This window comes from Siniperca chuatsi, linkage group LG4 (assembly GCF_020085105.1).
Source record: "Siniperca chuatsi isolate FFG_IHB_CAS linkage group LG4, ASM2008510v1, whole genome shotgun sequence".
NCBI lineage: Eukaryota > Metazoa > Chordata > Actinopteri > Centrarchiformes > Sinipercidae > Siniperca > Siniperca chuatsi.
The window spans coordinates 11,901,088-11,973,176 of NC_058045.1; the positions used below are offsets into that span (position 1 = coordinate 11,901,088).

Consider the following 72,089-nt stretch of genomic DNA (forward strand, 5'->3'; position numbering starts at 1 on the left):
GAGGTGGTTTGGGGGGGGGGCATTTAGAGAGCTGGGGGGTCCCCCGACTGAGCTTTATCACACAGGCCTTCTCATGAGTGCTGGATCTTTTAATCAAAGACATTATTTCACAGCAAAACCAGCCTCGCAGCCAACATGACTGGGAGTGTCTAATTAACACAAAAGAAAAACACTGTGCTCAAAACAGCGACCTCCGTCACTGCATCTGAGAAAGCCTTACACTCCCCTATAATGCTGTTTTTCACAGTCTGATTAATTTATCTGCTCTGGCTATTTTAGCATGTGGAGTATAACTCAGAGCTTTCTGTGCGGACAACAAATATTGCAATGAAGGCTTAGTTTATTGTTAATCAGTCATGAGCTCATTTAAATACAAAAAAGAACTATTATGTACACTGTAGGACTTGAGAAATTGTGCAGCCAACTCTCACTTCTCAGGTCTATTTGAAAAGTACAGCAAGGGCTGTTGGAGAAAACCAGAGAATGTTTGTTATGCAGAATCAGCCCTCTGGGATTAAGTCTGCATTGTTCAAAGCTCAAATAAAGTAAGTGTACCTATTGAGGCCAAAAGACATCCACACTGAATCAGAATAGCCTGATATACAACCGTTTAGAGGTCAAGCTGAGCTTTGTCTGCTATGATTTATGATCCACTTGCTCACCTACAGCTGTAGGGGAGAATACATGTCATATAACATTGCTTTGTTAGAAAAACACAGTTTGATACCATTTTGATAGATGGATTTGAAGTTACCCGGGCTTTCTGACATGAACTGAGTGTGTTTTAGACAGAGGTGTTTAATCTTCATCCTGACTGGTAGGCTCCTCACGTCCCCTGAGCTCCTTGTTTTCCTGTATTGATTAAAATCTGCCCTATCCACCTTCCTGGTGTAAGAACTCCTTCAAAGAAGGCTCAGTGGGATTATTCACTGAGAAAAACTTACCCCAGTCTTTGTTCTACTGGTTGCTCTACCTTGTTCAATGAGGCAAGTCTGTGGGCCAATATTGGTACAGAAAAAATGTGGTTATGAACAGGCGGTTTGTAGTGAGCCCCTTTGTGACTGGTATATTTTCATACTGTATATCAGGTAATTTGTCATAAATGCTACATCACAAAGCTTACTTGGAGGATCTAAACTGCAAAGAGAGAGAGCCAAAAGTGACCTTCGTACGACATGGACAGCTTCCCTGTTATTTCAGTTTGACCCTTGAAGCTGCGGTCTGCACAGAGCAAATGCGGGGATTGAAACAAGGGATTAGTCTGGAAATGAGCCCTGCCCTATCTTTAAATACGGACTGGCTGAGGACTGGGTAGCTTACCTCTTATCTTTTTCTCATTGTTGCCAGAGCTGAGGAAATAATTTGAACACACACATTCACAGGCCCGTGTCTGTGGGTATGTTCTACAAAGGTATGATGGCAACAACCACTTAATTCGTGATTAGGGCTTTATTCAAAGGCGTGTTTATTCTCCCAGGAATTCATTAGATCCAGAAGCTGCTTCATTTTTTTTCCCTTTCCTGCGACTCATTCCCCCAGTGAGGTGATTTAATGCTAGTCTCTAGGTGATAAAAAACTGAAGAGCATGACCACAAATACACTGAATACATTAGCTCTTTTTTCCTACCAAACACAAGGAAGGTTATTCTATCATGCAAATTACCCAGTACACCAACACATTTCTCTTGCGTCTCATTCCACAGACATCAAATTATTTTAGGTTTAGTGCCAGGTGACTTACCTGTAGTGTTTTAATGTTGCTATTGTGCTGTTGTTGTGGCAGCTAAAACTATTTGAAAAACATTCTGTGCCATGAACTTTTCAGTGAGGATTAATGCAATATACAGGAGAGAAAGTAAACACTTCTTAGGTGATACAACTTCCCAGTTGCAGTTAAAAATAAATTCACTTCAACAAATATTTATTTTAACTTGCTTACTGTACGTTTTATCTTTTGACTTGACAAATGTTGAAGTTGTCTTCAAATACACAGATGCAACTTTTAATTGTGATATGTATCATTTCAATATGTATTATTTCTCTCAAAAAGACAATTTTGTTTGGTGATACTCATATATAAAAAATAAAAACTACAGTTGGTTTTAGATTGAGATAATGTGATTCCAATCTTGAAGCCTTAAACAATTGGCAATCATTGAGGAATTTGTTCTTCTTTTATTGGTGTAGAAAAAACCATGAGATTTTTTGTGTAATGTTCCCAGACTGAGTTTCAAAATATTTTTATTTTTTTTACTTTTTAACAACAAGAAACTGTATTAACAGCAACAGCTACTTATCCACTTTTGAATCCCTCTTAACCATCTTAGCAATGCCTTTGTTTAATACTAATATACTGACATAGTGTAATGTATTGGGCCTTAACAGAGCCCCAGAACCTGTTTATGGAGCTTAGACAAAATGTAATGTTAAGGTAGCTTAACCAGAGCTTGAATTGCAACAAAAAAGGGGCAAGGACTCTGAACCAGCAGCTCCATGGCATGCAGCTTTTATCTTTGATAACATATGTCCTGGTATGACTAGTGTACATCCCATGCGAAATCTATTTCAGTATGAAAATACACATACATCCAAGAGGAGCAAATGGGAAAGTAATTATTTCTCAAATAATGAAATACAGTCAATTTCTAAGGTGTAATTGCAATGAGACAGACTTCCATAAAAGGCAAGGCCAGAATGTTTGGGACCATGTTTGAGACTTGTGACCATGAAGCTGCTAAATTCAATGAAGAACATTCATCAGTTGATGAAATTTAAACTTTTTCCTCTTTCATCCTTTTGGTGTGCATCATTACAAACTATAAGCTGTTATATAGACAAGCAATTTTGAAATCCACAGAACTTCATTCTAAATTCCAGTCAAGATCAAAAAGTCACCAGATGTGCCGTGTTGAATTAAAGGCAAATGTATATAAAATGAGCATATAATATAATATAAGCATCACATAGAGTAAATAGTTTCACTGAAGTGTTTGAACACACACAGATACAGAATATATTCTGTGATATTGACAGACTTTTTTCTTTCTTTAAACATATATGGCTTGGGTGACTGGGGTTATGGGGAAAGTTGAGGGTAATGTTGATAACATCAGCAATCAAATCAGAGGCAGATGTTATGCAAGTTTTTTTTTTGTTATTTTGAAGAAAAAGAACGATTTTTATAAATATTGATTTTTTGAAAAGTAATGGTAAAATATACTTACTTTGCACCTGTACAGTATTAGAGCCTGCCTATGTTAGGGGATGATGTGTGCTGTGAAGGCTATGTTTCCAGACGGCTTTGAGCTGAGCTGCAGTGCACCATCTGTAGCGGCCAAGGGGACAACTGTTGCTCATTAAATTAGCCAGTTCCATCATCCTGATGCATCAGAGGAAAACCTGGGATCTCTGTGACCTTTCTCTCCCCCACAACCAAGCCCTTTCCTTCACTAATATAGATGCAAACTCAAGTAGGTCAAACACCAGGTATAAATCTTCCTTGGCAAGCCGCTGCGGCGTTTGCCAGGTATGCGCTGCAGGCTGGCGTGACGGACTGTGAGTGGAGGTGTGGCTCAAGCATGAAGTGGGCACGCTGTTGCTGCTGCCAGCGGGCTGGGACCAGCTTGCCGCTGGCCGAAGGGTTTGCTTCCTACATGGGGACCAGTTGGCTGCTACAATGTGTTTCTGAAAACAGATATTTGTCATCAGAATCCGGCTGACGGTGCATTTATGTGAACAGTTTGGAATGAAGTGTTTCTGTAAAGGCTCCAGTGAGCACAAATTCAAAAGTTTCAGGAAACTAAAACTCCTAAAATAATATGTATTATATGCTTTTTTTCACCTATGCAGTATTAGCAGGAGTAAGGTCAAGGTTATGACTCTGTTTCTTTTTATAGATGGCCCTTGATATGAGAAGCTGAATAACTGGCATGGCCATAAAGCTTTTTTACTAGTTAGACAGTCTATTTAACACTACAGCAATCGATTCTGACCTTTGAAGTTTTACTGCAGACAGAGAGGTCCTGCCCTCACTTTGTGATAATATAACAATGAGAAGTCCATAAAATAATTGTAATGCTGCAGGAAAGAATTTAAATGCTCAGAAGAGGTGAATCTCCTGTGTGATTTAAAATCCTACAGAGCACACTAAAGAATAGGGAGTGAGGATACCCATTTATCACAGTAAAAGCTTTCTAAAATGTGCATTGGCTTTTTTTAGGGGTCTTTTCAACAACCTGTACCTGCTGATTTAGCCAGCCAGCCAGCTGATGATTTTAGACAAAATACTTTGTTTGATAGCATCAGCTAATTAAAATTTTAAATGGTAAAATGGTAAATAGTATAGTGCGGAAGGTGTTGTGTACTGCATCCAGTGTAAATGATGGCATGACCATTTGAGTTACTATTTATCTGAAAGAGTAGGACACAATAATAGACTGTGACATTAGCCGTAAATTATATTTAATAATATGAATTTCTGTTCCAATGTTCGCATTGTTGTCAGATTACTATTCAGACTAATTGACTTGTTCAACCACAACACCACACATGATCATAAAATGACAAATGAAAAGGACTGGACAATTATAGACAATTGAAAGGGACAGAAATCGTTTTTCTTTAGAGAGCATTTCAAAAGAAAACTGCCTTTCTGTCAATTTTCTTGTTGTCTTGTGTCACTCAAAACCTGCATTAGTGATGCCTCAAAGTGGTCTGTGCACACTGGCCTTTCTTGCACACACACCATCTATGTAGTCTTAAATTTCCAAACCTCTGTGGGAAAACTCACACCTGAGGCAAATTCATTCTCTCCTCTCCTCTATTTCACTTACATAAGGGGCACAACGGGGTCCTCAGTGGTATATGGTAATGCTTGTTGAAAAAGTAGTGAGCCATCTTCACTTCAAACTTGCAGGCTTTCCTCAGTAACTAAGGACATTGCGTCTTAGTTGTAAATTCTCATATTTTTAAGCTACTAATATGAAAATGCATTTATGTATATTTTACTTACAGTAGAAAAATCCAGGTTTCGTGGTCCATTGTGTGGTTTTAAGAAAATTTCAGTTAGTATAGGTTTTAATAAAAGGACAAAACCAAAACTGGTATACAGTATTTGGGCTTCAAGCTCAGTTAAGCAAATTTTTCATATATACATTAAATCAAATGACGCAGAGTAAAATGAAAATGGTACTGGGTAACAGATGCACAGAACTGTGGTGCTGCACAGGAAGTGATACTAAAGAACTAAAAAGACATTGTTACTCATGTTTTGCATGTCTTTCTTGATCCACTAAGATCTGCAAGCACCAGACAGAACAAGCTTGTTTATTGTCTAACGTCACGTCAAGTGCAACAGGCTGCAGGTGGGTCATGGAAGGAATATGTTGACATTACTACATGTAAATGGTCACCCATTAAAGATTAGTTTAGGCAAAATAAATAAAGCTTGCTGGTAATACTGCATGTCTTGGAGCTGCTGTTCTGCAATTCCTTTAGGTACTAGAAACCAGTACATTTCATACTTGTTTCATGACAACCTGCAACTAAGCAGTCTTGGTGGATCAGGCTTTTATAGCTTTGTTTTTGTAGTAATTTTTTTTTGAATATTCAATTATATAAGGAATACTTTAATTGTCCTCATTTATTTCTCATTTGTGCAATTCTTATGATAGAAAATACACAAGGGTTGGTTGGTTTATTGTAATTTATTTACTGGAAAAGTTATACATATTAAATAATAATAATAATAATAATAATAATAATAATAATAATGATTACACAAGTGGAATCAATACAATTCTAAACTCTACAAAGAACACTCAATAAGCAATTTGCCTCTAAAACAAATAAACTAAAAATGAGCTAACTAAAAACTTCAACTTCTCACAACGGTAGCTCCAAAGTTTAGTGTGTAGAGTGTTATTCCCTCTAGTGGCTTACAGTGTGCACAACACTTTATTAGGAAAGGGAAAGGAAACCTCAAAACTCCAAAGTTTGATTCGATTGAACAAAATGATTATGTTGCACAGTTTAAAGCAAACAAGCTCAGACAAGCAGAGGATACACTACCTGCACAGTGCTAAATGATGGCTGCTGCACAAAAAAAAAAAGACTGATAATTTTTTTAGGTGTTGGTGGACAAAACCAGAATTAAAGAGTGTCAGACTGACACTCAATATTCCGGCCACTGTAGTTTAATCTTCGACTATATTTTTGATTTCTTGAGCAGAGATTACAGAAAGACATCACTGTGCATGCTCAGGTTATTCAATTACGTGTATGTGTTAACACTGCCTTGCTAGTTTGACCAGCAGGAATAAACTTCACAGTATGTTCACTGTAATGAGGGAATATACCAACCAAATGCAATTGTATGGCTTTTTTTAATGATATGGCGTTTTGTTTTTGTTTTTTATCCACAGTAGCAGTAGCAGGAGAAACTCTAAACTTTAACTTAAGAATTGTTTCATAAAAAGCCTCATTTAACAATCAAATGGATAAAAAATGGTGCAAAGAGGGACTTCCTGGTGGTCTAGGGGTTAAGGCTCCAACCATAAACTGCAATGTCCCCATGAACTGCTCAAAAAAAAAGTACAAAGAAAATAATATTTAAAGTACTTCTGTTTAATCTATGATGAGAGAGGAATCTCTGTCATGTAGGATCACCAGGGGATGAGACTGACTGGCCAGAATCTGATATTTCAAAAAAGGCAAAAATCAGTAAAAATGTATTCGCAACCCAAATACTTATGCACACTAAAAAAACCTAATCAGATACATAAGCCCAATAAACAAATATATCTTCCCTTTACGTTTCTGAACTACCTTCAAAATGGAACACCGACACAAATAAAACATGTCTAGAGGAGTATACCCTGAGTTTCAGAGGTTGAGGAGAGTTAGCAGAGGTTGCTGTGCTTAGCCAGTATAAAAAAATGGAGGCCTCTATTGAGTTTGTAGGCCTGCAGCTCCAGGCAACGGTGATAAATCCACCTGTGAGAGAGCTTGTATCAGACAGGCCCAGGCCACTGGCAGATAAATCGACTGGCCCGTGCCCTGACTGGGAGACGCACCCCTGTGGGCTTCCCTGCCGCTGAGAGTTATATTTCCAGCTCTGTCCCTCATAGGTTGGAGCAGCGCTTCAGGAAACGACCAAGCTAAATGAAACACTAATGCACCAAGTTTCCCATCAGAAATTTCCATAATTCATTTCCACACATTTCCTTGAGAGCACACTGTGGGATTTGAGGGAGGGGCTGGGAATCTAAATGTACCAGCTGTGTGAAAAGAGGTGTCTGATCAACAGCTCAGTGGTTGGGGCCTTATGTTGAATGCCAGCCACCTGACCTTACAGGTGTATTCCCTACCTTTCTAACAAGGAGTGTTTGTTTTTTTTCATCAGAGTGCAGGCAGTTAGTATAGTCAAAATGTGATCTGCCTCCTCCCCCAATCTCTTTGGATTTAGAGTTTATACAGTTGAGAAAATCTATTATTTTATGTTGCACATTTCAAAGAAATCCCCTCTCTCAGCTATTTCATTTTCATCAATAAATAAGCCAGATTCTGCTCTTTCATTCAGCGCTTGAATCTATGTTGAACGATTTGAAGAGCTTAAAACTGCTTCAGCAGTTCTCTTTGTGTTCCTGGTTAAATGTTCCCCTCCAGTTTATTTTTGTTGCTGTTAAACTACTTACTAAAACCAATTGTTCTCTGGAAAAATAATTCTTTCTTGGATTGCAGAGCAATGAAGATATTACTTTTGATGTTGTTCTCTCAGACCAAAGGCTGTTTGTGTCTGTTGGTATATTGAACCAAAGCCTGAGATGTCCAATATGACACTCTGCTCAAAAAGTTCAGAAAATATTTCATAAAAGGCTATTTCAAGCTTAGGATCTTTTCGAACTGTAGCTGTCCCTAACGCTTTGTTCCTGGATTATTTCTTTTTCGTCCAGCATCCAGTCAGAAATAATGTTAAATAATGGTGAAAGTGAATTACCCTTTTTAGACTTCCAAACAGAATGCAAATTGAAAATAACTAATAATTTGTTCTATAACAATAATATTTAAGAAGGGTGCAAAATTTTCCAAGAATAATGGAGCAGTAATGAGGCTTTGCAAGCATTGTTGGATGGAGGACAAATGGTTTGTACCAACAGTGTTTAGAACACAGAAATAGTCTGAACACCAGGTGCTGTAGAACAATATTCCCTGCAGTGTGATGAATTGGTTGACTAAAGAGGGTATTCATCCAAAAGCACCATAGTCTGCAATATGTGATTGCTAAACCTGACAAAGTCTAAGAGAAATGGCATGTTCTTACAACTTGCGATAAATCAACCATATTCTGAAAGATTATGACACATCTATTTCACATTGTCAAGAACAAACAAAATAATATTTTCTATATAAAATGCTAACAATCTTCATGACTGTCATCATAAATGTTCAGTATCAAAACCAAACATTAGAAAAAGTAATGGGTGCAGTTGTGGATAATGGGATGTCACTAAAATACCTCGTTTCTTTTCACAACATTGTGCCAAAGCCACAGACAGACAGACAGAAGACTTTGGTGGTAAAATTAAGATAAGTTTACTCTTGTGTTCCATTGTCTGGAAAACAATCCTAATAGTCTTTTTTCCTGGGTTGGTAAAGATTGAGAAAAAAAGAAAAACAATCCTCCAGGGGAGCTTTTGCCCGAGGTAAGACACAGGTGGATGGAGCCCAGAGCAGGGTCACAGTAAAGATTTATACTATGTACAAAGTAAAGAACAGAAGAAAAATGGCTGTTCATGTAGCGTCTCAGTGAAGCGAGTGAAACAGCTGTTCACGGAGTGAGGAAGTGGTCAGGTAAGACAGGCCTGGAAATAATAATCACAGGCCCATCTGCTGACCTGGGACTGCATGGCCCCCGGGCTCCCAGCACAGGCCCTCCGTATGGAGCACAGCACAGCCCTCGCCCCAGGAAACCTGGCCACGCCGCACTAGGCTGCTGACACTGCCACATGCTCTCTTTCTGTGGCCGGGCTAGCCTGCAAGCCTGTGTTCTCTGTCTATATGATACACTCACGTTAAGGTGCCACTGCAGATACTATCTATAACCAACTGACTGCTATTAAATGTAGTGCACTCGAGGATCCTATTTATACTGTACAGTATGTGTACCTCAGGGAGGATGCTTAAACTTAAAGGAACAAAAGATCCCAAACAAACCTCTGTTATGGGTGATGATAAATTGTTGTTTTACCATAAGTTCCATTTAAAGAAATGAGTTCATTAGATGTGAGGACAAAGTTTTAGGGCAAAATGACCAACAACAGGGGACCAAGGGCCAGTCTCGTTCCAACTGCCAAACTAGTTAATTCTGATCATTAATTTAGTGACTAATAGCAGTGTAAGATGGCATTTTAATGTTACGTTGGATTAAAACACATTTATCATATTAGAGAGCATATCAGCGATTTCCTGGCTGTGCATCCTTGATGGTTTCTCCAGGAACAAATCAATATTGCGCTGTAATTGAGCGATGAGGAGGGTGAGAAGTGTGAACAGCCTAATCATAATTAAAGAGCAGGCTGCCGAACATGGGTGTGAGGGTGAACTAAGGCTCTGTAAGATAAACAGTGTGAGCAAGAGACGCTGCAGCACAAGGAAAGCTTTGTTACAACTTTCCTGTGTTGTCTGAACTTAGATCCGAGACAAAATTAAAAAGATCCAGGCTACAATCACCCACCTTGGATATTCTGAAAAAACTGTTCTGAAGTCAAGAGCAAGTCATGGAATCAAAAGGGTAAAGGCATTCTTGTTATTCTGTAGAACTACACAAACAATATTAAGACTAATTATAATTAGTCCCCATATTCACTTAACAGTTGGAAATGTGATGCAGATAAACTTCAAAACCATTTAAAGGAAGCAGATGCTTCCTCAAAATCCACCTGCTCACACTTAAAGCAAATGCATATAAACAAGCTCCCACTTAATCACTCTCTCTGCCTTTCTGTCTCTCTCACACAAACACATCACACACACGTATTCTTTGCTCTATGACATGCCGTCAAAGCACGCAACACAAAAGCACCTTTAATGTATTGGAAGAAAAGTGGTAAACAGATTTGCATCACTACCCCACATTATCTGCTGACACTCTGAAATGATTTGTTTTATGCACACTTGGCCTTGAAGTTTGCAAGCAGGTTGTCAGTGATGATAGAATTGAGGTAAATGGTGTAGACTGAGAAAACAACAACTTTGCTGAGGTCCCCACTTTGAGTTGGAAGGCGAACTGCTTAACGCAAAAGGCAATTTTAATTGTATCGATTCAGCCATACAAATGTAGAATTCTCTTCAAAAGTGTGCAAGTCAGCACAGTTTCTGTCTCCTAATGCAGCCAAAAGGAGCTAGTTTATTTTGTAAAGCCCCTCAACCCAAGTAGACAGCACACAATCATAGGATGGAGTTTTAGTTTCGCATGATCCAACACAATGCTCAAAAGTTATTTGACAGAAAAAAAGTGCAGATTGTTCAAAGCCCTGTTTAAATATGATCAGCGTTGCAAAATGCAAACAGCAAGATAAATATGATTTTTTGCACTTGCAATTTTATGTCATTTGTCAGGTGGGGAATAGCAAAGTGGCCTTTGTTGCTCTTTTAATAGCTGAAAAACATTTATTTGTTATGGAACAAATGAAGAAGCTTCAAAGATGTGCTATCAGAAAATAAACCTTGCCAGAAAAAAATGACAAAGGCTGGACAAATAACCTACAATTATGACTTCTAGGTAACAACTCTTTGTGTATTACAGAAAAAAGGATTTCTAGTTTTCAGTTGTAAATTATTACATCCAACAGCTGTTTGAGATTGAATCACATGGCAATAATCTATGCCTTCTTTCTATTCCATATCATGTGTCAGATGGTTCTTCGACATGTGAATAGTTTATTGTTCAGATACAATCATGACAAATTAATGCCCTGGGCTATGTGGCTGCCTCGTAATTGATATAAAAACAAGCAATCAACAAACACTCAAAAGGAGTCACAGAGTAATCACATATAAACGTCTCTTACATTTAGGTTGTAGACTTTGATAACATAAAAGAAATTGACCGTTTTACCCTTTTCTGATTGTTTTTATTTTTTTTTTTTTAATTTAGCTTCTGATGAATAATTACTTAAAGGTGCTATTGATTACATTGATAACATCCAGCCACTAGATGACGCACTCCCCCTCCATTCTATTCCAGCGGTTGCCAGTTCGTTGTACAAACTGCATGGTCGAGTGGAGTGGGACTCAGACTCAGTCATATCAAGTGATGAATCTTTCATGATAGAGTAATGAATTAATTTTGCGACATATAGCTATACATCAGCTATAGATTTAGGTTACTTTGTGCAGTGGTGTTTCATGTAACGTTATCTATGGTAATCTTAGGATATGGCTAGCTAGCTTTAAGTAACCCCCTTTTCCCCCATAATTTAATAATTACAGGGGCCCTATATTGCAACACTTACCATTAAATGACATTTCAATCATCCTTACACTATAAGACATTAGGTAAATATTTACATTTTAATCCAATCAAAGAGTACAGTTGTGTATATTGTAGGGAAGCTATTAAAACTCACAGTGCTCAACATTAAACAGACAGCTACAGTAAAAGTTCATTCATAATCATATTTTTTTTTAGGAAAAGTGATTCCGCACATTTCTAAAAGCTATGTGGATGTATTTTTTTTTTTTATATTATAAAAATGTTATCAATATAACCTTATGATAATTACATCAGTCAAAAGTACCAGCAAGCTACTGAGAGTGAGACTAGAAACTTAATTTAAAAATTCAATAATGGCAATAGTAGACAAATGACTAATGAAGTTATGAGAATTTAGCAGTTTAACAACGTTGCTTGCACAAATGCAAATGAACCCAGTTACAGTAAAATGTAGTTATTTATTAATGATCATATTAAACTGTGAAAATTAACCACTGTTAATGCTAACTGCATCGGAGTTTCAAAATTCATGAACAAATCAGTTATTTCACTAAGAAACAGTAGTTAACAGCGACATTTTGATTTCACAAGGCATTTGTCTTATTATTTATTAAAATCTATTTATTTAACAGCTACCAGTAAGAGCTGTGGAAAGGGCATTTCCAGGGTAAGTGTTACTGTTACACAGGGATGCACTTTCATACTGTACTATACAGCTTAATTTCACTTGGAATGGATATTTATACAATTATGGTGCATTATTACATATGGACATTTATGATATGAGGTCATATCTGTGCAACACTCTGTTGGGATTGTTTTGACTTTTTTTGTATGTGTTTGTGCATGTGTTTGTACAAGCGTGCATATGTGCTTGCACACTTGCTTGTGCATGTGGGAAGCCTGGGTATGTTTGTGTCTTTGTTTACACACACACAGCCTATCTGACCATATGAGGCTGCCTTACATTGACATGTAGTAGATGACAGGCCCGGTCTGATGGGGATGGTCATTTCCCAGGTAGATCTGGGCACACCGTGAGGGATGGGTTCTGTGTGGCTGTCACAAGACATTACCAGACGGCACATACTGCTCCACACACACCACAAGCCCATGAAGATGATCACATTTGATACACAGATGACATTCTCTCCCTGCTGTGACAACACGGGCTCATTTTTCTGCTCTGACATCCGCTGCTGTGTGGGTGTTATTCAAGTCAAATCTATCATTTTAATGGAGAAGTAGTCAGACCTGAGGATTATTTGAGGGATAAATATATCATCGTCTGTTCGTTCGGTATCGAACGAACGTCATTGTGCCCTGACTAACTCTTTCAAGACGAATGCCTTAAGATACCATAAAACATGCATACAGTAGATGTAATAGGCCCCATACCTTAATAACGTCAAGAGTAGTAAGCTGTAGAACCATTTGCATAGGCTCTGATAAACTCTTTAACATAACCGCAGAGGAACAATGAACTGGCTAATTATGTTATCCTTAGTGAGTACAAAGAAAAAAAAGACCCATCAATTAAAAATCTTCAGGACTGCTCTTGTTGAGCGGCATGAGTGTAACAAAATGAATTGTCCACCATGATTTTAGCTTTTTGTAAATGTCTTCAGCACAGTAGATCTGATGAAACTCCAATTTGCCAGTAACCAGTGCACAGGGGCACAATAGAGTATTCCAGCATATTGCTTAAACCCTCTGAAAGCACCACTAATTGCATCTGGGATTTGGTTATCCAATCCCACAGTGCATTGCAGCCAGGCGAGGAGCAGGGGGGTGAATTAGAGGCTGGCGGGGTGAAGCTTCTGCTTGCTGAAGCCTTGACAGTGCTTTGTACTGACTGATTGTTCTCCAGACAGCTGACGGAGGTAGCAGCGCACGCAGCGAGTTGTTTGAAAGCCCGAAAGGATATGCGGCTGCATCATCAAAGTCCAGCAAGTCTTCCATGTGTCAGGGAGAGATTAAGCTCTTCCAGAGAGGGCAACGCCTCTGATCACTCTATTCAATCGATGGGATTTGAATAAAGGAATAAAAGATCAGGCATTGTGTATCTGGGTGCTATGCAACCGCTGGATAGGATTAAGGCATGTTGGAGCTGTAACAGTGACAGACGCCATCAATCACAAGTTCCCCACACTAGTTAGCTAAAGTTGATATTAGCCCTAAATAGGACACATCTGTTTGTTGCTGCACACTCTCTGACTTTAATTAATTCTCAAGTCATTTTATTTTTAGGCACGGATTTTTTATTTGTTGCTGCTCCTGTACATGTGCACAAAAATGTAAATTGCATCCTTCCTTTGCTCACAGTGAGGGGCTCACATACACTGTGATACAGCAAATTAAGCACACACACACACACACACACACATGTTCACATGCACAGCAGAGCACACACGGACACAAACACAAACAATATGAAAGTCACTGTGCAAACAAACTTTGGTCTGGTGGTCTGCTTCGGCCTCATTTTCCTGGCTGAGTTCTCTATCATCGCCCAGCGTCTCCTCCACAGGCTGTGTCAGATAATAGCTTCCTTTCTCCACTTTTCAAGAGAGAATGAGTCTATTCCCTGGGAACTGAGTTCAAGGGCAGGTCTGTGTAACCCAGAGAGACAGACTCTTGCCAAGACCTTGGCTTCAGATCCTGGAAATGGCCTATCACGTTTTATGCCTGATTTGAACATATACGCTGCACTGACCAGGAGCCCCAACTCTTCCACATCAGGCTGAAGTGTGTTGATCCAGTTCTGGTACTTTGACTGTCCTTGCTATCTTAACCTCTAAGTCTAACCAACCAGTACTTGTTCTGACTGTCATCCTCTTGCATCAGAAAAAGTGGTAGTTTCTTTAGTTGTGGTGTGTAATACCAACTCAACTGATGCTCTCACTTGCTCTCTTTTTTTTGTCACCATTGTCTTCTCTCTCTTAGCCCTATCCTCTCCTCTTTTCACCCATCATGTCCCACAGTGGGGCATAATTACTAGAATCCTTTGCCTGGCTATGCTCTCCTATTATTAGCCTAGCATTTCAGCCCTCTCCCTGGTCAGATGGTCAATGCTTGAGGGCAATATGTCACACTACATGGGCACAAAAGGTAGCCAAACAATGCCTATTGAGGACCAGGTGCCATTGCAGTAATACCATTTGGCTACCATTCACTATTGTGGTGCACTGTGCTTGTTGATACAGTACATTAATTGCTAGTGGTTTCAAGCAACCATCTTAATTAATGCACCCATGGACAAGGTGTGTGCACTCAACTGTCCACAGAAGCTATTATGACAGTTCTCTGAATTAGCTAGTTGGCATCCTTGAATGACTCATATAAAGACACAATCACAGAGAAGAAAAAATGACTGCAACCCACATAAAAGAATATGCAGTAACATTGTTGTAGAATCATTACAATGGCTTTTCATCATTATGCTGCATGAGAGAAACGGCCTTTTTTGCAAAGATATTCTTGGCGATCAAGGCAGCCTCTTTAATGATGTTTTGGAGCTTAGTGTTCACTGACAAGAATGAATTTGATTGGTATTTTTGACATTCAGTTTTTCTTTCTTTTTCTTAATGGGTCTGCTATTTTAAACATGTTATAAAGTATCAAAATGTACTGCACTTTATGCTGTAACAGAACAATTGTATCTCTGTATCCAATTTAAATGAAAATCCAGTGATTCCAATCCAGTGATACTGCAGAATAATGAAGCATGTTTATTGGTTTACTTGTAACAAATGAATAATCATACTGCATGTATTATGGCTACAACTGCAATGATTGTTTTCTTTCTGTTGTTGTTTATCATGTTTTGATTCATTGATTGATCATTAAAAAACAAAATATCACATAAAACACAGAAAAGAAGAAAATCCTCATATTTGACAAGTTGAAAACAAAATATGTTTGGCAGTTTTGCTCGATAAATGACACAAATAACAAACTATCAAAATTGTAATTTTTCTGTCTATCTACTGATCAGTTTATCCGATAATCGGCAGGTCAGCACAAATCTATATATACACACACACACACACATACACACACACACATACACACACACACACACACATACACACACACACACACACATATTTAAAAAACTGCCTGGTAACTTTTAGTACTAGTGTTGGAGGATTTTTGCAAGCAATGCCATTCATTTATTGGTTTGTTGTTTGATGCTGAAGGTTGGTGGTGACTGTGGATTTGCTGAACCCTCCACAGGCTCTAAAGGTGGAGGTAAAGGTGGGATGAAGAGGATAAAGGCCTCTTCTGGTCCGGGTAAGGCCTCCTGCAGCAGCAGCTTGCCTCCTGGATAAAAGCAGCAGACCTCATTCTCTTTACTTACAGCCCGCTGGAGCAAGAGGTCAACACACACCTGAACCCTCCCCTGCACACACAGTGGGCCGCAGGGCCCGGCACCGCACAGGACAGCCGACCTGCTTTGACCTCTTCTCTGCTCTGGGCCCCTGGGACCCCCGCCAATAAGCTCAGGGACCACTCACAACCTCTCTGTTAGCACACTCTGCCCCCTCAACACCTCAGCTGGAGAGCGCCGCACTATTCAAAAACACACACCTTCTCACTCAGGCACATACACTGTACACATAAACAAAGAGACACACTCAAACATTATACAGGCATCACATACTGCCTCATGCAAACACAATCTGTCACACACAGCCATGTAGTGCATCTCTTCCTCTGTGTCTCCCTCACTCTCTCGGGCTCTCTCTCTCCCGTCTGTCTGTTTCATGCGGAGCCAGGTCGGAGCTCAGCATTAAACTGGTGAATATCTCCATCTTGTGGACAATGTTCGTTTCATTATGAGAGATGTTGTGGGTCAAATGTTCATTGCCTGTTTAAGCACTGGTCAGGCAGGGTCACAGCATTGATCCTCTTTATGTTGTTGACTAATAGTTATTACTCTTTATATAAGTTCCAGAAACACATATGGCTAAGGTATATCAGTGCATCTATATGGTAACACTAACAGCAATTATTTTCTTGAAACTAGCATGTGAATCAATTGTCTCTGTTGTAAACAAGGTATGTTCATGTGTGAAATAATTTGTCCACAGCCTCCCAGGGTCAAAGAGGCGGCAGAGTGACTTTATCTTGAATGTCACTTTGTTTTTGGTTGGTTAAACAGTACCCTCTCTTGGATTGGCTTCTTGGATGAAGGCACAGGTGAGGCCCACAGAGGAGCAGCCCCCTCTCTCCACAGCATTTCCTCTGCTAAAACAGCCCTACATTTTAATATGCAACATCTGTGCCGGGAGAGCCTTCCAAAATGGCTGCTCCTCAGAGGATGACGGTAGAGTCTGCTCAAACTTGGGGTTGGGGCATTTGGTACTGCAAGGTTCTGCACAGATGTTAGCATTCACAATGTCACTCTGTCCTTTGCTTCAGTACCCAGGGAGGTCTATTTTAAGGGAAGGTGGTGTGTTTTCTTCCTTAGTTCCCTGAGATCACTTTATCTGTAACTGTCATTGTAACAATTCTACACAGACTTGTTCAACTGAACTGGGACTGCTGTCTCTGATCAGTAAGGTATGAAGGAGCTTTCTGCCTGTTAATTTATCATTTGGTATGGTCCTATATGCTAGCAGTGCTACAAAGATAGACATGACAATCAGACAATCACATTAAAAGCCTTCGAATAGATAAGCGAATGGTAAAGGATGCCAAGACAAAGCCACTGTTGTCTACCTAGTCATTTCAGTTGCATTTGTAAAGGAACATTAGCTCAGTCGTGCAGAGCTGTGTTTGTGCTGTGCTTTCACAAAGAATTGAGAATATTTTCTGAACAGAGATGCCCTGACCTAAAGGCTGCTTGTCAGTCGGATTATTCAACTGATTCTCAAACAACATTCTAGACAAGGCTGCAAAGAATCAGGGATGGAAAGAAGGGACCAAAAGAGAGAAAAAGCGAAAGCAAGGAGAGGGACATGTAGGATGCCTAATGCATCGCTTGCACAAAGAAGATGTTCATATTTAATGCTCATCATTAAGGCAGGGTTTGAGCATGGAAGACGCTTCTGCTATTTTCCCACACCCCTTGAGCCAAGTCCTTGTGACAGCCCTCCACTGCATCCCGGCAAATTATCTGCATGAGCTGCGGTGAACAAAAACAGCCCAGTGCGGGGGAAGTGAGGCCCAGCCTCAGCTCCACTCCTGTGATGGGGAGACACGTCACTTTGCATCAGCTCCAGCCCTCGAAACCACATCATCTGCAAGTGAGGAGAACAAGACCACTCCGTGGGGAGAGGACAGTTGAAGAAAACAAGGCAGATAAGAATAAAGGAGATAAGAAATAGGAATACTGGAGAGGAGAGGGGAGGGGAGTAGGGTGAGAAGAGAAGAGAAGAGTGTTGGGGCTTTAGGAGATGCTTTAGTGTTCCCTAGGTGAAGTCAACATTAGTCAGTGATATTTTAACTATATGTTAACATTTTTAACTAGCAGAGGCATGATACTGATTTCTGTAAAATGTGTTAGTTGATGATTTACCCTAGCCATGGGCTTTAAACTGCATGACAAATGAATCATTTAGATTTGCTAAGTGAATACTGTATTCCCCTGAGCACACAACATGTACTTGCACTATATCAATAAGCAAACTGCCCATCATATTAAATTTCTCTTCTTTTATTGTATACATGCTCATAATACAAATAACACTAAGAATCTCACAATGGATATTTGATCCACTAACTTGTGAAATGCAGGATGTTCCTTGCTAGTTTCAGCCAGTGGTTGGTGCTAACAGAGTCAGGGCACTCTCTGCTGGACATAGCTAAACTTGCAGGACCCATAATCTATTAAAAGGTAGACACTGAATTTTTTGCTACACTGAGTACTACTTGATTTTAAATGTTTAGAAAAGTACAGATGCCTCTGGCCTCTTTCTCAAGGATATATCCCGACGGCCAAGGAGACTTGAGAAAAATTGAGCTGCACCAAAATAAACCTGTCTTCCAAGATGCATGTGGTCCAAGTCTAAATTGGCCTATTTAAAGGCATAACCACAGAAAGCCTTTGAATAATATTGACTTGCAAACTATGCTGAGGTCAAGGACAGGAAGCTAGACCATGTTAGTTGGCACAAGAGTGATGGAAAGTAAACCAGATACATTTAGGACCAGTGCAAAGTAAAAAGTCAAGTACTCTGCTATTTTTTTTTTACAAATAATGAATGATTAGATTTCTGGTATGTATAAAATAAAAAATAAGCTCACAGGAAAAACAAAAAACATTAGTTATGAATATGGGGTAGTGTTTTGTAGTAAATTTTAACCAATATTTTAATGCTTACTTCCCATTTTTAAGAACTAATTCAATTTTATATCTAAAGCAAATTACTGTTAATTTTTTTTTTTTTTACAGTACATTTCTGCATCATGAATCTATTACTTTCATTGTGTGGTGGTGCTATTTTTGTGCTCTAATGATCACAAGAATTATGTGCTTTAGAGGAGGATAAAAATATTGCAGCAAGCTGCAAAACCCTAATATGGTACCAACTGAGGAAGCTGTTGTTTTATGTGGTTGTCTTTTGTGATACTAAATGTAATTTTCTTATCTCTATATTTGTCACTTCAGTAATTAAGAATGAAGTGACTTCATAATCTTTGGCTGGGTATTGACACAGGAAAACTAGTAACTTAAACCCCCAATAAAACAGCTGTCATTTTTAAATCAATAATAAAAGGAATTAAGCAATATCACAAATTAATTTCAATGATATGCTGTAAAAGTATGAAATAGGCTAAATCCAGATTTCTACACTGCATGTGTAGTGATTATTGGACACTTAACATGTCTCCTCTTTAAAAGACATTTAGTAACCAATAATCCTTGTGTTTTTATTCCTTGAAAGTCTTTTGATACTCCAGCACTGGTCCAGTATTTATTGAACACACACAGTACGTGCAGGCTGTCTGTCTGAATCATTGCTCTCTTGCTGCAAACCACTCTGTACAGCCGAGCACACTATCCATATTCATGTGATTTTTGCCGGAAGGCATTGGTGTCTACTAAAAATAGCATGGTGAGAGAAAGGGTCTCACACTGTGTATCCTAACATTCATGAGCCCAGTCCCTGTGATTGGGTGTAAACAAGTGTCTCTTTGCTGAGACCATACTTCATGTTGTTGAGTAAACACTTGTAAATAATTGCTGTGGGCCAGAATAAAGAGATATTTGAGGTGCATAGAGTAAATCAACAGTCATGCATTCCTCTTCTTTCTTTTTGTTAGCACCCCTCAATAAAGAGATCTCTGGGTGTTTGGTGCATTTGTGTGCAGGGGGTATGCTGGTACATGTCCATTACTGCCTGTGTGTATGAGTGTGTATGTTTTTGTATGTAGTATATGTGTGAGTCCAAGAGTAGATGTGCCTATACATAGGGTTGGTTTTGTGTGAAATTAGCAAGTCTAGCTGAGGGAAACTGATGATATTCAAGTCTTTTAAAATATGTTTAGTGGGCAGTGAGAGTACCTTTAAAATCCCATCACATGGGCCTTGTGCACTAGGTTTCCACAAAGGCAAATTGGTTTTGGTTTAGACTGAGTTGAGTTAGTATCACCAGCAGATGGCGGCACACATCAAGCTGCCGTTGAAGTGCAAACTACCTGCTCACAACATTATACTGATGCTCACAGTAGGTTCTGCTAAGAGGTGACTATACTGAAAATTAAAGCATTGCCAACATCACCATTGTTGATATCATAAGCTCAACATACAGTCTGGGTAATTAATGTCCTCATATTAAATGCCAGATACTAAGTAAACCAATACATTTCAAATACATTTAAATTAGGGCTGCACGATATGATAAAAAAAATCATATTGCGATTATTTTGACAGATATTACAACTGCGATATGATTCACGAATAGTGGGAATGATAATTTTTGCATCATAATTTTAATTTTCACTGCAGCACTACAGTACTGTTTTGTAACACATTTAATCTTTATCAAAAAATTGCAGCTTCTGCAATTTGGATATTGCACTTAGCCATATTGCGATTTTGATAATATCTCTATTAATTGTGCAGCCCTAATTTAAATCCAGTAAATCACTGTCTATATAGCATTTGGTGGAGAAATAATGTTTCTCATCAATAAGCATCATATTCTAAGTTTAGCTTGGTTCTTGATCATTCAGTTGTACTCAAACTTAACTAACAACATAGGTAATTACCGGTAGAAATGTGTAATGGAACATTCTGCGCCAAATTGCTGGTAATTTGCTATTCTGGGCCAAATACTTTACATACAGATTTTCTTAGACCAAAAGGGAGTGTGTTAAAAGTGTATGCAGGCCCGTACTAATGTGGCAAAAATGCAGGTCATTTCCTTTTTGAAGAAATAAAAGGCTGTGCTGCCTGAGGCTATACTCTGTCTTCACTAAAACTGGTCATGGAAACTGTGACAATGTGTCCGTGAGCCTGGGAGAATAAGGAGGTGACTGTGTGGGTGTGTATTAGCTGATAAGGACCAATGAGACGCAAGAAGGACCAGATAAATTCAGTATTGAACTCTTTCATGTTCTATACTGAAAGCAATACACATTCATGTTGCTGTTAATGTGAGCCTAAGTTAAGGACTATATTCACCTACAGCACAAAACACTAATGTGGTAAAATGAAAATTATATCCCCTTCGCGAAAGGCCAGCTGCAGGATGTTTCACCATACTGGCCCTTACTAGATGACTTATATCAGATAACACCTGATCTTTATTTCAGCCAGTCAGACAGCTGGGGATTTACTGATGCTCATCATGTCATGACTTAGGTTGCAAGTTTCATTTGTCTCTTCCAACAACAGCTGTAGGTCACTGACATTTGATTTCTATATAGTCTCTTTTGTGTGCTTCTTCCAAATCTCTCTTTGTTGATGCAGCATAATTACACACTTAGATACTGCAGTTAATCCACACAATGGGGTCACCACAATGCATGCCATTTGCATGTGGACAAATCTAAGAAATTATGATTTTGTTCACACCAGACAGTGTTCTTATAAGGCCTTCTACAAATCCTAGTTGCATTTTCTCCCATTCTCTACTTTAGTTCATCCCCATCTGATTTGTCCTTTTTTCCATTTGAACTAAAATATTAATTATATGGTCAACTTAATGACCTAGTAAATTAATATAGAACTGCTTTAAAGTGGCTATAACCAACAATGCATCAAATGAAAATAGAAAACAATGTGAAAGCAGTCTCTAGTAGTGATGAGCCTAGAGAATTATCACCCAAATATACAGCTCCCCTTGGCTTTACAGAGCTTTAAAGCAAGTTTCAGCTGCAACAGGGGGCTTTTTTCAGTGAAAAAGCTCTAAAAACCCACTGTACACTACCTGCTCAGCAACAAATGGCAGACAGCCACAGTTAGCAACCAGAAAGTGAAACATTTAGCAGCTAAAGAACCAGATATTTCCCTCACAGGTTGGTAGAGACTAAAAACAGAGCTAAAAGAGAGTGAATATTGGGCTTATATTTGCCAGGTGGCCAGAAACTCCAATTGAATAATAATGTTGCTCTGTAATTGCTGGATATGTAAATAATAAGCAACTGTTTGCTAAAAAGCCATATCAACTTAAGAAGAGATGATATGTCAATGTTTGAGTTCACAATTTGTTGCCACTGCCCCCAAGTGGCCAAAAAGATCAGTTATTGCAGAATTAAGCATAAACAAGACTGACAGTCTGTAGCCCTGTTAGCGACCCCTGAGGCTGTAACATCCCATTTACACCTCATTTTAAAATGTGATCTGTATCCGGATACATTATCCGGATAATAAATGATCCAATCTTGCCTTTGGTTTACACCTGGTATTTTTAATGCATTCTCATTATCGTCATTGAGATCGGATCTCTGTCCTCAAGGGCTAAACCTGCACATTTGACTCCCTTAAAAAAAAAAACAAATCACATAGTTTTGTGAGTTGTTGAGTTAGGGGAAACTTAAACATAAACTTTGTGGAATGTTGTCTACGACAAATTCTTGTAAATTTGGCAAACATAATACATTAAGTTATTACTTTCTTTGTATGAAAAATATTGTGTCAGTTTGTCCCGGTGTGTTGCAGTACTGGCATGTAGGCTACTTTGTGACTAGATAAATTTGCCTTGTTAACAGCAGATCAGCTGCACAGATGAGTGCAATGCACACTGTACTTATATCTGCGGGCATTGCGGCTAATGCGTGGTTCGGGTGATAAAAATGAACATTCGGATTAATAGCGGGTTGCGGATGAGTGAAATAGGGTGAAGCCTCTCCCCATTAAGAAAGATGCTGTGCGCATTTACGCACGAGGCACAGCAGCATAACTTCACTGATGATTTAAATCTCCTGACACGCAGACAGGATTGGTCAGGATCTAGTGTTAATTAATGTTCTGTGTTATTCTACACATCCAAAAGGTCACACACAGTCCAGGTTCATACAGTAACATTTTCTGGAGTATAGCAGCCGTCCTCCTGGTAAATCCTGATCTCCATCAGAGCTATCTAAAAAAATGTATTTCAGAAGCTAAAAGTTTAATTCTGTTTCCTCTGGAGAGTTTCCTCTGTCCTGTCAAGTTTATAACTAGTTTTGCTGCTTAAATGTCCCATGATATTTGCTGTGACATTACTGCGCACATGGAAACATTTAAAATTACTGACAGCAGCTTCTCTAATCATTAAAGTAAATCGTTTAAGAAAACACTCACACATCAATATAACACACAATAAAGAAATCACCTGGAAAGTTTGCGCTGCTCAACATAATTTAAAAGGCAATATAGCCTACAGGAACCGGTAGAGGTGGAAAGAAATGTTCCTGCGGGTGCAGGTCTCTCTTTGTTTGGGTGGGTTGCGGGTGGATGACGTATGCGTACATGCGGATTTGGATCACGTCAGAGCCGATCCGTGCATCATATTCATTTCCCACCGCTATTACTTTAATTTTTCATGCAGTTCTGTTGACTAACGCATCTTTTGGTGCTTTCATGGCACAGAATAGACGTATTATCAGTAATTAGAGGGGTGTCTCTTTCAGCCTTCTTGCTTGCTCTCTAAATTTGAACAACAACAACAACAGCCTATATTTTATCTTAGTTAAAAACAAATATCTGTATCACGGATGCCAGCACCTTGTCTGGATTGCATTTACACCTACCAATAGATCCAAACACAATGCGAGCCAGACTACCTCCAGATGTAATCATGCAGATCCGATCACATTCCGATCACGACGTACAGTGAGGAAAATAAGTATTTGAACACCCTGCTATTTTGCAAGTTCTCCCACTTAGAAATCATGGAGGGGTCTGAAATTGTCATCGTAGGTGCATGTCCACTGTGAGAGACATAATCTAAAAAAAAAAAAAAAAAAAAATTAAAAAAAATCCAGAAATCACAATGTATGATTTTTTAACTATTTATTTGTATGATACAGCTGCAAATAAGTATTTGAACACCTGAGAAAATAAATGTTAATATTTGGTACAGTAGCCTTTGTTTGCAATTACAGAGGTCAAACGTTTCCTGTAGTTTTTCCACCAGGTTTGCACACACTGCAGGAGGGATTTTGGCCCACTCCTCCACACAGATCTGGCCTGTCGCTGAGAAACATGGAGTTTGAGCTCCCTCCAAAGATTCTCTATTGGGTTTAGGTCTGGAGACTGGCTAGGCCACGCCAGAACCTTGATATGCTTCTTACAGAGCCACTCCTTATGTAAATGACCATTGAATCCCCAATCACTGAAGTAGGTCGTCATCTTTACCTCCAACCATAGAGGGCAGTGTTGCCATGGAACTCCTGAGAAAGGCTTTCACAAGAAAGGACTTTATTATTGAACTTGAACCAAATGTTACTTTGTTTGTTTTTGGTTGACTAATAATTCTTGCTGCATACTTAATGTGGACATTGTATTTTTATTTGTTTTATTAAGTGTACATTTTTTACCTCACATGCTTTTATTTTGAAGTCTGGAAAAGGAAGTGCAGCAGCACTCTTTGTGTACATTGGCGCTCTTTTTACGTGAAGCGCCATTCTGATTTAACGTTAAGAGAGAAAGGATAAACCCTTGGGTACTCACTGTACAAATGTTTGTTTTAAAAGGTTTCTTTCTACATCTTAGCTACTGGCTGAAGGGCACAAGGTACCGTTTTAGTTTTATGTTGTGTGGTAAACTTTGAAGGACTTTGAAGTGTTTGGTTTAGCTATATCATTCTTTAGCTAATGTTGTTATTGCCTCGTCAGTGTTTCTCTTGATTTGCACTCCAGATAGATTGTTTACAGTAAATCAGCACTTCATTTGGTAATTTTATATAATTAATTTACGTTTTTCTCTCTAAATTGAGATTGTCCGTTTACCAAAATTAATTGATTGTTAACTCGGGTGTTTCATGTAATGTAGTTAACATCGCACTCTAAAAGGAGATTGTTGTAATTAAAACAATTCATATAGGTTATTGCATTAGCCAGTTTGCTAAAATGTGATTTATTTACACATTATTTATGATTTAAGCCAATTAATTGCAAATGTGTATTCGTTTATATATTTATGGATATTTGTATACTATTTGCAGGCAGATGTCTAATGCTTGTTTGTTGTTTTTATTCAGCTCTTACGGTGTTTTTGGAAATTAAATTCTTTATAAACATCAGTTCCTGAGAGTAAGATGCATCTGTTCAGCCGGGAATGCTACAGTAAGAGCTTGTACCCAGAAGAACAACAGCTTCACCTAATCAGTCCTACCTCACCTCTGAAAGCTGTCTAATGACAACCAAAGGACTTGATGTGATAATCTAGTCCAATGCACGCCTGTAAAGAAAATGGATGCTTCTGAAAATAAGGACCTCGACCAGCAAGTGGAGGCCCCTCATAATGGAACGGAAGAGGAGGAGCTTCACCGTTCTGGTCGACAACGCAACCCCACGGAGAAGATGCGTGCGTATAAAGAGGAGGAAGCCCTAAAAGGGAGAAAAAGGTTCATTCAGCTGTATGAAAAATGGAAGGACCAGGCTCGCAAACACAAGGGAAGAGCTAAAAACAGACATTAGTGAGAGTCAACTGGTAGTTCTTATTAACACACTTGAGAAGGGAAGGGATGATGTTATGCATGTCTACCTGGAAATCAGAGATTACATTGCTCCATCCAGTGACACTAGACGCAGAATCGACACTTGTGAAGCTGTGACAAAAGATATTTCAAGATAATTTTTGACAGAATGGCATGTCTTGAGGACTTTGACAGAGAAAATGTAAAACACAGCCTGCGTGATTTACTCCATCACAATTATGCTCGCTCTGTCTATGGATCCACAGTCTCACGCCCCACATCATCAAGGTCTACAGTTATGTCCATTGCAGCCAAGCGTGCAGATGCAGCAGCTGATTTGGCAGCCAAAGAAGCAGAATACTCAGTCATACAAGAGATTGAAGCTCGAAAGTGTGAACTGGAAAAACTAAAAGCAGAGAAGGATCTAAAAGCAGCTAGAGCCAGACTACAGGCCTATGATCAAGAAATGGCACAGGAAGTCAGCATACATTCTTCACACTCACATACAAGGGAACAGCAGGATGTAAGTGTAGCGGTGCAGCAGCATGTAGTTCCATTTCCCATCCAATGTCCTACCAACATCACAGCAACACTACCTCCTCCAAAATCTGATATATCTTATCTCGCTCAAGCTATCCAAGATAGCATAGCCCTGAACAGACTGCCTACAACAGAACCATCTGTGTTCAGTGGTGATCCTATCCAGTTCATTGAGTGGAAGGCTGCATTTGTGTCGCTCATTGATGGAAAGGCCATTTCTTCTGCTGACAAGCTGCACTATTTAAAAGGTATGTTGGTGGGCCAGCTCGTAAGTCTCTTGATGGTATCTTCTACAGAAATGATGATGAGGCTTATAATGATGCATGGAACAAGTTGAACCAACGGTATGGACAGCCATTTGTCATACAGAAAGCATTTAGAGAAAAACTAGCTAAATGGCCTAAGATTCAGCCTAAAGATGCTGAAGGTTTCAGAGATTTCTCTGACTTCTTGAATGCGTGTCATCAAGCTATGCCTCATGTCAAAGGGCTTGAAATATTGGATGATTGTGATGAAAATCAGAAACTTGTACACAAATTACCAGATTGGGCAGCAGCACGGTGGAACCGCCAGGTCACGCAGACACTTATTGAGACTCATGACTTTCCAAAGTTTATAGATTTTGTGACCTTCATGTCAATGGAAGCAGAGGTTACTTGCAATCCAGTCACCTCCTTCAGTGCTCTTCGTGCCTCTGACCCCACTTCAGAAGAACGAAACCTTAAGGACAGTAAAAGGAACAGGGCTAACGTCTTTCACATTCAAACAGCTACAGAAAATAAACAAAATGATAAAAACGAACAAAAGCCCACTAAAGGAAATTATAATATGTGTCTCTTCTGCAAAGACAGCAAGCATAAGATTCACAGCTGTTTTAAATTTGCGGCAAAGTCATTAGAAGAGAAACGGAAATATGTGAAGGAGAACAAGCTCTGCTATGGTTGCATGAGACCAGGCCACAGCGCAAAAGACTGCCGTCACCGCCTGTCCTGTGACACCTGTAGAGGTAAACATCCAACGTGTCTACATGATGAAAACTACACAAAGAAAATCAACACTGCACCAGTCTCAAATCAAGGTGACACAGAGATGGCTACTAGTACGTCTCACAAAGTAGAGAATGATGAGCCATCCACCAATACTTCAATGATAGTGCCAGTGTGGGTATCAACCGAGAGGAATCCAGCCTCTGAAAAACTTGTTTATGCTCTGCTTGACACCCAGAGTGATACTGTGTTTGTCGACCGAGATCTGAGCAACAAGCTACAAGCTGACTCCTGTCCTGTGACACTGAAGTTGACAACCATGACTGCAAAAGATGTTGTTATGCCGAGTGAAAAGGTGTCCGGTCTCAAAGTAAGAGGCTTCAGCTCCACTGTTGTCCTCAACCTTCCTCCTGCCTACACTAAGGACTCCATTCCAGTGAACCGTACTCACATCCCTACTTGTGACACAGCACGACACTGGAAGCATCTCTCTACAATAGTGGACAAAATTCCACCACTGCAGGATTGTGAGGTTGGTCTCCTAATAGGCTACAGCTGTCCAAAGGCTTTGGCACCAAAACAGGTGATTTTAGGAGGAGACGATGAGCCCTATGCAGTCCATACAGACCTAGGATGGAGTATTGTTGGTCGCCTGTCCACACACCACTTGACTTTCTCCCATGACTCCTCTGGATCATCCAAATGGTCATTGGCAAACTTAAGACGGGCCTGGACATGTTCTGGTTTAAGCAGGGGAACCTTCCATGCCATGCATGATTTCAAACCATGACGTCTTAGTGTATTACCAACAGTAACCTTGGAAACGGTGGTCCCAGCTCTTTTCAGGTCATTGACCAGCTCCTCCGTGTAGTTCTGGGCTGATTTCTCACCTTTCTTAGGATCATTGAGACCCCACGAGGTGAGATCTTGCATGGAGCCCCAGTCCGAGGGAGATTGACAGTCCTGTTTAGCTTCTTCCATTTTCTAATGATTGCTCCAACAGTGGACCTTTTTTCACCAAGTTGCTTGGCAATTTCCCCGTAGCCCTTTCCAGCCTTGTGGAGGTGTACAATTTTGTCTCTAGTGTCTTTGGACAGCTCTTGGGTCTTGGCCATGTTAGTAGTTGGATTCTTACTGATTGTATGGGGTGGACAGGTGTCTTTATGCAGCTAACAACCTCAAACAGGTGCATCTAATTTAGGATAATAAATGGAGTGGAGGTGGACATTTTAAAGGCAGACTAACAGATCTTTGAGGGTCAGAATTCTAGCTGATAGACAGGTGTTCGAATACGTATTTGCAGCTGTATCATACAAATAAATAGTTAAAAAATCATACATTGTGATTTCTGGATTTTTTTTTTAGATTATTTCTCACAGTTTACATGCACCTACGCTGACAATTTCAGACCCCTCCATGATTTCTAAGTGGGAGAACTTGCAAAATAGCCTGGTGTTCAAATAGTTATTTTCCTCACTGTATTTACACCTTGCATTAACATGTATTTTTCCTTATCTGGATAATGTGTCTGGATACAGATTGCATTTTAATACCAGGTGTGCTTTGTTTTTATTAGATTCTTACCAATAGTAGGGCAAAAATTTTATGATTTTACCTAAATACAAAGTTTATCCTCTATCTGGTGGCCATTTTAGGACATGTCAGTCTCAGCTTGTCAGGCTTACCTCTGCATTGTTACTTCATAAGTCTGGGTTGACAAACTTTACCTTAACCTCAGGTGCACTGTGAGAGCCTCGGCTGTACTTAAGCTCATCTGTACTGTAAACTGATTAGGCCTTTTTCACAGCAGATATTTTGACTTGTCATAGTACAAAAAGAAAACAGGTGTTACTAATAACATTAACGATGGTTCTGTTCTACTCAACGCTCCCAGTGAGCCTGTATGCACAATACTAGGATCCTGAAACCAAAGCAGTAAGCTTATTAATTTTATCATTTACACTTATGCTTTTCCACTGTGAAATGTCAAAATGTCTTCAGTGGAAATAGGCCTACACATTATGCTGTCATCAGCTGATGCTTGTCCTAAAACCCTGAAAAACATTAAACTAAACAGATTTGAGAGGTAACGAAACACACTTCGTGGTGGGATTTCATCGCATTCTTTTCCTTTTCAAGTCTTAATTTGACCAGTCATCAAATATGCTTTCAGTAGGGATGTCCCCATCCCAGTCCTTTAATATTGGGTATCTGCCGATACCGAGTCTGATCCGATACATAGGCCTACCTAAATGTTAATTTAATATATATAACACTTTGAAATACCAGCTGTGGCCTACTAAATCTGACACACCATCCTTGATTCAAATAGTGAAGGTCCTGATTCAAATCTATTAAGCTGATAAGCTTACATTATTGATGCCACTCCTGAAATTGACATGCCAAAATCAGCTAGATTGTTCACTATCACTTTCACTGTTGGAGAGCTACAGAAACTCTCAAGGAGGAGTAGGAGTAAAAATTGGCGTGGCGCTATTTTGCGTATTCTTGCCCTGCTGTTAGTTAGTAGTTGGCTTTTTTTTTTATAACTGATGACTGTAAATTGAGATTGTATGGACCCAGTAGTTAAAAATGTTTATCAGTTCACCATATTGTAACCACTTGGCATTACTGTTATGAGATGAGGTAAGATTGGAAGTTTGCTATATGTTTTTGAGGACATTGCAAGGTTTATTACACGTATCTAACTGTACACAATCTTAAAACAGTGTCATCGCATTAATTGTGGGAGGAAGTGAAATGCTGCCCCCTATGTTTTTCCTCATATACTTACCCGGCCTTTCTTTACTTTTCCTCCCAAAGGTTAGTAGTGAAGATGTCTTGCTTCCCAGCTGCTGGGTAAAAGTGAAGATGGTTAGCCCCAAGGTTAGCATCAACGTCAGCCCTGGAGGAAAACAAAGTCTTACCCGTGCTTCCCGACCACAGTCTGAAAGCTGCAGCAGGAATGGTTAACACTATGCTTAAGTTACCTCATTAAGCAGATCATATGATTATAAAAAAAATATTTTAAATACTAGTCACAGTGATAAACTACTCGCCAAATAGAGGGGGGTTTGGGTTGGGGGGCTTTTAAATCACGATGTTACGATGGTAGAGGGCTCAGTGGTTGATGGCTGTCAGCCATCGGCAATTGACGATGGCATTATTCATCTGCCCAACCCTATTAGAGACATCTCTTATTTTAAAGTAATCTCACTAGTAACTGCCTTGTCTCAGCTCCTTTGACTCTAAAATCTGTGTTCACAAGTGACGTTAGCCCTTTCACCATACTTTGAAGCCCAAGGCAGACACAGTTCTGTATGCATTAACAAAGACCACATACAAACACACACTCACCCTCTTTCTGCACTGTAGCACTGACATGTGTTCCAACACATGCAGCCTCACATGGTGAGAAACATGTGCCCTGCTGAGATCTGAGCTTTGTGGCCTTTGAAACTTGCTTTCAACTCACTGCATGAAGCAAAGGATGTCCAGCTGTGGAAAACATACAGTATTGTAGCTCTCAGAGAGAAACTAGGGGCAATAATTCAGCAATTGAATCAATTAAGGTTTTGATCAGAGGCAAAGTAGTGATTCAGATTAGGATGCCTGCTAATCAAAACACAATTTTTTCCACTGTGCATTGTGACAGTGGGTCAGAACAGCAAATGAAGCGAATAATTAACCAACACTAAACAGATACAGTGTTGTGGAAGACTATATGTTATGAAGGCTTTGTTGTACTAAATCAGTCTACAGTCACGGCTGCTTCAGATGTCTTTTGGCTGAACTGCCAGCTGTTGCCAAGTACTGGATATAAATACATTCCAGAAAAAAAAAAATCACTAACCACTACCATCAATAAGAATGTCAGTGACTGAGCAAAATCATCAAACTATGGTGGCCCTACGGGTCAAAACAGAACAACATTTCACAAAACACGACATTTCACAAACACGACAATTCACAAAACTATTATGAGGAAAATAATTAGGTAACCTTGTAATTATTATTAGGTAACCTTAACAACCTTTTCTTATCACCCAGCTCAAAACACTTGTATATTGGTCAGGTTTTTCAAATAAAAAAATGACTCCATAACAAATGGAAAAATATATATTACCTCTTGAAATTAAGAACTTTAATCCCACTACAAAGAAAACCAGATTTCTAATTAAGTGAATAGAGACTATGTACAAAGTTTATGTTTGGCGTCTAAGGATACATTAGGCTCAGCACAGCAGAGACATTAAATACAGGGGCTGACGCCAGCTGCTATTATGTGGATTCTACTATGTGTGGGCCATGAAGGGAATAATGAACACATTCTATGTACATATCAAGTAGTGCTGAATCAATTAGTTGATTAATTGTTATGGTTGAATTATTGTTCAGTAGTTAATTGGCAGAAAATTAATTAACAACAAATTTTCATAGTCGATTAATCATCTAAAATAATTTAGACAGGAAAATGCAAACCATTTACTGATTGCAACATCTCAAATGCGAGCATTTGTTTTTCTCAGCTTGATATCATTGTACATTGAATACACTGCAGTTTTGGACTGTTGGTCAGACAAAACAAGCAATTGTAAGATGGCACTTTGGGAATTGCGATGGACATTTTTCACTGTTTTCTGAAATTTCAAATGATTAACCAATTAATGGGAAAAAAATCACAGAATGATTATGAAATGAATTATTAGTTGCAGCTGTAATTTCAACTATGAGGAAAATTATTATTTGCATGTAAACAATCACAGAAATCCCTTGCTTGGGGCAGGCAATCTGTTTTTATGAAATCTTATGTGGCATTGATAAACAGCAGAACTATCAGTTGCTGGATATAGCTTAAAGAATCCCTCAAGACATGTATTAATACATATTACATACACAAATAGTCTGCTTGGAACAATAATGTGTGTCTAATTATACTTTTCTGCAAAAAAAGACTTTCCACTTTCAGCAGATGAATGTGAAAACAGCCTTATAGTGTCAAACTCTGCACATGCATCATTTTGCACAGTGGAGCTCAAACATCCAAATGTAGGACCAAGAAAAACACATTTTGAGTGGAGGGGTACTTTAAAGGGACAGTTCACCCCAAAATCAAAAATACATATTTTTCCTCTTACTTGTAGTGCTATTTATCAATCTAGATTTATTTGGTTGTTAGTTGGGTGAACTGTCCCTTTAAGGTTGGCAGTGAGTTTGACTGAGTGAGTGTAGCAGCAGCATAAACTGCATCACAGGAGCTCAGGTATTTATATGTTATGGTGAAATGAAGAATAGTAAAGCTAGGTGACCCAAAGATATAACCTGGAAACCAGACAAATCTGCCGAGCTCATGTTTCATTTGCTCTAGCAGATACGTTTGGCCCAAGTACCCAGGAAGTGCGCTGGGCTTTGAAGCCAATTTGACATAGTGGCCAAACCGTGGAATTACAACTTCCATCACGTGATGCACACTGCCCCCAAAAGACTTTTTACCAAAGACTTTGTTGAAAGAAGACATTGTGAAAGAAGCGGCTATAAAATGGTGGATGAATTTTTTTGAGTGTCACAACCCCCTCGAAATGACTCATTTCACAATCCGAATTTGATTAATTTGGTCCGATAACATTTAGAAAATCTAGAAGATTCTGTTACTGCATTGCCTGTATTCCGCCTCAAATGTTTTCAGAAACACATTTTATTGCACTGTTTAGCTGTAATTTGAGAAAGTTTGTGACCAGGCCACCATTTTTTCCTGCTTGAATCGGACCAAGCACCGCCCCAACTGGCATGTGTCGTTCACACAGCACGTTTCATTGCTCTGATTGTTTGTAGGTTTTTCCAGTTGTCTCCAGGGGCATGTTGGTCTGTGCCCAGTGTTTGTTGACTTTGTCACTAGATTTAGCAACTTTTCAGACCCTGATGGCAAATTTATTTCTAAAAACCAACTAGTGACAAATTTAGCAACTTATTTAGTCTATCAGGGAAAAGGTGGGGGAAAAAATACAAATATATTGTAATTCATTCCCTCTCTCTCCCTCTCCTCTTGCGCTGTGCGCAGGCAGTCAGTGTGTGGCATGTGGGGCAGGCACCTTCTCTCTCACTCTCTCTCTAGATTTCTGTATTAGGATGTTATAGCTTGTAAATATGTAGATAGTTTGTTTGATCTGTAGTGACTGTTGGAGCTAGTGCTAGCAACTTTCATTGGAAAAGAGTTGGCAACACTGTCTGCACCCATTGATAAGCCCTTGGAAATTGAAAATGAACTGAGAGGTTCCAGACTAATATGCATTTGCAAATTAGTCTGGCGATGCCAGGCTACCAAAAATACTAAGTTTGTGATGAAAATGTGTGACTTATAGTACCCATGTATGACAAAAAGCCACAAGTTTCCCATGAAGCCAATATAAATAAACGTGACTGGGCTGTGTGCAACACCAGTCATAATTTACATCCCTGAAGCCAACCACAGACTGTATAAAAGAAGTGAAGTAGTCACCGTGACATCACCCATTGGTTTATGGACTATCGTTTTGAAACATCGAGATTGGGTGGTAAACCTGGATTTGCAAAAACTCTCGCGAGACTTAGATTTAGGCAACAAAACTACTTGGTTAGGATTAGAAACGAGCACAATGAAGAAACAACACGTACAAATCTCGCTAGAGTTTCGCAAATCCAGGGTTACCATCTAGACACAACCTTGAGATTGTCATTTTGACCATCACCATCTTGGTTTTTTGCAACCAGTGCCCGGAAGTGAACATATTTGGACCAGGCGGTGGAGCTGGGGAGCATAACAAATGCTAAGTTATCAGCTAGCGCTAGCTAAATTAGCAAGGTGCATACGTAATTCACTATGACTGTGATATTAATTGTGATGCTAATTTTGGCTAGCAAAAAACAGGCTTAAAACAAAATGTACTTACTGGAAAAAATTAACAGCCGACTCCTAGAGTGTCTTTCAGTACAACCGAACGCTGAACAAGACATTTTTAGGCGACCAAAATGTTACAATTAACTTTGATGAACGGAAAACACACTGTGAAAGGGTCAAAGTTCTAAGACGAAAACACGACAACAAGCAAAACAAGTTCATGGCTGTTTAAATGTACTAAATGCCATGGATTCGCATTGCTATCCCTCTATCCTGACTGACAGGTCACCGTGGTACCGACTTGTCACTTACAAGGTAGCCACGCCCCAAAGCATACCCTGCTTTATCGTCTATTTTACTCTAAATGTGACCATAATTTACAAAATGAACATCATGTTGTAGTGAAGAAGATTTGAAACTAGCGATTGAGACCATAAACTCATTAGGAAACCATTTACTGAGGTAATAAATCAAGTGAGAAGTAGGGTCATTTTCTCATAGACTTCTATATAATCTGACTTCTTTTTGCAACCAGTGGAGTCGCCCCCTGCTGGCCATTAGAGAGATTGCAGGTTCAGGGCACTTCCGCATTGGCTTCACTTTTCAGACCAGGAGGTCAGTGTTGCCAACTTGGCAACTTTGTCACTAGATTTAGCGACTTTTCAGACCCTCTTATCGACTTTCGACTTATTTCTAAAATGCGACTAGCAACAAATGTAGCGACTTATTCAGACCATCAAGGAAAAGGCAAGAAATATATTCAAATATATTATATTGTAATTCCCGTGCACGCTGCAGCTTTTCTGCCAGCAGTGTCTCCCTTCCTCTCCTTCCACGCAGGCAGTCAGTGTGCTGCGTGTGGGGCAGCTTCACTCTCTCTCTCCGAATTAGGATGTTATAGTTTGTAAATATGTAAATAGTTCGTTTGATCTTGTAAATATTTAAATTGTTTGTTTGATCTTCTCCCTCCTCCCTCCCATTGTAGATTTTTTTAATTATTTTTTTTTTTACTTTTTTACTTCAAATATACCCCTTAGTGAGTTTGTGATTATTTGGCCAAAGATTTATATCTATCTACGATTTATATATCTTAAATTAAGGTGGAAATAAGTATTTGCATGTTGATGCGTGGTGACATCATCAACATGCAAATGCTTATGACGTCACCCGGTGACTTTTAGCGACTTTTGGAGGTAGTGCTAGCTACTTTATTTGAAAGAAAAAGTCGGCAACACTGCCCGAGGTTGCCGCTTGAAGCAACACATAATATTAACTTTTACTAGATAGCATATAACATTTGCAGAAGAGCCTGCAAAAACCACAGACTGTATAAAATAGATTAAAACACAAAAGCCCCAAAATTACAGTAGCAACTAAGAAATATGCCCCAAACACATAAAACCCAAAATAGTCGTAGATGAGTAGCATATATTTCACCACTAACATTACATAACTCGACAATAACACAAAAGCATCATAATCCATGTGTTAAACAACAATGACAACAACCAGAGGACAAATCAAGCTTTACTACAAGCAAATATTTCACACTGTTACTACACATAGTTTGGAGCAGCTTAATGGACTAAATTGGCGGTTCGCAAACATCAACGTTTCCCGCTAGCGGATCAATAACGTGATGTTAGCCAGCAGCATTAGCAGCACCATACAGTATAGTCAAACACTAAAATATTCACAGCACGTAGCTAACACACTGACTCAAGATATTCAAATTAACACAAAAAGTAAATGCTTACCTTGGTCAAGTGAAGCAGTGATATGTTAGAGGAGAAGAATCTTTGAGAAGAGTTGCCATTCTTACCAAAAGTTAAAGTACTCCTCCTCAGGTCTTGAAGTGTGCATTTGAAGCTACACCTGGTGTGATAAACTACTAACAAGACATAAAAGTCCTGGAATATCGGCCCCAAACACATTATCCTTTCAGAAAGCAATTCTACATGTTAGAGTTAGCTAGCTTGCTAGATGAGCAGCAGCAGCACAAAGTGTAACAATACAGTAGAGCTAGCATGAAAGCTAAACAACAGCAGCTAGCAAAGCAAAAGCGTGAAAAGGGGATTGAATCTTAAACAGAGACCGCCCTGCTGCAAAGGGTGGTTTCATAATTGATGCAGCAACTTTGACTCCAGTATGTAATGTGTAAGCATAGCACCCAGATCTTTCACACCTATATTTTTATATTTCAAATCTGCACTATTATTATTAAACAAATTGCAGCTGGGCTAATGTCTTTAACCCAGCTCCAGTTGTCATGATTTGAATTTCACAGGTAATACAATACCTAATTTTAAAAAAAAAAACATTCAAAATGCATGCATATTAAGAAAAGTGCAGTTTTGATAATAGATTTGGAGTCAGTTTTTTGTAATTAAACAAAGCTGATGAAATGACATTCTTTCAGGCTGCCACCTCTCACTCTTATTAGTTTAGCCTACCCACACTTCCAGCTGTCTCCCATTTTTCACAAAGTACTGAGTACATAAAATGGCCTTGTTTATCAGACAAACTGCTCAGTGTGTGCATCCCAAACTTTGAAGATTAGATCACAGAACAATTGGGGTTGCACTGTTTTGACAGCACTTGTTGATCTCAAGATCATTTTTTGATATAGCAATCCTTCTTCTTCATATATGAAAAGCTAAACTCTATTCATAGTCTCTAGACGATGTTATACTAAGAGTTTTACAAAGAGATTATGAGTTGTATCCATAGAGAAAATATATTTAATTAATAACATTTTGAAGTACTGCACTATTCATATTGATTCTGTATATATAGACCAAAGCAAACATTTCTGTTCCAAAATGGCATACCTGTTTTGAAAAAGAAACCATTATTTTATATTCATAATACAGTATAGAGGATTTAGTGTTAAAAGGTGTCATCATTTTATTAGTCCCTTGGGGCAAGACATAATTCTGACACTTTGTGACAAGAATACATGTCTAAAGATACCTAATTGAAACAGAACTTGGATTGTGGTGAAAAAGCTGCACCCACAAGATCTCAGCTTTCATTTTTATCACCTGCCCCAAGACACCTCAGTCTGCAGTCTTAACATCAACAACTGAAGCAACACCTTGCTTACAACCAAAGTTGAGACATTTATTAAGGCAGTGTCACTGCTTCAAAAGCCGCCAATTCTTCCCACATCAGATTTATTGTGGCTGTAGTCTCTGACGTTGACTACCATGGAAAATTAGGCTTATGCTAACTTGAAAGTGCAGTCTCAGAGCTTGAAGTGTGAATGTTTCATGGTTAAACTCAGCCGTCTTTCCTAAGGCAAACTCTTTCCTCAGTGCCACCGGTTGTGAAACACACAAAATGACTGCAATTTACCCTGGTCAGTCGGTTGCCCAGTAAACCAAATTGGCAAACAAAGACCCATCACCTAGCTTTCATGTTTACCCTCAGTTAAGTAACGTGACAAGAGGCTGTGGACCATTTGTTATCTATCGTCCCTGATGCATTGTTATATTTACAGCCCTTTTATGACTCATATGACGATACAGTATGTCCATGTACTAGTGGGAATTGATGCTCCAAGTCTGTGAGCTTCAAATTACACAATACTGAAGATAAGGCATTGTCATTAAATGTACACTAACATAAGAGACATGTTTCTACCCCTTCCCAAAGCAGTGACAGAGATTTGGGTCTCGTAATGGTGCTGGTAGATGAGCTGAGAAATCCTTATTGCACTTTAAATCTGTAAATGAGGAAGAGGGTTTTTAAGACACTACAGTGCTTTGAAATCAAAATTAAGCTTTACTGGATTTGTTGGTTCTTCAAAATGCAAGCAGATGAGCCTGTGCATCTTCTAAATTAGGCTTTTATCTGTCTCCCTGGTTCATTTTAATGAAAATGTCAATTCAATGAATTTGGTGTTTTTGGAACTACCATGACATTGGATTTCTCTATTAAAATATGATAATTAAGTTGACAAATGATACAGGAGACCATAAATCGAAATAAACAATTGGCTCTACAGTCCACAACTTTTATAATATCTCAAAGTCAAGGACAAACAAAGTCAAGGGAATCGGGACTGTGAAGCCCCTATGTGGTTTAGATGTTGGTTGTGTAAGTGGATCATAGTAAGTAGGACAGTTATGACACAGATAGACCTAGATGTGGCTCATTGCTTCTCCCTCTCAGGGAACCTGATCAAGCACCAGACTGTGTGTGGACTGTGCAGACAAAACATACTGGCTAATAACCACGACCATACAATACAAAGAGCTTTGATCTAAAGTGAGATTTCATCCATTTGAAATGATGTGACACCGTTTTTTTTTTTAATTATAAAAACTTTATAAACGTCATTTAATTTAAAAGGGCAACAGATAAATTACGTCCCTGGTTAATTAAATAATAACACATTTGACACTGATTTGAGTCGTGACACTGATTGGTGGATTTTTCTTGTCACAAGCATTTTGATTTAGAGCTCTTTATCATTAACTTCATTTTAAATGTGTTCTGCCCACCTAGAAAAAGTATATAATTATATGCATGTTTGTCTCAGAACAGCGTGGAGTATTCACAATGCTTAATCCATACTTTGGCCTCCACTTCATTTTAGATTCACAGGAAGGATCTACTGACAGCTGGCTTTGGATGCAAACAGCAGCATGACTGAAGTCAAGATGCATCTGAATCAAACAGACAGGGACAGCCTCTATCAACTTATGTGTCGAAATAAAAGCATCTCACACATGAAAGGCAGGATCTCCATGGTTTCCTCAGGAGCTGGGCCTGTTGCCATGGGAGTGGAAAGTGCTATTGGAAGAGGAAAAACACAGAAAGACAGGCAGGAAGACTGTGTCATCTTTCCATGTATGGTACCTAATCATGCAGTTTGTTTTGCCTTGAGTTTAAATATGGTCGTCACTGTGTGGTTATCACAGTTTTTCCTTAAAAGTAATTGTAAAAGAAACTCTAGTTATTATTTTATTTTATATGTTGTGTATTTAGTCATCATGATTGTGTTAAGATTTGTTAAGATGGTCTAAAGTTAGCATTAATCAAACAAATCCAGCTATTCCTGTCCACCCCACCTGTCACATGACCTGTGCCAGGTGGGACAGACTGTTTGCCTAACTGGTTAATGGCTATTCAGACAATATTGTGCAAGTCCTGTCCTGATTTTCCTAATGCATTTAACCATCCCATCAGCATGAGCATGTTCACAAGTGTGATCAGACATATCCCTGGGGGCAACAGAGAAATGAACACACACAACTGATGTGTTACACAAGGACTCATGGTGAGTTATTATTAGCCTCCACTTATTACTGACGTACTGTCAAGATACCCAATAACCAAACATCCATGTTCGTGAGTAATTCCTTACCTGAGCCAGACCAAGCACCTTGGTTCAAACATCATGGTTCTGTTTATATAAGTCTGATCAGATGTGAGGAAGTCCAACATACAGTATGTTTGGTTGTTATGTACTGAACAGGTCACGCTTGGGCTCAGCTCCATACAGTGCCTGAAGTGATTGAGTGGGTGGTGTAACACAGGGCAGGTGCACAGGCTACGTGATGAGTCTACTACGTGCAGATACAGCATGATTTGTTCTTGGCCTTATCGTAAACTGAGAATGTCTATACAGATAACAATATGATCGGCGGGTGCATCAAGTTGATTTTGTGCCATTGTTAAATAGATGTTGTAACTGACGATACAAAGGAAATGTCAATAAAGTGGGATATATTTAGTCAACTCAAATATTGTGAGTAAATAAACCATAATGTAGGGGGTTCCCTGGTAGCTCACCTGGTAGAGAGCATTCCCCAAGCACCAAGGCTGAGTCCTTACTGTAGCGGCTGCATGCCATCTCCCCTTCCTGTCTATCTTCAGCTACACTATAAATAAAGGCTTAAAAAAAAACCACACTACCTTTTTTCAGTTCTACCATTCATCTTAACACACAAGTACTGTGTCATTCAGTAATTTTAGACAAAGCAGACAATGTTGTCAAAAAGAACATTTTATAAACAAATTAAATTCATTTTTACAATGTCTTACGTCAATAAAATACTGCAGACTCAAGTGAGTTTGGGGCATCATCAGGCATTGCCAGTATGTGTGTGAGTGTCAGTCAGATCTGGTTTCATCTTACGTGATGTGTCCTCACACAAAATAATGACGCAGCTAAAATATATCATATTGCCTGCTCATTACTTCCACTAATGTGGTGCAAAGCTGAACATTGAGGGCAGTGTTTACAAATTTGAAGAGTGGGCCATGAACTGTGATGTCATGGCCCTGAAACAACAATCACTCACAGCATCACTACTGACATCATGGAATATTTTGACTTCTTTTAATCAGGTAATTTGATTAAATTACCTGTTGTTTAATATTGTAACTGGAGATCAAATCTGGCTTTTGAAAGGATTTATCTTTCTTGTATCATGTACAGTATATATGACGTGTATGTATGCAGTTTAGTATAGTATAGTTCAGCTATTAGAAGACAAACACAGTCTATGTTAATGGTCATCTGCGTACATGCAGTCAATAAGCTCAACCCCTTTCCTTAACTCACAAAAGAAGTTCCTTACTGTTCAGTCAGTGTTAGACATCAGAATGCTTTTTAAATTATTATTATATTATTTATTAGCACAAAGGAAGTGACAAAAACAACAGTATATAAAAAACAAACATAGCAGGGATTGTGCAGGAGAGGTAAGAAACCCGAAGGGGCTTACAGTAAAAACCTCCCCTCTAGAATTTACAGTTTATCCTAATACTGTGGATATTTCTTTCCTTAACATAATGAGATAAAAAACAAAGTGCTTTGTCCTGACAACATCAGGCCTATGACATCTGAAGGACATTTTTACAGGACATTTGATGGATTGCAGTGGGAGATGGATAACAAATTACAAAAGAGGTCCACTAACCTTCGTCACTCCAGTTTCAAAGCAGTTCTTACCCTGAGAACATAAAAAGGTGAGGTTAAGGGCCTACTGGTGACTACACTGGTCAAACATGTTTATAGTGACATTTTAAGGTGTATGTTATATGTTTTGGCACAATATAAGAGCCTGGTAAAACAAGAAATGAGATAAGAAAAGTGGTTTGAACAGACTCATTTACGTAGGAAGCTGTAAAACAGACAAGTGAGATATGGTGGGGGAAGGGGTTAGTTTGCGTTTCTTGGTATGAAAACATTTTCTTTCCATTTCAAGAAACTAGAGAACACTGAATAGTCTTTGCAGCAAATAGAGAGCTAAATGGAAGAAGGATATTCAAAATATCTAAGTATACCTGATCATTTCTAAATGTGGTTGTTGTCAATTCCAGCTCATTACTTTGAAATTATAAATACGCATTAGCTGAGCAAAAGCATCCTGGTGAATGAAGGTAACCAGGCAACCTTTTTCAGACACTTGAGATTAAGCCAGTGCACTTCCCCTGTTGTGCATTTAAATTCATGATGCACAGCTCTTAGGGAGACAGATGTTTCCTACAGATAATATGAAAACACTTCTAGTAATCAGTAGTAAGTACATGACATTCTGTACAAACCGATACCAATGAGCTATTAGTTATGGAGAGAAAGGCAGTTTAGTTTCATAGAAAGGGTTAGAAGGTGGTATGTGTGATGATTTTATTGAGGTCAACACTGAAGCTGCAGTGTTTTCCAGGAGGTTCTAGTGCCTGTTTCATGTGATCTGGAAGCTAATATGAATTGTTAATAAGCTGTTATTTGATGCGTTTATTCTGTGCCCATTGATAGATAACATTTTTGTATGGGCGGCATCAGCTTGGATCAAGGCCCTAATGCTGCTGTAACCAATATGTTATATTAAACCAACGCTCCTGCCCTTTGAATGAAGATAGATCAGTGGAAACCCCTCTGAATCCTATCAGTGGTTGACCAGGAAGGGGAATCATGGGTAATGCTCATTTATTACAGGGTATTTCACAGCTGAGTCAACACTCAATACAAAAGTGTCCAAGAGTATTAGCCCCCTCACAGGATCTTGAAACACATTCTGTGCACAGAGGTATTGTTGAAAAATGTAGTTTGTCTGTGTGGGATGTTTATAGGTTTCTTTGTCCGAAATAAGATACTCTGATGTATGATAGCAACACAAAAGCCTGTGTATTAGGCCACGAATTGTAGAAACACAAAACCCTTATTTCCATCAAAACAATTGAGGGGGGATTGCAGGTCTTTGTGGCTACGCTGAATCTGTAATTCAAACTGAAAGTGGATCATATATTTGTCCGAAGGCTTTTTTCAATGGCAAACTGTAAAATCACATAAAATGTTTGCATTATAAAGCATGTGTCATTACAGCCATTGAACTTTAAAACCAATCTCCCACCAGGTTATTATTATTACTTTGGCTGCAATAGCTATTTATATCTACAGTGGTGTGAATAAGTGTTTGCCCCCTTCCTGATTTCTTATTTATTTGCATGTTTGTTACACTTGTTGTGTTTCAGATCATCAAACAAATTTAAATTAGTCAAGATGGTTAGATGGTCTGGGGCTGTTTTGCTGCTTCAGGACCTGGAAGACTTGCTGTGATAAATGGAACCATGAATTCTGCTGTCTACCAAAAACTCCCGAAGAAGAATGTCTGGCCATCTGTTCGTGACCTCAAGCTGAAGCGAACTTGGGTTCTGCAGCAGGACAATTATCCAAAACACACCAGCGAGTCCACCTCTGAATGGCTGAAGAAGAACAAAATGAAGACTTTGGAGTGGCCTAGTCAAAGTCCTGACCTGAATCCTATTGATATGCTGTGGCATGACCTTAAAACGGCAGTTCATGCTTGAAAACCCTCTAATGTGGCTGAATTACAACAATTCTGCGTAGATGAGTGGGCCAAAATTCCTCCACAGCATTGTAAAAGACCCATTGCAAGTTATCGCAAACGCTTGATTGCAGTTGTTGCTGCTAAGGGTGGCCCAACCAGTTATTAGGTTTAGGGGGCAATCACTATTTCACACAGGGCCATGTAGGTTTGGGTTTTGTTTTCCCTTAATAATAACAACCTTCATTTAAAAACTGCATTTTGTGTTTACTTGTGTTATCTTTGATAAGATATTTTAATATTTAAATGTGTTTGATGATCTGAAACATTTAAGTGTGACAAAAAAAAAGGGAAATCAGGAAGGGGGTAAACACTTTTTCACACCACTGTATTTATGAATGCTTCCCATCTCTTCACATTACTGTATGTTGCTTTGTCATATACTGTATAACCAGCAGTCGTCAGTCTCCTATCAGAGCTTTTCTGAGCCCTGAGAAACCTATTAATCTTTAACTAGGAGCGATAGTGGCAGCCGATGCTTTTAAGCCTGATCTTTATTGCTGAAAGCAGCAGGATATACTTGCCTGCAGTCTACATTAAGAGCTGCTGCTCTGCTCAGTTGGGTAAACATGTATGTCTATTGCATAGAGAGATGCTGTTTTTCGTCTTCGGTATGTTTTGCTCCATAGTTTGTCTGAAAAGCTGAGCAGAACAGTTTATCCTGAAATTACAGTTGTATTCTTAATTTTCTTATTTATCCTTTTAGCTGCCTAAAATATTTTCATATTCTAGGCATAATTGATATTTTCATTCAGAGCGGAGGCTAGTACATATAGTCATGCAGAGTTTAAGTGTTTTGTACAAGATAGTAAAAGCGGCAAGACAAAGTCTTGTCACCTCAGTGCATGACTATAAAAAAAGGAAATAATCTTTATTAAAGGATCTATCTCTGAAGAAAAGTATTTACAGGTTTTACTGATAAATATTTTCTACAACATTTTCTTGTTTAATGAAAAATACAGCTTCAGCTGTTATTGAAATATAACAGTAAGTAATATAGTGGGAAAAAAACAGAGCTGCTTTTTGTGCACTGATTAAAATTATTCATACTATTCATTGAAAACTCCCCTCTAAGGTTTCTGGTTTCTAGTGATATTTTTAATCATTGGAAAGGTCAGGAAGAAAACAACAGGCTTAGGAGAAATACGTGACAGTGGTTATCTCACACCAGCTGATGCTGCAGCCACATTAATACAGCAAGGAATAAAAAGGCTGTAAATCATTATATTAACATTTTTGTGTTTGTTTTTAAGCAATTATAAGGTGAGGATTAACCTTTTGTTTGTGGTGCATTTGTTTTTCTGAAATTAACTTTATCCTGAGCATTGCATTCTGAAAATGCATATATATATAATTGGGTGAACTGTTCCAGTCTGCACAAACGCAATTTATGATATTACAATGAAACTTTTTAGCATGGTCTTAATTTGAAATGTATTAAAGACAAACAACCTCAGTGTTGTCCATAATTTAATCATTATAAAATCTAATTTTACAATACAAAAATGAAAATAAATAATTCAGGTCATAAATATACAGTTAAGGAAGTACTTAGGTTTATAATGTCACAATGCTAGAAAGAGGCAAATCACAGTCACCCAGGAGATAGTCTCTTTTCAGGGTGGACATTTTGTTCACTACTTTAAAGCGAAGGGACTGCTGGCTGAGGTGTTTCTCTGAGATACTATCAAAGAAGAAATCCTCATTGAAGATTGGATTACGGCTCTTTCTGATGACTGTGCTGCGTTGCTTCTGGACTTTTCCAGGAACCAGAGAGAGGCTAACACTGCAGTTGATAATCTTCGGGTCTACAGAGAGAGGATAGAGGCCCTCAGCACTGATCAGTCGAACCCGTAGTCTTTGGTTATCCGGGCAGTACTCTGCTGAGAGTCTCAAGCTCCCATCTTTCCCTATGGGTACCATTCTTTCCTTCATTACTCTCTCTCTGTGCAGAGTCAAGTCCATGGGGAAGATGGTGGGTGGCGCCAGGCTGTAGCTGCTGGGCAGGCCTTCAACTAACCCCTCTGATGCCCTCCTCATGACATTGGGGCTATTGTCTGTGGAGCTGCCTTCATCTGTGGACAGGGAATTGTTCCTGGATACCATAGCCTTCCTCATGTTCCTTGACAACAGCAGTTCATGGCTCAGTGCTTTGAAGAGGGAAGACTTGGCAGGGCACCTGGTCAGCAGTGGCGAGCTGAAAGGAGAGGATTCAGTAGAGGAAGTTGTATCGCTATCCAGAGTGGCCTGCCAGTTTAGGGTGTATCCTCTTGGGGAAAGCCTGGAGGTCACGGTATTAAGGCTGAATGAGGAACGAGAGGAGGACGAGGTGGAGGGGGAGACTTTGGAGCACATGCTGGATCGACTCCTGGGCAGCAGTAGGGGAGAAGAGCCAGGATCAGAATGGAAGAGCGACTCCTTCCTCCTGGTGTGGGGGCTCTCCAGTAAGGTGCAAAAGCCATAGCAGGTCTGAGCTTTGGCCAGGTGTGGAAGGGATAAGGCAGCCTGGCTCTGGGGATCTGCATTGGTGGTCTCCTCATCACTGCAACCATCGTAGGGGCTCTCATCCACACTCTCCACTTGGATAATGTGTGGGTTGATGGGCTCGTGGCACGTCACCTCTATTTCAGGGCTAGCCCTCTCACAGGGATACACCTTGATAATGCGAGCAGCTCGGCTCTGCTCTGTATTCTTCATCTCCTGCAGGGATGGGATTGTTGGGGGGATGCAGAACTCTGGGATGTTGTCAGGGGTGATGACATTAGGACAGAGGGAAATCCTTTTGGGTTTGTCACCTTTTTCTCCAAACATGATGTCACCAATTTTAAGACTGAGTTCTGCTGATGGGATAGGCAGGTTAGATCTCTCCACTGACACGCGGATCTTCTCCACCACCCACATGGGTCCTCTGGTAGAAGTGAGCAAACTCTGTAAAATCAAAAGGATAGGCTTGTAAGTTGCTGTGTTGCGTTCTGAAATCACACACAAAAAGAATATAAAAGAAAATCTTGTCATAATATATACAAGTGTTAAATTTGCAGGAAGTTTTTCTTACCTTATATTCTGAAGATATGGATAATCCACAAGGTTGTCCTGAACAGGATGGACTGATAGCTCCACCTTAAAGTTCAGGCTGTTGTAAGAGATCCCTAAGCCTCTCTTGATAGCAGATGAAGGTTCTCTCTTGTCAAGACCAGCACATCTGTGGCTGTTAGAGAGATGAAGAAGTTTAAATGAAGCAGGAAACCACTGAATCCAACACACACCCCCTGTGCTGCTCGAACAGGATCCTCCCTCTCTCCATAGCCACTGGTTCCCATGGAAATATCCAAACCACAACAGATCTCAATTTCCCCTGTAGTAGCCCGCTGTACTGTTTAGCAAGATAAGCTTACTACTTTGAGTGAACAACTATTTTTAAACAAATGGCAGGCTTTTAATTCACATGTTTGTTTTTCCATTTATTTAAATTAGATGGTGTGTATGACCTTGTTCTGTGAACATAAACTCTGTGATCTGATAAGATAATACTTCTTAACAATTGTTTGTGTACCTTTTAGTGGCAAAATATCAGAGGATAAAGCTGGCCTAGCTTTACTGAGTTTAGGAGAGCTACAGGTCAGTCAGGACTCTAAAAAGTGTTTCAGTGAAAACAATGGGTAATAACTTGCTACTGAAGTCTTTGTGGTATATAAATAAATGTGGCAAGAAGTATTGGTTGAACCATCTGGAATTAGTATATTCTATATCTGCTTATTCCAAAACTTCACTGATGCTATATCACACTCATTTTTAAAAGAAATATACATACATATCAGAATCAGAAATACTTTATTGATCCCCGAGGAAAAACTCTTTTGTTACAGCTGCTCAATATCACGTCAGTGCACACAGGGATAGAAGTTCTAAGCAAATCAGAATATAATACACTATAATACAGGTAAGATAAATTAAGTACCAAGTGAATATGAGTATAAAATTAAAATAAGTGTAAAGTACAAAGTGGATTTAACGGTTGATGATAAGTATGAGTATATGAGTATACATACACATGTTTCAGTAGTCTAAATAGTGTATAAATAGTGAATATAGTGTATTTATTCATCAACCAGCACTACTAAAGAACTGCTGGTGGCAGGGCAGATCATAATGTTTCTTTATCAGAGATGTGGTTTCTGAAAAGTCAACAGCAGGGTTAAAAAGGACAATAAGAGCATTGATTTGATTTACATTCAATCACAATGAACATTGCACCTTAGGTCTTCAACCTTTATTGAAACATTGTCATCTCAGTACTACCCTCTTGTGGTGGGTCTGTACTGGAACAGCTATAACTTGGCAGTTACTGTATATCATTCCAAAAAACACTTTTTGACACACACTTAAACAGTGCAACTAAAAAATAAAACCTGTGTTAGTTCTGCTTATTTTTGTATGTTTACAGTAAGATGCTAACGGAACAAGGACAGTCCCTATTGTTTTGTACTTTGGCTTTCCTTCACTCTCTATTGAAAAGTGGTACGGGAAAGTGGCAGGATCCTGTCAAAACGCTCCACTCTGCCCTGGCCAAGGTTCAAGTGGAGTAACTTGGCTACCATGTGTTACCAGGCACTAAAGGACAGAATGATGTCAGTGCTAACAATATACCTGGAAAGTCCTAAATGAGAGAACTTCTCAGAAATGTTTTCCAAAATGTTCAAGTCACATCAGTAATTCAAGCGTACCTCTCAGACCAAGTGTACGAATATAATGAATTTGAGGTAAATTATAAAAGATGCTATAAAAGAAGAAAATATTAACTCTGTTTCTCTGAAAATATTCCCCAAACTGAAGCTGATCAGAACACATACATGCACAGACATACATGCCTACTGTGGGTCTGTGTGTGTATATGCTCTGTGTTTGTGTATGATACTTACAAGTATCAAAATCATGAATACAGGGGTGCTCCGATAGCTCAACTGAGTCCTTACTGCAGTGGCCTGGGTTCAAATCCCAAAGTTCATTGTTGTTCTGGTTGTCATCAACAATAGATTTTAGGAAATAGCTCAGCGTTTTCTGAGATTCTGAAGAAGGGAAATATAAATCATGCAGACCAGGGAGACAGATGATCAGTCCTCTTATAATATTTGAATATATGAAATCTTCATAATGTATATTAACATGTATCACATAAATGCTGACAAAACTTTACATCCAATCTCGTCTTATTTTTCAAGTGTCTGACCATATCTTTCCATTAGGGGGCAGTATATGCTCAGGTTAAAAAACAACAGTACAGCCACTGAGAAGACAAACTGAGAGGGAGATTTTAGTCTGGCTGATACATTAAATATTCTCTAATTATTACAAAGATTTGCAAAACTGTAAATCCAATCAAAATTATCTCGTCAAACACTGAACTAGAGTACATAATTTATGAATTCGTCATTCAGCTTGCATAAAACCCCTCCATAACAGCCATGCATTCTTTCAAAAATCTTAACAGGTTACATTTTCTTTTCTAGGTGCCATTAGTTTGACATGTAGGCCTGCATGCTATTGTGTTATTTTTATTTGCTGTAGACAGCATCCCAGTTAAAACATCATCTCCCATGTGCCATCGATCTTGTGTCAAAGTGGGATGAAGCACAGCAATGAAGACTGTCCTACAGTGATGGCTGGTCTGCTGACACGATTTTGGCTGGTGTAGGTCTCCTTTACTGCACAAATTCAAAGCATTTTCAAAATAAGAGCGATCATTCAAATATTTCGTGCGTTCATCTTTATGCGTGCATTTTCAGGTCTATTTTATCGCACAGGGTTGCTCATCTGAATCAATAGCCTACTATTGAGCCTTAAAATCCATCTTGATCTGGCTACATCTACCCATGGTTTATCAGAAACCATGGGTGAGTGTGACGCCGCTTCCTTTTTTCGGCGCATAGATATGCGGTCGTTTTTCTCCCCCCCCCCCAATCTCTCTCCACTGTACGTTAAACGAGGAGGGGCTTGATGCCGTGGAGGAGGCAGGCAGGCAGGCTGAGCTGACCCGCTTGCGGTGTGTGTCGCATGCATTAACGAGTGACAGACATCAGGTAGGATTTCGCCTTCATTTTTGATAAGCTGTTTGCCTGTGTGTTGTAAACCCTGGCGCTATTGTTCAAGGTGCCGTTCCTCCCAAAAAGATCTCACTACAGGGAGGTGGACCGCTCGATGTTGGCTCAGCAGAAGCGCTGAAAACATTTCATATTAACAGCCTGCAGACGACCTTTTCACATGGTTAGTGTGATGTGTTCCACTTCACCATATCCTTGCTCTTCTTCTGGATTCAACATCAGTCGATTTGCTTCACCTGGTGCGTTATTATAAGCTTGTCAAGTCGATTGCTTCGCTTAAAATGTGACTAACTGCTTTTGACATTGACAGATAAGATGAATATTTGATTGACCTACTTGTTTGGCGTTGTTGCTGTATGTTAAATATTTGGGTTTGCCGAATTTCGTGCTTAGAAGTAGGCTAAATAGGCAACTAATGCTGCCCAGCTCCAGCATCCTCGCTGCTCTGCAAAGAAATATGCTGTACAGTAACTTGGACTTGACCTGAATGTTATCTGGATCGGCTCAACATCAAAGCTTCATTGACGATGTGAGACAGTGGTGCGCATGCAGCGATGTAACCACTAATGTTTTACAGTAGGCTGACAAAGATATGGGCAGAAAAGGCAGGGGTGGTCTATAATGGTCAGTTTGGTCAAGTTTGTTGAGACTGCTGAAGCTTGCCAGCCCATTAATCCTTTGCCCCAGTGATAAAAATCTGCTATTTCATGGATCCCAGTAGGAAAATTCCTTCTTTTTAACTTGACACCTGCCTGCTTGCAGAGGTCAGAGTGCATGCTCACCTGGCTATAGTTCTGTTACTTTCTCCAAGACACCAGCAGGGAGGATGTGCATTGAAGGACATGTCTCCTTAACTGCTAGGCTGCCCTGCTGCCTCATACAGATGTGTGTGTGCTGCACTTGTGAAGATATTTTTTATGAGCTGCGACATGTGGTTGTTTCACACAGGTACAGGGCATTTAATGTTACTCCAACACAGTGACTGTGGGGTGAAGGGGGCACACAGTAAAGCCCTATATATCTTTCCATGCTTGGTTTTACATTCAGTGCATTACTTTGCGGAACAAATGTATGAGTGTTGGGCTGACTCACCAGGCCAAACCACATTAGCTACACGTCAGCCTCTTTTGACATATTCATTTACTGAAGAAGCTCTTGGCTGCTATGACCAACTGTCTGAAAATACCCCACCCTTCTACAGTATAGAGCAGCTGAGCATTTTCTATGGAGGAGGGGTTTCAAACTGATATTGAAGACATGTTTTATATGAGTGATGTAACTATAAAAGTCAAGCTGTATCAGCATGATGCAGACAGCTGTGATTCTGGATGTTCTTTATACAGTAAGGCACCACTGAGGGTGCCAGGGGCTTGATTCCAACTGGGAGTACTCATACTATAAATGTACTCCCGGGTGGTACTGTACGGCACCAGTTAGTGTAGGATAAAAGCATCCACCAACCACACTGTAGGAAATGGTATATGGGCTCCTCAGCATTATTGCATGTTGCTTAAATATACCTTGTACCTTGTACCTCAATGAATTTGTATCATTTCTTCATAGGCTCTCTCTGTCTTACCTTAATGTGTAAAAAGTGCCAAGATGCTAGGTGGCTGCATCCTGGTTTGATGTGTTCTGTCTTTCTGAAAAGTGTACAGTCCATATAGTGTGCATTATCTCAATACAGTGTCTCAAAATTAAATAGGTTGGATGTTGAAAGTTGGAGGTGTCATGCATTACCGGTTTTGCTTTGCTGTCTACTTCATGTGTGATGGAGTAGAAGTCTCAGAGAAATACTAAAACCATGAAATGTTTCTGTTATCAGAAATATTGACAAATGACCTCATTGCTAACATGTTCATATTTATGTTTTCAGTACCTTATCAATGATCTACTGCTGATAATGATAAAGATGATGATTTACACATTGTTGGGATTTTTAGTTATATTTGTATCTGTAATGTATGTCAACATATTTTCAAAGAGGGTAAAGTAATATGATCACATGCATCCCTTATAGTGTCTAGAAAAAAGATTTGTTGAATGGCAGATTGGCAAAATGTGCCAATATAGAATAATCTCCAGATTACATAGTGCTGGAAAGGCTTTATGAATTGTAAATACCCTTTCCTTATAATGGAATTGAGCTGGATTGTCTGTAGGATTAATGTATTTATGTTTAGACTAGCCATAACAGATTTGCTCATTGCGTTTGCATATATGTGTTTGTTTTTGTGTCTATGATGGACCCAGTGTTTGCAGTAGTAAGAGCAAATAGCATTGTGCAGTCAGATATCTCATTTTGTGGAAATACTGAAGCTATGTAAACCTCAGTAGTGATACACTACACCTATTGGTTCACAATATGAGCCCTTTGCTTGCCCATGTTTAATACAGAAGTGGAGACCTTCCCAGTCTGAGCATCTGCATAGAGTATTGTACAGTACACTTTCTCACAACCCAGTACACTGATATAATTAGATCACAGCACCACCAATGTCACAAGCTCATATGCAGCATGCATCTGCCAGCGGCAACTGATAAAGGCTTACTGTTCTATCAAACAAAACACTAGATGCTATTCACAAGACCCAAGGTTATTTAAACAATGTTTGCCAGTTTGTAAGCATATGCCAAAAGAAATCAGAAAAGTTTTAAAATTAAACCATAAGAAGTAGCACAAATTCGTAGATATCTTCAACATTCTACATTTCCTGCTGCCCAAGATTTTGAAATATTAAATACTGCAATTTTCCTTTGCAGTGGTAATTAAAACCAAGCACTATTTAAATGGTGCCTTTTTTCCACTCATTGCTAGCTATTGAAAAGGCCATTACCACAGTGGTTCTGTATTATGGGAAGCTATTAAGGTTATCTCTGCTACAACAACTTTAGTTCACACTTTCAGCTCTGCACCTAATTTACTGGGAATCACAAGTCTCAAACATGGTCTTGAAATTAAGTGCTTTTAGTCAGTGTTCATTCAAATTCTGCAACCCAGTCATATGACCCCTGTGTCATAAATAACAATAACAAGGTCATGCATTCCCAAGTTAGTATTGTGATCCTCAAAGTGTTGATAACAGGCAATTGTTACAGACAAAGCCTCGACTGTATTTCTGTCCTGTTCATTAGAAAGTGATTTTCCTCTCAGCTGTTGCAGTTGCTCCGTCATCAAGAATACATTCCTGGTCGGAATTCCCCAGGAAATGTTCAGTTGGAGGTTGGGAAGTAAGGGTTTTGAGAGTCATTGGAGAGTGTGATTGTTGAACCATATTTAATGCACGAGTGTGTAGGAGGTGGAAACAAAAACACACCCCATGCTGTCGCTGTGACCCAGCCTTTGTGTTTCGTGTTTACCAGTGAAATAGATCTCTCCTATGTATTTTCTCGCTGCTGCCTCTGTGATCTCAGTCTCATAGGGCCTGGCTCGCCTACAGATCCTGTTTTCTATAAAACAAGAGGTAGATGTATAAGCCAGTTGCCATTCTCACTCCTCCACTGGTACATAATTCTGAATTCATAATTTTCTGTAAACAGATGAATGTGGCAGGCAGTTGATATGTGAGAGCTATAATGCAGATGGGCCATTTTTTCATTAGCAACCACTTGACCACATTCCCAATGTGCTTTCAGATTCAAAGCAAGGTTGATCTAACTTGTAATTAAAGATTGTAGTGGCATCAAATTAAATTGACGGCATGCTTGATTAGTAATTGTTGTCCACTATATGAATGTATCAAGTGTGCCGTTTAATGTACTACACTTTTATTTCACTGTTTTTAACTTGCAGAATTGTTAATAACAATATTAATGTGTTGGTTTTGTTTTTTGACTAAAGGTAGAAAGCAGTTAATTGTAATTTTTTCTTTCCCTTTAGGATCAGATCAGCTGAGCAGACATCATGTATGCAGGACATCACGTCATTTATTATAATTAAGTGTAATAGGAAAAAAAAACAATAGGTGAAGTATATTTATTTGATTTATGTATTTATTTATTCACAGTCCTCACAAAGCTGGCAGTGGGGGCTGATACAGTACTTAATCAAGTATTTACTGTACATGTGGTCTAAATGGACGTGGCTGTGTTAGTGATGCTTAAGCACACTCAAGAAGTAGGTCAGTAGATGCCAGAGTGGTATGCTTCAGGTCAGAGGCAGTGGCAGCACTGCCTGTGGCACTTCTCATCAGTGGGTCAAATGAAGTGGGTCAAATGAGATGCCAGTTTGAAGTAGCAGACGACAGGTCTGACTTCACTGTCATGCACACAGTACATGGTCCCAAATTGGGTTAGTGTCATAAAAGAAAAGATGTGAGGGTTCCTTGACCACCAGCTGTCAGCTTAAGTAAATAGCTGTCTACTTACCTTTGGCTGCCTGGCTGCTTTTAGATGTGAATGTTAGTAAATGTAGGTACAATTGTGGTTGATTCAATTAATATTCTTTCACCTAATCTCTTGTGTGTGTGTGTGTGTCTTTTGAGATAGGGCTATTTTATTGAAGTTTAATTTAGCAGTAAGTGAGCATCAGACAAAAGCTTTAGCATCTGTGCTGAAATTTTAAGTAGTTTCCTCTTGTGCAAATTGCGTGAATGGCTTTATTAGCATTCAGTTGTACTGGTGAAGTCTCAGTAAATTGTACACCAATTAACACTACTTGATTTTGCTAGGAAAGGTGTTACTGCTGCAGATACACACAGAGTCTGTCCAGTTTAAAGTAAAACATCTCTCTTTTGGTGTTACAGAAGCGCAATGGAATGATCAGGAACATGACCCACTCTGTCTGAGACAAACTGATCATCAGTGCTAAAGATCATGTGATACCTTGCCTACCTACTCTGAAAAGGGAGAGTGGCTGAACTAATGCTATTTTGTCTCTGACATGTCTGTATCTCTCCATAACACATTCCAGTGAATCCAATTAAGAATTCATTTGGCATTGCTCTGCATTTAAGTACACAAGGAGCTAATGTACATTATTCTGTTGAAGTCAACCTTCTCCTTTCTGTTTTTGTAGTGCAAACTGCTGCTTTGGGTTTTAATGGTCACAGAATCCATAGAACACAGTTTATTACCTGGTAGTCTTTGTTCAGTTATAATGGCTGCTAGTGCCCAGTGAATAGTCACCTCGTTGTAACATGCCCAACTTCTTTTTACTTTATTAAATGTAGATATTAGTGCTTTGGGCATCTAACTGCCAGAAACTATCTCTTTGTTTAGAGGTGTATTTAAAATTATACTCAAAAGAAGATTGAGAACTAAGTGTTCTTGGGCATTCACAGTGTCTTCTGAATGGCTGTATTATGATGTGTAATCTAAGAAATGTAATTAGTCAGACAGTACATTAGAGCTTAGGTAGAGTATGTTATGTTATTAATTGTTGCTCTGCTTTTGGGACTTTTTTGTGGCAAGTATCACAAAAAAAGCACATTAGAGGCGCAATCTCAAAGGTTGTGATCTTTTTGCCCCTTTCATCAGCATGCTGGGAGTGTTTTTCACTGGGATGGGGTCTCCCAGGAGCGTCACAGGAGCCAGAGGTCAATGACAGTGGGGCAGAGATCCTAGTGATCCAGCCACTTGTCATTGATCTGCATCAATAATACATGACAGCCAAATACAGCTGAGTGGTAGGGGTCCTGCACCACAGTACAATGAAGACATGAATCACTTGATGAGATGGTGAACTGTGTTTTTTTGTTTCGTCTACACCTGCGACACAATTGTTTCAGTTACTGACAAAAATCAAAAAGCAGCATTTGAAGTAATCCCATTCTGTAAATTGCTTGTGATGGGAGATGTCCAGAGGTTGAGAGGCTTACACAGTTTTCGGACAATGGGAGCAAAGGCTAGTTGCACTGGGACAGAGGCAAGATGGCATAACAGACAGATAAAGTAAACAAAATGATAATGGCACCGTTGATCTTGTTTTAGGAAGAATTGACAAGGCAGTAGTTTCACATCAAGGTTAATTGAGGGCCGTCAGGTCCTTTGTGTGTACAGCAGCTGTCAGGCTGTTTTCGTGACTGCCCAGGGGAAAGGACTCTCCTGTCTGAAGAGCAGCACTGAAATTACTGATATCCTCTGCTCTGATCCTCTGCAGGCTGCGAAGGCTGCTGACCGAGCAAGAACTCTCTCTCTCTCTCTCTCTCTCTCTCTCTCTCTCTCTCTCTCTCTGCTCAGAGCTATTTAGTGTCAGCACCTTGAGTCTCAAAGAAGAACTGTGTGTTACTCTGACACACTCTTGTCGAAATTATTTCATATTGGCCTGGCAAGAGTGCATTTAGCAGCTGGAAGCTGTACTGTATAAGTGATTGTGTTACTTTAGCCTTGTAGATTCAGCTCATCAGCAGTGCAGTGACCTTGTGTTAAGGTCAGAGGGACTCTCTGGTTACCCTTAGTGGAAGGCAATATCTAGGATTACATTCGTTGCTCTGTCTTTGGAGATGGAATGATAAAGTTGACTTAGGAGTCCGTGGCATGACTTGTATTGGTGCTCTTCATAAACCTTTTTCTTTTACAGTGACCATTTTTAACTTATTTGCTTATTCTCCTTAAATCTGCGCTAATAAATATTTGTATATTAAAAACAGATTAAATGAGTATGTGGATGTGAAAGGGGTCGCTCGTAATGCTGAACCCAAGCGATTTCTAATTGTTTTCAATGATAAAGCTCTAAAAAACCACTGTACACTACCTGCCCAGCACCAAATGGCAGACAGAGTGAACACCGCAGAGCATTTAGCCACATTTATTCACATATACAATATATAGGAGTTGGTGGAGACAAAAACAGGGATAAAAGAGAAATCTGACTCACATTCGCCAGGTGGCCAGAAATACAAAACAACAAAATTATTAATGCTAATGTTCTCTGTGTCCCCTAGATGTGTAAAAAGGCAATTGTTTGCTATCAGGTTAGCTGTAACAACTTTAGAAGATGATAATATGTAAATGTTGTGTTTTCGGCTTGTTCTGCTGACCCCAGGTAGCCAAAAAAATAAAAAATAATTTAAAATGAATGCTGCTTTAAAAAGAAAATAAAAAGCTGATGTCTTTGTCAACCAAGACCATAGTGACCAATACGGATGCATATTGAGTATCAAACGCTGTCAATTACTGAACACTGGCAATGAATGTCGGGTCAGATTTTGTTATTTTGTTTACTTCTAATTTGTTCAGATCATTTCTGATTCAAATCAGAATTTTGCCAGATTCAGATTATTTTATTTAGACTAATTATTAAGGCTGCTGGTGTATTAGAGAGAACATATGAGAAGTTTGGCTTCTTTCGTAAAGTGAAAAGCGTTTTTTTCTAGAAAAAATATTTAGGCTATATTTCTTAAAGTAAGGTATCTAAAAAATTATTGTTTTGGTATCAGTACCAAACTCAGATATGCCATCAGAGTTAGTCATAAAAAAAAATTCAAACGATAATCAGCCCTAGAGACCAATTACTTGACTATTTCAGGGTGAAGCTCTACTAAGATGCAGCATAAAGCACTGGAAACACTTGGAATCATTTTGCAGGGCTTCCATAGTGAACTATAGCTCAAGTACATCTTCTAACATTTGTTAATTATATAACTGTTAAATTCATCTGTCCTCGTAAATGTGTTGATCCAACCTTAGTTGTTGTGCTGATCCTCTGGGTCAAGTGCAACATTAATTCTTATTGGTCGCTGTGGGAATAAGGTCACCTGGCCTGATGGCACAAAATCATTAGCAAAGGAAATTTTAATTCAAGTCAGGCATTAATTATACAAAATCCTGATGTTTCCTACTGTAACCTTGTTTGTTGGTATGCTGTTGTTCTTAGAGCTGAACGAGAGCTGAATATAAATGTCGACTTTCTTCAGAACATGCATTGTCTGGCAAACCAGAACCGATGAGGTGACTTGAGTTTGTGTTCAATTTCCTGTAACTGTGTCAGGAGCCACTGAAGTGAGGGAGATATCAACATCCTCCTAAAGCAGATTCTAACATTATCCCTCATGTCTCTATCATTATAACCATACATCTTGGTCTGTTCGTGACATTGCATAACATCTAATGCTGGATTAGTTAAACATGCTGAGAAGCGGGATTGAACCTTTTGTTTCTCGGGAACACCTCCTGGATCTTGTGTGAGTTTGAGTATGATTACACTAAAAGGACAGTAGACTATAGCATTTACAGAACAGAAATGAGGAAAAACTAGCATTCCTTCATCTCCTGTATGGTATCACATCTTCTGACCTCTACAGGGGAGGAAAGAAAGCGACTCTAGGCTTGTTGGCACAGTCAACAAAAATGTCATATCATGTGTACATTATCTATTTGATTGTTTCCCTTCTGTTATGCTCTCTAATGTCTTCCCTGTGGCTATTCTGTTGTGGCACTGGTTCAACCTGCTTGTGAACATGTGCAGTTCGGTAAAATAGTTATTCATTAGAATAATCATGTTATTTATAGAAGCATTGTTGAATTTAATCCACAGCTCTGAATCATGTTGTCAAAGTCAGTGAGCCGTCAAAACAAGTGGTCATTGTTTCGATGATGCCCTGCCTTTCCAACACAGCACAACATTAATGGACAGTGCTTTACGTAATATGAGACATTATGTTGAAAATTCCCTAAATAGGGCAACCATTATATGTCTACTCTATGCATGTGCTTGCATGTTGTCACAGACAGCTTCCCCAGCACTCAAGCTGTAAGAATAGCTCCTTTTCATTTTGTGAAAGCATAATATCTTGACTGCTAATAACTATATGCAATATTAATTGGATAAAGCAGTGGCTACTTGGACAAAGTAATGGCTTAGTAGCTTTGATTCCAAACCCTTAATGAGCTTTGCTGTATGGACAGACAGTTCTGTGGTGAAAGAAGCAGCCTTGTGTGCTACCAATATAGTTGATGTTAAATATATATGGAATATTCTGGTCCCAGTGGAAAAGGGATATTTTATGCATATTAAAGGTTAATCAAGAAGTTTGAACTATTAAATTTGGTACCAAGTATAATGTGAGCACGTTTTTACCATTTTCTTCAGGAAAGAAGTTGAACATTTTCAGTCCAACTGCAGCAGCTGAATTGCTGCTGGAACCTCAATAGATTTGTTAATATTCCCATGAAATACTGAAGCACTTGTCATATTTCTGTCAATGCAGTTGATACAGGTGAAGAGGATTCTGTTAGTTTGGATTACCGAGGACACTGTGCAGTCACATAGTACCTAATTCCATGACATTTGAGGATGACTTCCAGGCCTAGCACACATAGATCAGAACATTTTATCCCTCCTTCGGTCACATGTGCAAACACAGTGCAAATACAAATTCTCTCTTGATCATCTGTTAATTCTGTGAATACAATATAAGGAATATATTAAAGCATGACAAATGTTTTACATGTTTTAGGACAAGAAATGCTGTAACATTCTTTCATATATGCACTGTGCAACATTCATTACAAACCTGCATCACTTAATTGGAATGATAATGCATGAGCTATTGCACACTCGCCACTGTTATTACTAGAAGGCTCTTGTACAATAAGCAGTATTCACTTACTAACTCATCCAGAAAACATCAAAACATTTTCTCATACTGATGGATGTGAACAAATTGCTAGGGGTGCATGCAGTGTGCTGTTCCAAATCTATTTCTAAAAGAATATATAATGCAAAAAAAAAATCAGACAAACAGCAATCAACAATATAGGGCACAGTCTGAGAAGTGTATTTTTTGAGATCTAATATTAGAAAAGTGTTGAAGTTGTGGACATATATATGTTCCTCACTCAAATGGAGATGTTGTGTATAATTTTAAAATGATACAGTGTTAATTTCTTGCCACCATTGCCATCTGTTCAGTCCACTATATGGCAGCTGTTTGCTTCTCTCTCCGTCGAGTCTTCAGTTTCCTCAGACAGGAGATTGATGGACCTTTAGCCAATGGAGGGTAGCTGCCCACCCGCAGTGGACATGCTACCCCTGCGAGGCTATACCCACAAGATGACACCCCCTCACTCCAGTCTGGCTGGGATGGAGTCATGTAACATAGCCAGGTGTGTGTGCCAGTCTGAGGTCAAGGGTCACTCTAGCACTAATGACTACGACTGGCGATCCTCCCTTTAAAAACATTATGAAGTGGCTGATGTGCAGCTTGGTGCCTCTGGTAATTCCTCATTTCCTCAGATTTGTTTTTGCTGTGTCTCATTCATTATCCATGCTTTCTGCCCTTTTCATAATCCAAAATCAAATGTAGTGCTTCCACATGTGTGATTATTGATGCTGTTATTTAATGACTGTCAGGATCTCTGGCATTTATTTGTGATCTATGGTCTACGTATGTGAAGAGCTCATACTGAGAAACATGCACTATATTTACAGTTTGATTTGATTTCTCTGTGCCTGGGAAAAGACTGTCATAAATTACAGGAATCTCATGGAGCGAGGCACTGTGAAGCTTTATAAATTCCCCACTGGGAGGAGGGACAAAGAGACAGTGGAGGAGGCTGTGCTCTGAAAGGGCGATCTGTATGCAACTTCGGTGGGAGACAGCATCCTCGACACATGGCACAAGCTCAGAGGCATTGCTCAGAATGTGGCTGGCATGTCATGTAAGGCGGTTCCCTCTGCTCTCTGTTAGCTTCAGCCTGCAAACCCTCCTCATTCAGCCACTCTTTAGATAAGGATTGCTAAAGGTATTTTAGGAGGAACTGCTTGGTGTTGCTAGTACAGAGTTTCCAGGGTTTATTTATTCCCAGCAGTCCTTTAGTGAGTGAGACTATCTTTAATTCAAACCAACAGCACTAATGATGTGCTGCCAATATCTTCTGTGCATACACCAGGCTTGCACATCCTGGATGTCTCAATGAGATGGATCTGTCTGCCTCCCTTTGGTGCAGAACTGTGGGACTAATTGAATTACACACCCCCCTCCTTAGCTTCTCAGTCCCATGGGAGTGCACAGCTAATCATTTGGAATCTCTGTTTTTTAGAAATGGGGAAGGGTGGTTGTATCAGTGGTTCTCCTATGAGCAGCCAGCTGTACAGAGTATGTCTTTTCCATAACATCTCCATAGCTACCATAGGATTAGATGTCATCACTCCAGAAGGCTCTTAACCTATTGACCTCTTGAGGCTGTGGTGCCACCACAGCTGGTGCCCAGATGTACCCCACAAAGTTGCATTGCTTGCTAATGAAAGAAGAGTTCAATTTAGAAGGTTGACTGATGACTTTTCTCCAAAGCACAATGTTTAAATTTGATGAAGTATAACAATATACTGCATGTGACCTCACTCCACATGTTTGATAGACTTAATTATGTAGGTGGAGTTAGGTAAAATGGTTTTATTTGGATTCTGAGTTTGTATATATTTTATTTTACATTTTGAGAATATTATAAACTGAAATATTGCTGGCAGATAATTAGCATAATGGATCTTTCTCTGCTCTGTGGTGAAGGAGGGGTGTGCGCTAAAGCCCAACAACGGTAAATGTCAAACCTGCCAGAAATCCTAAGCTCACAAATTATGACAAAGGATGTAGTGAAGATTCACATTGAACCCAATTAAACCCAGTTTATTTAAATGCACTGGCTGATGAAAAGCATCGTTACCAACATCCACAGTGCAATTTATAGCCAGTATTATGAAACTGATGTATCATGTATAGAGAGGAAAAATAACACATAAGAAATTAACACACTGAGTGCAGGGGAAATTAATGCACTGAAATTGTAATTGATTTTTGTGTAATGCATACCTCATGATTATCACTGGGTGTCATACTTTACCTACCTTTTCTGTTTGCAGTAAATTGATCTTTTAATTGCTTCACTTTTAATCATGATATTCAGGTAATGAAAATCAGCAGAGAATCAGACTCTAATAGTATTTCATACAGCATGACTTTGATTGTTGATCGATTGATGAAATTGTTCCCCTTTCTTTGCCCTCTGTCAAATACTGGTTAAGCTGAGGTGAAACGTAGGACACTGGGTGTCATCAGCTTATATGAATCCCTCCATCTGTCTCTGTTGCTTTCGTCGTCGCCCTTTCATAAATCAGATTTACTGCTACATCCGTATTGCCCATGCTAATGAAGTAACAACCAGTGCAGAGACACAGCATTGATTTCATTTCCTGCCTCTCTGGCTGCTCCCTGGGTAGCTAGATGGAGATTACATGACAATATCATATAAAAGGAGACATTAAAGAATCTGTATCCAACTGGAGTGCCATAGCTGTGTGCTCAGCCTCACAATTAGATGCAGAAGTTAAAGAGAGATCAGCAGAGATGTCAGTACCATGGGCTCCCTCTCTTTTCCTACAGATCTTTGGAGCGTAACTTTTTGTCTTGTTAACCCAAGCTGGATGTGGAGGTTGGCAGGTTCTTTTCTCTCCCACACATCTCTGCCAGTGAATCGGATGATACTACCCCTGTCAGAGATCTGGGGAGAGGCAAAGATGAAATGGATGGCTTGTCCAGTTATTATAGAACCGAGGAGGGCACAATTCATTGCCTGCTGCATGCTTGCCTGCCTTCATGTTCACCCAGTGCCCACAGTCCGTCTGCCTGTCTTTCCTATCAGTGGAAGAATGACAAAACAAGGCTAGACAGAATGCTGTTAATGAATGGTTTTGTGATTTCAAACAAATTTTTTTTTTTTTTTTTTTTACATTATTCTTAACTATTAAAAAAAGCATTTTGTTGGTAGTTCCTTATCTCGTAAGGGCTGAAATATCAGCAGTAGCAACAGCAGTTTTCAATGTGATTTCCATAGAGTTCTAATTTTAGAACGACTCTGTATTGTCGACTATCAATACATTGTATTGTCTGCAAGAAATATTGCAATGCACAATCTCACAAATATACGTTATCTGTTTTGTGGCTTAATCAGTTGAAATAACTTCTTCACCTTGTATTTTCCCTCAATGTACTGTAATGTTAAAGTGTTGAGAACCAAACTCCCTGGATATAATTTTTGAAGTGCATCATTTGATATGCCTCGTCCCACATTTCTGTGGCACACTGCTGGCAGAACATTTGAAGGATCAACACCACAGTTCTGATTCATTCATCCAATCAAGTTTGGAGCAGATGCTTTGAAATGCCTTAAGTGTATTTCTGTGATAAGGCACTGAAAACAGTTGGGGTATTTGAAAACTCTACACTCCGCTGCTAGCAAATGCCATCGTCTGTGAGTAATCACAGTGTGAGACGCCATTATTTCTGTCTTGCAATTATGTGCTGCTCAATTTGGGAATTGTACTGTGTTTACTTGTGTAGTTACAAGCTAACAGTTGACTCATTTGTTGTCTTAGAGGTGAGGTATGCGATTCTGGAGAAATCCAATACCATGATATAGAGCGAATAACGACACAGCAAGTAATGTAACTAGCTTTAGCTAGGTTGTGGGTTAGCAAACTGTCGCTACAGTTGCTGCTGGGATGCTAACAGCCAGAGAGGACAAGACGGTTTTCCCAGAGCCAGCACACCATCTCCAGACAGCGATACTCACAACTCTCCTGCTACTATAGCTAACATCGCAACAACAGCATAGCAGAGAAGCACAGAGTTTTTTTCAGCGCACACACACAGAACGGACAGCTACCAAACCGTGAGGAGATATTTGCTGAATTTGACAAAAAGACGTGTATTGGATTAGAATCGTATACCCCACCATTTAATAATTAATAATTTTACTGTAAGGCAATTGCATTTTACAAAGTGCGTTACCTTTTATTGTGATTTTCAATGGTTGAGAATCCAAAATGCTTACTTCTCGTTTGGTAATGTCCTCCATTTTGTGTCAGTGAAGAGAACAACAATAACCTAAAATAGTGCATGCAATAGATCCAAGTGACTGTGTACTTCCCCCAGCTGGAATACAAGGCATGGTCTGTTGCACTTGTGAATTTTGAATTCTGACAGATCATTACAGAGCAAATTAAATTCTTTCCCATGTTCGATTTTCAGATAGCAGATTGTCAGCCCTATTGCCCACTGTTTCTCTTTTTGTTCCTGCCACTCCTGAGCATATTTATGCCATTTAGTGAGCATAAAAGTTTGTAAAAATCATATTTTGGACAAAGGAGCCAGTTAAATCCATCCTGGAGCCTAGTTCATTCTATTAAATGCAAACTTTATTAATGCCCAAGGGGGTACAAACATAGGTACATGAAATGATAATGTCCAGATGTTCCTCAGAATTGATCAAGAGACAAGCAGTTAGGCTTTTTAATGAGGACATTAACTAATATGAGGATAAATAGTATGTGTAGGATACGGAAGTTAATGTTAAACTCAGGTAGATAATCACCTCCTTGATGTCCTGGGTATGTAGAGTGTTTCTTTTGTTGTTGTGTTTGATGTCCTGGTTCTTTGTATTCACCTGATGTGGTCTTTACTTGGAATTCAAACCCACACCCTCTCTGTGGCAGATGATTGCCATGTTCTGATCTGTGCTATCGCTACATTATTCAATTAATAGTAAATTGTCAAAAGCTGTCAATGAAAATAACATGTATTCTGAATAGGCTGTTGATAACAATTTGTGTAGGTGTTGTGTTAAGTGTAGATAATGAAATGTTATTATTGTTACTCAAAAAGCAGAAATAATAAGAATTCAAGTTATTAGCTGGCTGAATGCCCCCACTTAACTAATTAGAAGTCTGTGTCAGCATTAATGAGTTGTGTGCTATGGTGGCAGAATTCATTTAGGTAATTAGTGAATCTCAGAAAGCATGACACTCCATGGCAAATTGCTGAGATACACACTAGCTGGGTCACTCATGACTAACTGCAATCAGCAAGACGCAGCCCTGAGAATGACCTCTGGTGTCCAGACTGTGACAATCAGCCACATGAAAATGTTAAATTTACCATTATGCTGATACATTGTGTTGTCATGCTGTATGAAATGATATTATGAAGTGTAAAGTCTGTTTTGCGAGGTGGGAAAATCTGTTAAGCTGAGTGAGCAATTAACTTGCCATAGCTAGAAATCAGGAGCAGATGATGAGAGTATGCTATGAAAGAGACTTTTGTTGTCCTCAACATCAATGTCATAGTCAGTTATCTGTAGTATTTGGACTTTTGAATGAGGTGTTTGAACTGTACAAAAACATCTGAGACAGACGTTTTCTGTAAAGGTATGGGTTCTGAGTTAATGGAGAAAATGCATTTTGTCAAATACTGGATTTCATGCTGTATTGTCCCAAAGTATGTAAAAAGACTTAAGAGTCTATAGCCAAGCTAGTGGCTCTGTGAGGCTTTACTTTGGTACAGCAGAGCTTTGAGCTAAATGTTAATGTCATCATGTTAACATTCTCACACTGACAATGCTAACATGCTGATGTTTAACAGGTATGCCGATTACCATGGTCACCATCTTAGCTTGGAGTATTTGCATGCTAACATTTGCTAATTAGCACTAAACACGAACAACCATGAATCCATCCAATAGTTGTTGAGATATTTCAGTCTGGACCAAAATGGTGGACGGACCGATGAGCAATGCCATCCCTAGAGCCATGCTCCTTTCATGACTAAAAACAGACTAGAACATATTCTTTCGAAGTATATACTCTTTAATGTAAATTTCATCCTTCAAATTATATATATATTTATATATTTATTTTTCTTTTGTATGCTACATTTTCTCTATAGCATGTACAGAGCCCGATAGTCAGATTGGTTCAAAATTGGTTCTCAGACAGAAGTGATAAGACTGTCTCTCCTACAATTCAATTTCTTTGGCTGAATAGCATTTGTCAGAGAAAGCTAACTAACGACATGAGGCTTCAAGTAATTCTGCAAAGCTGCAGTGTCTTACAAATGAGCCTTTTCTCCTGTGGACAAGACATGATAAAGGAAACTGAGATTAGCATAACAACTGTGGCAGGTAGATGTTTTATTTTTGTGTTCTTACAGTGAGGTTTATCTCCAACAGAAAGAATTATAACTACAGATCTTAGAGTTGCAAGCCAGTTATATATTCAATATAGATGCAATTTTGATAATGTGGTATAAGTGGATATTATGATGCACTGTAATTTGACTGTAAATAAGCCATTAATGGTTCTTTGTTACCCACTGTAGTTGAGTTCTCAGAGGTAGAATGTCTCTTTCTGCAACACATCACTGCTTTGTGGAGTCTGCACTGTGCACCAGGGATCCTAATCATTCCCTCAGGATATATGTCCTTTACCGATCACTGAGTGGACTAACTAACCTCACTCACAACTTCACTAACCTCGAGATTTCACATGCTTGCTCCGGGCTCAAATTTGTGTTACAGTATATACATTAGGCACACCTACATACAAACCCTAAATGGATAGCGTTTTGTGCCACTTTGGGAAATCCTGTTCCTCATTTGGAGGACAAAGGAGAATAAACCTTACCAATCACCATAGTGAGTGGTGTAATTCAAGGGATGCAGCGTACACAGACACTGAGGAGAGATTTGTAGATTCAGCAAGTTCTCTTTTTGCTTGTTAGCATCAATCAAACCCCATCTTCCTCTGATAACCCCTTCAGGAAGTACTATATGTATCTTAATATAGCCCATACCAAGACTGACTGCGCTCTTGTCTGAATTATTGCAGTTCCATGGATCAGCACAGTGTAAGCCATAAAATTGTACTTTCTTCAAGGACAGCATACGCTTTCAGTTTCTGTCGATTTGAGAACAGAACTGTTTTTACATTCGCCTTGTCCTACACCAAATGGTCTGTCTTTGACAGGCAGGGTAACAGACTTAATTACAGTCAGATTGTAGGGAAGAAAATAACTGCCCCTGTAAAGAATAGTTTGGTCACTAAACAGCTTGCCCAGGTTCTCAGAGGGTTGTTGATGCTGTTTATTTGTTGATCTGAACAAATTGGGTAAAATCCTTGCTACTAGGGTTACTTAGTACTTATGGTGAAAAATCTATATGCCATAAAATGTGAGCAAGAATATTCTGAAAGTTATGTAGGTGATTGTAGAGAACCTCCAACACTTTTCTTGGTATAGCATGTTCATGTGTTTTTGCTGAAGCATTGCAATTAAATATGTACACTTTCAATTCAGTTTTCTCTGAACTACTGCATCAATATTAAATTGGCTACAGGCTCCTTGGACATTAATTATACAAATGCAATAATAAACTCGAAATTTGAAACAATTTAGTCTGTAAGAAATCACAATGTTTTTTTTTTCAAATATAAAATCTAGTTTTAAAGCAAAAGATGAATTTCTCAGCGTCAGTTGTTTTCAGCAAATGCATGAATAAGCCATTTATCCAGTTGCATCGCTTAATACATCTAAACTTTGCATACTTTACCAAATTTTCATACCATAGTGTTCATGGAATGTTTTTATTTTCCTGTTCCTTTAGTGCTGTTCTGTGCACCCTGATGTGACCTGGCTATCATAAGATTTAGTTGCCTGCAACTAGAGAGATTCTAGTTGTGTATTTCTGTGTATTTGTGTATTTCTACACTGGTGTTCAGTCAACATATGCAATTGTGAATAAACTATGTTGAGTCTATTAATCATAATTTAGAGCTATACCTGGCAGCAAGATGCAGATATATTACAACAACCTTACACATTGCGTCTGGAAGAGTTACTCAAGCTAACATGCACCCTCTTGATACTCTCTAACAGGTGCAACAGCCTGGCAGGATGTGCATGGATGTAGCAAATTTGTCAAACCTCTGTGTCCCCATGCCTGGCGCTGGTGTTAACCAGATAAGGAAGATAATGTATTTTTTACAGACAGTGATGTACAAAAAGTTCCATCCATGTGGAAATACTAGATGCACAGTGTTTTTAAACCATTTATCTGTATCCTCCATGTGTGCTAGTAACGTTTTCCTCTGTGGATGTTCACTTATCTCCTAAGAACATGAGGGGTTGGGTACATCTTGGTGTCTTTGTTGTTGAGGTTTGTCAGATTGCTTTAAATGCCAACCAACTATTCATGGACCAACGGACAGCGTTGCACAGCCAAAATCATTGCTTTCCAGTTTATATGACTCTGATGATTCAATAATATATCCTTAACATTTATTAGTATGCAGACACAGAGTCAGAATCTGTTTATAATAGTGAGTAAAGGTGGACACACCTTGATTTAAGCATTTCTCGCCTGTTTGCGGGAGGCACAGTATGAATTGAATTGGCTATGGGGTGTGTAGTGCTTAAATCAAGGTCTGATGGTCAAAAGTATTTATTTAAAGAGAAGTGATAAGTAACTGTGGGCTTCTTTATGCATAAATCTCACCTAGGCACATACATTTATTTTTTTGGCTGGCATCATTTCATTGGCATTTTGACAACTTTTCTCTGAGCTACCCCTTAAATCTGCTTCACCTTCGACCAAATTGCAATTTCCTGTTCTCAACCATTACCCTAACGATTTCTATGCTCAATGAGCCATCTATCTATGCTAGGTTTGAGCCTGATGGTGCGCCTTGCATTCAGCTGCCAGTCAGAGTATAGTGAGTGAGTGCAGTGTGTTTGTCTGCATCCACATTAGATGTTGTGCATACAACAGTCTCTAAGCTCATTACAGTAATCAGGTTAAAAAGAGGGGAACTGGGGAGCATTTGGCCTGCAGTATGTTTCCTCTGGACTTCTCCAGTGAGATGGAGAACCTCTCACAAAGGGTCCGGCTGAGCTACTGGGACGCTGCCCTGCAGACGCCTGCTCCTAATGATCAGCTCCCGCTGCTTCTGTTTGTATGAAACCCACACTGGGGTATTCAACTGCACCCATGCTGTCATAATGACCAGCTTGTAATTGTAAAGCCCTTCTGATATACAGCCATTCTTTTCTAAGTTTCTGATCCATTTATTGTGGTTCACACTAACACATTTAGTAAATAGAAAATCCTGCAATTCCACAATTCACTGCGTTTTTGCACAGAACAATGAAGCACAGATCAAAAACAGATGAATCTTATGTTTGTCTTCACAAATGTTCAAAAGTAGCACAGTGAAACTGCATAGAATCGTGACTGTATTTACAAATGTAGCATGACTGTGTATGGGAGAGTTCTTTGTTTTGTCGCTTTTGTTGATTTCAGTTTTGTAGCTTGTATTTTGCTGAGTCACAAAAGCTGTGATTCAGCAGTAATAATAGTGTCAGCCTTGCATAATGCCCCTCCTGTTTGTGCCTTGGTTTTATTTTGTGTTTTCTGTTGTAAAATATCTACTGAAATCCTTGAATACTTAGGGCTGAGTTTTTTTTTAATCTAGCCTCATGAGAAACTACAGAGCAAGTTCAGTTAAAGTGATTCAGACATACTTCAGTTGATCTGTAGCAGTGACAGTTGTTTCTTTAAACACTGACTGTGTGTAGCCATTGAAGAAACTTCAGTGACCATCTTAAGAACCACTAATGAAAGTCAGAGCCTTTTATCATTCATTGGTTTCTTTTGCAAACTGCACTGCTTAGAAAAGGCCCTTTTTTCCTTTGGAGCTGACAGAAGCCACCTGACCTGGGAATTGCCCAAAACCAGGGTTGCTATGGTAACCAGCAGATGTGGAGCATGAAATAGTGAGCCTGTGAGTCGTTAACTAAGCATGGCAGCATCCCTTACATGCTCTACTCTGTATGTGGCGCCTCTATCTCAGTATAGGTCCAGCTGCAAGATGTGTCCAGAGGTGTATCACTGTGTTTCCCATCCATCCCCTCAGCTTGAGCTGGAACTGTGCGCAAAAAGTATTTGAAGTATTCAGCATGGTTCTCGTCAGTTGACCCTGTTGCACAATATGCTAAGGATATGCATGCTGAGTGTGCGTGGGTGGTTAGTTGATCAGATGTTTATGAGGCTGATTTAAGCAAGAGATGTTTGTCTCTAGAAATCACATGGACATTTAGGGGTGGAAATCCAGTGAGAGGGTTGGAAAACTAGTATAAGAAATAATTTGATCGCGGAAGACTTCTACAATATATATCTAATGTCTCCCTGTGTTGAAGATTTCATTGGTTATCACTGTATTGTATGTTTCACATGTCCTAAACAGATTCCAGGGGTGGAAAGTAATTGATTACAAGAGCTGTTGTTAGTGTAATTGTGTAATTATGTAATTTATTCATGTATTTTTCTGAGTATATTCAGAAACCAGGAATTTTACGTTGAATTAAGTAAATATTCAACAAGACATTTCCCTCAACTACTTTTGGAAAGACAAGTATATCAGAGTAGTCTACACTTCTACTCTTACGGCAAAATCAGGATATACATATGTTTGCTTTGAACGTTTTCTCCTCACAATATTTGAGAAGGCTTTCTTATAAGGAAAAGATGGTCACCACTTTGGAGAGCATCACAGTCATGTTTTTGCTGTTACTATTAATGTTTTTTATTGAATTTAAAAAGCTGAAATTTTTCTCAAAAGGATATGCCTATCTAAATAAGCATGTAAAAACATTAATAATGCATTTATTTTATATAGCACCTCTCCTCACCTGGGGATTGTAGCAGTAGAATATACCAGTAAAACTATCTTGTTAAAAAGATGTATGTCTTTGAAACATTCCTCAGAAAAGACTTCCAATTTGTCGGCAGGCCTCCAGCGCACAACCTCCGCTTGAAGAACTTTCTGAAGTGTACAGTATTTGTCTGAGGGAAAGTTGTTGTATACGCCTTCTCCAGCCAATTTAAACATTTGATTCTCCAGTGCTTTTAGTCCTTACTGAGAGAAAAACAAAGTTGCAAGGAGTCGCACAATGATACTGCGCTTGGAATGTACTCCCAAGTTAACTGCATAATGGGGTTTTTCGTTTGCCTTGACCTTGCACAGTTTTCTTTCAACTTGTATTGTTTGCTCTAGCTGTTGACCAATCATTCATCATGTTGGGAGGGAACACACTCTAGAAAGCTGTTTGGTTAATTGAGTGTAGAGAAATGGTTCTTGCTCAAGTGCTTTCTCTGTACATTCTGTGTCTGCCTACACGCACATCTTCTTCACTATACTGTGGGGATCAATGCACCAATATCACAGTTTCTCACAGTGCAGCTCTCCACACAAAATGTTACATTATGTTTCTCAGCAGAACCTTCAACAAAGCAGCGAAGCTGAAGTGACACTTTCACATAAAGGTATTTTCATTTTTCAGACACACTCTATCATAGTAAATCAAAGTCAACTCCCTCAATCTCTTTTTCTGCCGAACATTTCCATGTACTTGTGACAGGATAGCTGAGAGGCCTGCTGGATGAAGCTGGGATTGTATAGTCGTGTACACAGATAAAGCAGCCCTTAACATTGTTAAAGCTCTCTCTACGACCTTGTCTGCTTGACATTTAAAAGCTGACTTTAGCTGAAATCCTTAAATCACTGCCAGAGTGTACCCTACATCCAGATGACCCTGGAAGCAGTCGCAGCCGTGGACCTGAGGGCAGAGTGGATGTGGCTACTGCTGGTGTACAGCCTTATATGTCCAGGAAAAGGTGGGCACAGCAGCAGCCATGGCAACTGTGGGCAGAGTTGCTGATCTGGAAACAATGGGCCAACAACATGGCCTCTGCCTGAACCTTCTCTCATGCAACAACATGGTTTCATTCACCATCAAGGAGGATTTTATTGTTACAGACACTTTGATATGGTTATCGATTACCATGTTGGTAAGTGCTGCCTTTTCTACTGCTCCACTAAGCTTACTGTAAGTACAGATAATAACACAAGACATTGTGCAGGAGAAACTAATAGGAACTGCACTTCACGATTAAACTGATACTGTATGTCTGATTATGGTGTTCTTAGCTAAATGTTTGGTTTGCTTAAAGAGCCAGAACAGTGAATCTCTGCCTTTGTGTGTCAGGTTTCTTCCTTTACAGCGTGCCAGAGGATATAAAATGCTGATAGAGTCCCTCGGTGTATCACACTTTGGAGAGAAGCCAGTGTATGTTCCGTTCCACTGCTCTTGATACTGTAATCAGCATGCAAGTGGTAGTAGGCAGTCGGCTACTGAAGTATGAGAGAGAGGCTCAGTGCTGGGGAGGCAGCGCAGACCGGAGATTGGAGTCGCCTGATTTACAGGACATGACACCCCAGGCAGAATATACTGATCGTGGGAGACAGAGGTGTGAGAGCTTCGTCTAATACTTCTGCTCACAGCCCACTGCAGCATGATCCATTTTGAATATTTAAGTTAATAAAGCCTGTTTAGTTTGCATTTGTCTATATATGTGTTGTTATGTACATAAACTCCCCCATTCACCTCACCCTCTACCTATTGTACTGTATTTGCTTGTGCTACAATCTCAGGCATTAACTCCCATATGATTTGTTATTCAGTTAATACAAGATTGCGTTGTTCATTTTTCACGTTTTGTCAGACTCTGTTGTATAATAGAGTAATGTTTGGCAGACAGCTCTTGCAAGCTTTTTATGAGGATAGGCTGCATCAGTTTGATTTTGTCGTATGGTGCAGGGAGACAGATCGACATTGTGATACTGAGAGCAGGGTTGGTATCTTAACTTTGACCTTTTGTAATTGTGATGCAGTGATTTCATGTCTGCCTTGTACTTACATATTCTTGCACTAATTACTGTCACATCTGTGGAGTCTTTTCTTGATACTCCTTAATCTCCCTGTGCTTGTCTGCCTACATTTGATGAACTAGCATTTAAATGATGTCATACTGCATTGCTGGCACATAGTCCTACTATCACGTTGTGTAGTGTTATAGATAGGAGAAACAGAAGGCTTATTACTGTAAGTCTCCCTATTGGTTTGAGTGATTTTTACTGAAATGTTTTTTGTTTTGTGTAGGTTGTGTACTGTAATGTAGATTGCTGCTACTGGGAAATTATACATTTTAGTATATGGAAGTTTTAATGTATATTAGCTCTGTCCTTTTTATTCAATATGCAACCACAATTTGCATGCACGTACTGTTTAATTTACTATGGTAGCATCACCGTACACATTTCACTGCTTCCATGCATATTCTGCAAGGGAAGGAGAGGTCAAAAGTCACACTTTGTCTTAAATTACCTACCCTATCACCTATCAGAAATCGAAATTTGGATCAAAGGTCCATGAGGATGTAGTGGTGCCGAATTAGAAATACTCATTAAATGAAATAAAACAATTCAGAAACATTCACAACTGCTGCTAAATGGCAACTGAGAAGATTTTGTCGTTGTCCAGGTCTAATG

At 39.2% G+C, this 72,089-nt stretch overlaps 2 protein-coding genes and 2 long non-coding RNA genes across 10 annotated transcripts in view; 2 read left to right on the forward strand and 2 right to left on the reverse strand.

Moving 5' to 3' along the window:
- Positions 1–13,754: 13,754 nt before the first annotated feature.
- Positions 13,755–36,006, reverse strand: LOC122875274. The gene is made up of 4 exons (XR_006377781.1): positions 35,730–36,006; positions 30,456–30,596; positions 29,893–29,950; positions 13,755–17,834 (listed from the first exon to the last, which is right to left on the reverse strand). It is a non-coding gene; the product is annotated as an uncharacterized LOC122875274 (long non-coding RNA).
- Positions 23,981–25,176, forward strand: LOC122875273. Its single transcript, XR_006377780.1, has 2 exons — positions 23,981–24,668; positions 25,135–25,176. It is a non-coding gene; the product is annotated as an uncharacterized LOC122875273 (long non-coding RNA).
- A 7,906-nt stretch (positions 36,007–43,912) lies between the features above and the next one.
- c2cd4a (C2 calcium dependent domain containing 4A) lies at positions 43,913–46,319 on the reverse strand. The gene is made up of 2 exons (XM_044193361.1): positions 45,892–46,319; positions 43,913–45,764 (listed from the first exon to the last, which is right to left on the reverse strand). The coding sequence occupies exon 2, from the start codon at positions 45,735–45,737 to the stop codon at positions 44,394–44,396; it is 1,344 nt and encodes a 447-aa protein (XP_044049296.1). The 5' UTR covers positions 45,738–45,764; positions 45,892–46,319; the 3' UTR covers positions 43,913–44,393.
- Positions 46,320–48,771: 2,452 nt separating this feature from the next.
- Positions 48,772–72,089, forward strand: part of tln2b (talin 2b) — an 82,479-nt gene continuing 59,161 nt past the window's right edge. For 4 of the 7 annotated variants that reach the window (XM_044193719.1, XM_044193723.1, XM_044193724.1 and 1 more), the window contains exon 1: positions 48,772–48,913. The gene's annotated coding sequence lies outside the window, so the exon portion shown is untranslated. Of the gene's footprint in view, positions 48,914–48,983; positions 49,174–70,329; positions 70,550–72,089 lie in introns of those variants that run through there. The other 3 variants (XM_044193721.1, XM_044193720.1, XM_044193722.1) reach the window with 3 other exon arrangements.

What these genes read in the sequence shown, in the direction of transcription:
- c2cd4a (XM_044193361.1), bottom strand. Translation starts at nt 45,737, where the DNA reads ATGTGGGTGGTGGAGAAGATCCGCGTGTCAGTGGAGAGATCTAACCTG.